This window comes from Chrysemys picta, chromosome 2 (assembly GCF_011386835.1).
Source record: "Chrysemys picta bellii isolate R12L10 chromosome 2, ASM1138683v2, whole genome shotgun sequence".
In the NCBI taxonomy this organism is placed as follows: Eukaryota; Metazoa; Chordata; order Testudines; family Emydidae; genus Chrysemys; species Chrysemys picta.
Window position 1 is genome coordinate 285,251,882 of NC_088792.1, and position 70,414 is coordinate 285,322,295.

At 50.2% G+C, this 70,414-nt stretch overlaps 3 protein-coding genes and 1 long non-coding RNA gene across 5 annotated transcripts in view; 2 read left to right on the forward strand and 2 right to left on the reverse strand.

Moving 5' to 3' along the window:
- Positions 1-18,262: 18,262 nt before the first annotated feature.
- Positions 18,263-27,998, reverse strand: LOC122174748 (uncharacterized). Its single transcript, XR_010599039.1, has 3 exons — positions 27,849-27,998; positions 19,686-19,873; positions 18,263-19,361 (listed from the first exon to the last, which is right to left on the reverse strand). It is a non-coding gene; the product is annotated as an uncharacterized LOC122174748 (long non-coding RNA).
- Positions 19,668-30,453, forward strand: LOC101947103 (ly6/PLAUR domain-containing protein 2-like). Its single transcript, XM_024102685.3, has 3 exons — positions 19,668-19,807; positions 24,166-24,285; positions 25,467-30,453. The coding sequence occupies exons 1-3, from the start codon at positions 19,756-19,758 to the stop codon at positions 25,670-25,672; spliced, it is 378 nt and encodes a 125-aa protein (XP_023958453.2). The 5' UTR covers positions 19,668-19,755; the 3' UTR covers positions 25,673-30,453.
- A 447-nt stretch (positions 30,454-30,900) lies between these two features.
- Positions 30,901-49,793, forward strand: THEM6 (thioesterase superfamily member 6). 2 transcript variants are annotated; one of them, XR_010599038.1, is made up of 2 exons: positions 30,901-31,224; positions 41,899-49,793. XR_010599038.1 is itself a non-coding variant. In XM_005291084.4 (2 exons), the coding sequence occupies exons 1-2, from the start codon at positions 31,928-31,930 to the stop codon at positions 42,010-42,012; spliced, it is 618 nt and encodes a 205-aa protein (XP_005291141.2). In that variant the 5' UTR covers positions 31,797-31,927; the 3' UTR covers positions 42,013-49,793. The 2 variants fall into 2 exon arrangements, 1 of the variants encoding a protein (XP_005291141.2); XM_005291084.4 differs by lacking the exon at positions 30,901-31,224 and adding an exon at positions 31,797-32,431.
- A 19,097-nt stretch (positions 49,794-68,890) lies between these two features.
- The window catches only part of LOC101947388 (ly6/PLAUR domain-containing protein 2-like), an 11,017-nt gene continuing 9,493 nt past the window's right edge, over positions 68,891-70,414 (reverse strand). Inside the window, exon 3 of the mRNA XM_005291161.4 lies at positions 68,891-69,371. Within this exon, the coding sequence (XP_005291218.1) occupies positions 69,160-69,371 (212 nt within the window). The 3' untranslated portion in view covers positions 68,891-69,159. The remainder of the gene's footprint in view (positions 69,372-70,414) is intronic.

The window sequence follows — 70,414 nt, forward strand, 5'->3', positions numbered from 1 at the left end:
TCCCTCCTTCCTGGGGATCATGAGAATTTCCCCTACCTCCCAAGCACATCCATGCCACCTCCTTGCTGCCTGGGAGCTCCCATTCAGGCCCTGGTAGCTCTCTCCTTCCCTCACATGTTTAAGGCTCTCTATTATCTAACATCCCTCCCAGTTTAAGTGGCAACTTCCTCCATAGGGAGCGGCTCAGGGCAATCTCTGGCATAGGAGTCCAACCTCACTGACAAAACCTGTTTGCCTGCCCACACCTACCAGAGTACACAGGCAGCCAGCTCAGAGGATTGTGGCTGGTTTGCGTAGGATGCAGTGCATTTAGGAGCAAGGTTAGCCTCGTTACGTAGGTGTGATGAGGGGGTCCCAGCTACTCATCTGCTCGTATTAGAAGACCCTGGTTAAGGCAGGCGATTGAGTAGCAAGTTGGCATATGCAAGGGGGTTCTTTGGTACTTTGGGTTCCCCCAAGGATCAATTCTGGGACCTGTGCTGTTCAACATATTCATAAATGATCTGGAAAAAGGGGTAAACAGTGAGGTGGCAAAATTTGCAGACTATAGACAGGTTTCAGGGGGGTCGTCGTGTTAGTCTGTATCAGGAAAAGCAACGAGGAGTCCTTGTGGCACCTTAGAGACTAACACAATTATTTGGGCATAAGCTTTCGTGAGCTATAACTATATCCAATTAATAGATGATATACAATTACTCAAGACACTTAAGTCCAAAGCTGATTCAGAAGAGCTACAAATGGATCTCACAAAACTGGGTGACTGGGCAAGAAAATGGCAGATGAAAGTCAGCGTTGATAAATGCAAAGTAATGCACAATGAAAAATGTAATCCCAACTACACCTACAAAATGATGGGGTCTAAATTAGCTATTACCACTCAACAAAGAGATCTTGGAGTCATTGTGGATAATTCTCTGAAAACATCCACTCAATGTGCAGCGGCAGTCAAAAAAGCTAAAAAAAACCCGTTAGGAATGGTTAGGAAATGGATAGATAATACGACAGAAAATATCATAATGCCACTATATAAATCCATGGTCTGCCCATATCTGGAATACTGCATGCAGATCTGGTCGACCCCCTCTCAGAAAAGATATGGAAAAGACACAGAGAAGGGCAACAAAAATTATTAGGGTATAGAACAGCTTCCGTACTAGGCGAGATTAAAAAGACTGGGATGGTTCAGTTTAGAAAAGAAGTGACTAAGAGGGGATATGACAGAAGTCTATAAAATCATGAGTTGTGTGGAGAAAGTGACTAAGTGTTATTTACCCCTTCACATAACACAAGAGCCAGGGTCACCCAATGACATTAACAGGCAGCAGGTTTAAAACAATCAGAAGGAAGTATTTTTTCACACGCCACACAGTCAACCTGTGAAACTTGTTGCCAGGGGATGTTGTGAAGGCCAAAAGTATAATTGGGTTAAAAAAGTTCTAGATAAATTCATGGAGGATAGGGCCATCAGTGGCTAGTCCCTAAGAGGGTCAGGAATGCAACCCCATGCTCTGGGTGCTGTCTCTGACTGCCAGGAGCTGGGACTGGACAACGGGATGGATCACTCAATAAATTGCCCTGTTCTATTCATTTCCTCTGACGCACCTGGCACTAGACACTGTCAAAAGACAAGATACTGGGCTAGCTGGATGACACCCGTTCTTATGTCTCATTGGAAGCAGACATTGCTGAGTTCTAAAAACCTAACTCTAAGCACTCAGACAATAGACTGGGTGTCATGGCCCCTACTGAACTCAATAGCAAAACTCCCACTCACTTCCCTGGGGTCAGGCTTTCAATCACCGTGAACAACTCAATGAAAGCCTCTCGCCAGCCACGGTCAAAACCCAAACCTACTATGTTGGGGGGATGACGGATGTGATAGAAACCGTGACAATGCCATGCCATGCCGTGGGGCGCCTCCCGCTTCAATACTGGGTTGAGGTCTGATCAGAATGTCACCAAAAAAGTCGCAGCAGATATAGAGGAGATTCCAAGACAGGCTCTGACCACGATTAAAAGCCCGGAGAGATTTCTGTATGAGGAGACAGATTACGATGCTGCAGATTAAGTCCTTTACTTCTGGTCCTACCTGCAGTGGACATGGAACACAATTAATCACTGTCCTTGTTATAACAGACCTTAACGCATTTGAAGACTCCCAGTCTCCCGTCTGTCTTCTTGTCTCAAGACTAGTCATCTCTTTTGCAAGCTGAACGGTCCCAGTCTTTTTAATCGCTCATCATATGGAAGCTGTTCCATACCCCTAATCATTTTGGTTGCCCTTCTCCAAGTCTAATATATCATTTTTGAGTTGGAATGACCAGAAGGCCACTCAGTATTTCAGGTGGGGGCGTACCATGGATTTATATAGTGGCATTAGGATTAATATTGCTGGCTGATTGCTTTCCCAGGCTGTTGAATTGATCCACCACCATTCTATACTGCCCCTCACCCCAACGTCCACCCATTGGATTGGTTCCATTGCCTGAATCCACAGGGACCCATATTCTGGCTAGTTAGCTATTTGTTTCAGAGTAGCAGCCGTGTTAGTCTGTATCCGCAAAAAGAAGAACAGGAGTACTTGTTAGAGACTAACAAATTTATTAGAGCATAAGCTTTCGTGGACTACATGCATCCGAAGAAGTGGGCTGTAGTCCACGAAAGCTTATGCTCTAATAAATTTGTTAGTCTCTAAGGTGCCACAAGTACTCCTGTTCTTCTTTTAGCTATTTGTGTCAGCCAGGCAGATGTCACCCTTCCCTGAAGTGCATTCTGACAGAGGAGATGCTGTTCCTGGCTTGGGGGAAGCAGATCCCCTGGCCCTCTTCAGGGCTGGCAGTGAAGTTCTTCTGCTCTCTAGAGCTAGTGAAGGGACTGGGGTCCCAGACCTCTCCCAACCCCATGGGGGTTGGGGTAGAAGTGGATCTTCAGGCTCTTATGAAGATGCCTCTGTGAAATATTAGAAAGACAAGGCAGGTAAGACAATATCTTTTATTGGCCCAACTTCTGTTGGTGAGATAAGTTTTGGAGACACACAGAGCTCTTCTTCATAGAATACCAGGGTTGGAAGGACCTCAGGAGGTCATCTAGTCCAACACCCTGCTCAAAGCAGGACCAATCCCCAGACAGATTTTTGCCCCAGATCCATAAATGGCCCCCTCAAGGATTGAACTCACAGCCCTGGGTTTAGCAAGCCAATGCACAAACCACTGAGCTATCCCTCCACCTCAGGTCACTCACCTTGTCTCTCGACTATCCTGAGACCAACATGGCTGCATCAGTGCTCCAAACAATCGGTGAAATAGAATACTTTGCCCTTCAATGGGCCGGGTCCTGCCTGCCTGAGAGCCCGCCCTCGGGCTCTCACCCTGCATGGTCCCAATCGGCAACGCCACCCAAGCTAACGGTCCGAAACAGCCTGGCTTTGTCGACCTGCACAACATATTGCAAGGGTCATCTCTCTTCTTAGGCTGTTGCTGAGGGGAGGGGTTGAGAAATGTAATCTTGATCAGATGTGAGGGATATTATTTATTTAGTGGGGAATGCATTGTTATTAATTATTAATCAATTAAGTAATTAATCCTGATCTGCTGCACCCAGCAATTCCAGTCCTGAGCTACCTCCCTGCAGCTCTACTAATTTCTAGCTTGCCTTGTCCTTCCGCTAGCTGGGCTCTCCTTTCAAAAGACATAAGTAAATTAAAGCCTTTTACCATCCCGGGAGCTGATACACCAAACAGGATCTTCGCCTACACTGCTTCTCAAATAGGGCCCAGTCCAGCCTGCACACCTAGGGGCTGAGAGAAGGTGATTCAGCGCCTATGATTATTCATTCATAGGTATCCGTGCTGGGGCTGCCGCTTAGCGAACTAGTTGGAATGAGGACATTCCTCCACTTCTAACCCATGGGCATAAGCTACAGAGCAACCCTCAGCCACTTTAAAGAGTTTGGTTTGCTCTGAAACATGGAGGAGTATGAGTCAACAGTGTGCTCTTGTTGCCAAGAAGGCTAACGGCATTTTGGGCTGTATAAGTAGGGGCATTGCCAGCAGATCGAGGAACGTGATCATTCCCCTTTATTCGACATTGGTGAGGTCTCATCTGGAGTACTGTGTCCAGTTTTGGGCCCCACACTACAAGAAGGATGTGGAAAATTTGGAAAGAGTCCAGCGGAGGGCAACAAAAGTGATTAGGGGTCTGGAGCACATGACTTATGAGGAGAGGCTGAGGGAACTGGGATTGTTTAGTCTGCAGAAGAGAAGAATGAGGGGGGATTTGATAGCTCCTTTCAATTACCTGAAGGGGGGTTCCAAAGAGGATGGAGCTCGGCTGTTCTCAGTGGTGGTAGATGACAGAACAAGGAGTAATGGTCTCAAGTTGCAGTGCGGGAGGTCTAGGTTGGATATTAGGAAACACTATTTCACTAGGAGGGTGGTGAAGCACTGGAATGCGTTACCTAGGGAGGTGGTGGAATCTCCTTCCTTGGAGGTTTTTAAGGCCCAGCTTGACAAAGCCCTGGCTGGGATGATTTAGTTGGGAATTGGTCCTGCTTTGAGCAGGGGGTTGGACTAGATGACCTCCTGAGGTCCCTTCCAACCCTGATATTCTATGATTCTATGAGTATTGCAGGGTTTGTCTTCATGGGAAAGTTAAACCAGTATAAGCTAAGGCCTTGGCTACACTTGCGAGTTACAGCGCAATAAAGCAGCCCCGGGCGCACTAGCTCACTCCCGTCCACACTGGCAAGGCACATAGAGCGCTCTGACTCTGCGGCTACAGCGCTGCTGGTACTCCACCTCGGCGAGTGGAATAACATTTGCTGCGCCCCGCTGGAGCGCTGTGGCACCAGTGTGAACGAGGTGTTGTGTTACTGCGCTGTGATCAGCCTCCGGAAACGTCCCATAATCCCCTTAAGTCAAGTGGCCACTCTTGTCATTGTTGTGAAATCGGCTGCAGGAATGCGGAAATGTCCTTTCAAAGCTCCGTTTCAGAGAAGCCGGCTGCTTATCAGCTCCGAGAAAAAGCAAACATTTACTGTTTGCTTTGAGTGAGTGAGTGAGTGAGTGAGTGAGTGAGGGGAGGGAAGGGGAGGGGAGGGGAGGGGGGTCCAGGGCCGCCCAGAGGATTCAGCAGGCCTGGGGTCTTCAGCGGTGGGGGGCCCCCGCCGCCGAATTGCCGCTGAAGACCCGGCTGTTCGGCGGCGGGTCCCGGGGTGGAAGGACCCCCCGCTGCGGGTCTTCGGGGCACTTCGGCGGCGGGTCCCGGAGCGGAAGGACCCCCCACCGCCGAACTGCCGCAGAAGACGCGGAGCGGAAGAAGCTCCGGGGGCCCGGGCCCCGCGAGAGTTTTCCGGGGCCCCCGGAGCAAGTGAAGGACCCCGCTCCAGGGCCCCCGAAAAACTCTTGTGGGGGCCTCTGCAGGGCCTGGGGCAAATTGCCCCACTTGCCCGCCCACCCCCCCCCCCGGCGGCCCTGGGGGGGCGTCTGAACTTACAAGACAGCATGCTGACACACTCAGCACCCCAAAAACCCACTCTCTCTCCACCCACAAGCACACAACATATTCCCTATCACACCCCACCCACCCCCATTTGAAAAACACGTTGCAGTCACTTGCATGCTGGGATAGGTGCCAATAATGCACCGCTCCCAATGCCGCTGCAAGTGCCGCAAATGTGGCCACGCCAGTGCGCTTGAAGCTGTCCGTGTGGGCAGACCTCAGCGCTTTCCCTACTGCGCTCTACGAAGGCGGGTTTAACTCACAGCGCTCTACATCTGCAAGTGTAGCCATGCCCTTAGGTGTGAATTTAAACGTATATGGTTATACCAGTAGAAGACCCTGTGTAGACACTCTTATTCCAGTATGAGTGCTTTGTATGTGTGCGTGAGCCTTAATTTATTTTGCTTTGGAAGGGAGTTAAACTGTGAAAAAAAGCTACAATTATTCTGGAATAAGTGTGTCCACATGGTGGAGTTATACCAGTATAACTATAGTGGTTTAGTATACTGCCGTCGTTAAACCACTATAATTAGGGATGGAAGGATTAGATTATCAGTAAATGTTGATTTCACCACACACACACACACCCACACACACACACACACACACGCACACACAAACCGACAACATATTTCCATTGACAATAACTGAAACTTACAGACAAGCAAAGTAAGAAAAACGCTGCTTGAGAACTTATTAGAGTTTTTGATTTTCAGGATATTTACTGTGTCTATTTTGACCTGGGATGTTGACAACTTGTGTTTTAAAGCTTTAACTTTTTGAATCTCAATGTTTATTGTCATGAAATAATTATTATCAGACCTGCTGCCTGATTTCCTGCAACTGTGAAAACTTAAACAGATAAAAATCAGGCAGGAGGGATGCTTAAAAATTAACATGGAAATTATTCATCAACATTATTTTTAAAAAGGAATTCTGTCAAGCCTAACTACAATTATACTGGTATAACCCCCCCATGTGGACACACTTATTACAGAATAAAAGTAGCTTATTTCAGGCCTCCGAGATCACCAAATACCTGTTTGGGTTTTTTTTCAAGGTTATGAAATCAGCAGTTGATTTAAAGGTGACCTGCAATAGAATTTGCATAAAAAATGGGCTTCTGCCATTTTTTTTTTTTTTTTGGCTCTTTATGATCAATAAAGAAGGCTGGAGTAGATTTTGCCCCTCAAAAGCGTTTCATTTCCCCCCTATGCTTATTCTTTTTATTAGAAGTTAAAATCTTGTCTGCCCTGGAAGAGTCTACAGAGAACTTGTGGTCATAAAAGTCAAGAGAATGAAGGTGGAACAAATGAGAGAGGAATAGGTTTCTTTAGTACAATTTCACTACAGCGTTAATTTGAGTGATCTACCCTGGAGCTACTTCAGTCATATTTAGCCTGTCATGAGGGGTCCTAGCCACGCTACAGAATAACAGACCCGTTGTCATAAAGCCCTGGGTTCACACTGGCATTCCACCACCTGGTGTGGTGTGCAGACTTCTGAGGGCATGTAACATGGCTTGTAGCTAAACAAATGGTAGGAGGGATAGCTTAGTGGTTTAAGCATTGGCCCACTAAATCCAGGGTTGTGAGTTCAATCCTTGAGGGGTGCATTTAGGGATCTGGGGCAAAAAAAAAAAGTTTGGGGCTTTAGCCTTGCTTTAAGCAGCGGGTTAGACTAGATGGCCCCTTCCAACCCTGATATTCTACGATCAATAAGCTTCCCCACTCTATGTATGCTTTCGCAGTGTATTGTGAGAGAACTTGTCTGTCCTTTCTGGGCACCCCAGGCAGGCCTGAGCTACAATATATGGTAACTTTGTAGTGAAGACAAGGCCCTTTTGTTTGACTGTTTGCTTTTGTTGGCTCACATTTAACTCTGATGCCTAATGAACATTTTGGAGAAAGGAAGGCTTGGTTAAAGATTCAACCCTTCAGTTAAGTTGTGATCTTTTGAGTCCCTCTACACCCACAAAGGGGCTTCTAGCAAAAACAGGGAGGGAAAGGCATGACATGCCTAAATGTAAATGCAAGCAGTGACAACCAATGCTTAAACACAAACAAACCACCACCCCTCTCAGGCCTTCTTCACAGATGGGAAAGAAGAGCGGAAAAAAGCAGATCCCCAATTCAAAAGAACCCTTCCACGACACGCACTCTTTGCTGTCTTTGCTGAGACCATTTGCCTCAACACCGGTGGTGAAATGGCAGAGCCGTTCATGGAAATTCACAGACTCGGGGACGTTCAAAGACAGCGGCTGTTTCCCTGCCCTTTCTAAGCCTTGTGCAGTGAATGGCTCTCCCTTGTTGAACTTAGACGTTTACAGTAGAGGGGCGTTAGTGACATTTCTCAGACTGGGTGTTTTTAATTAAGGTGACCCTAATCAGCTTATGAGTCACGGAAGTTCAGCCTCTGGGGAAGCTGCATCTTTCACATTCCCCTCTGCTTGGTGTACTCCAATGAGGGACAACACCCAAACCGCACCCCAACGCCATAGCCCAGTCTCCCTGAACGCTAGGAGGACCTCACACGGTGGGCCCGTACCTCTGCAATGAGCTGCGTCGAACCTCCAGCTCCCTCACCCCCAAATCTGGGAGAATGCCCAGGCTCACTTTACCTGGCATTCCGCTGCTGCATGCTTCAGATGAGAGAGACACTACCCTTGTGCTTCCCTCACAGCTGCACTCTCAGGCCCAGGTAAAGGTAGACCTCTGTGGATACATCTATACCGCCCACAGCAGCCAGTCACAGAGCTCGGGGGGCTCACACTATGGTGCTAAAAGCAGCTGTGTGGACATTCAGGTGGAGCGCGAGCTCTGAAATCCACCCACCTCCCTAGACTTCAGAGCCCGAGTTCTGGCCTGAGCCCCAGTGTCCACACAGCTATCCTTAGCGCAGTACCGCAAGCCCGAGACTTGCTGCCGTGGGCCTCCACAAAATGTGTAGATGCACCCGGTGTTGCTCCACTGCTGCTGAAGGGGGGTGGGAAGGAAACGGGTCACCCACTCCCCTGAAGATATTGAAGGATGTAGCGGGCAGAGGACCTTTGCAAGTACCCCCTAGAGATGGCCAGTGCAGGGAGCAAGCCTGCTGCCTGCCCCAAAAAGATAGGAAGTAATCTGCCCTCAAACATTGTGGGGGAGGGAGCATATGGGCTACTGGGATCCCCAGAAACCATCTCATAAGAATGGCCACACCGGGTCAGCCCCATGGTCCATCCAGCCCAGTATCCTGTCTTCCCACAGTGGCCAAAGGCAGAGGCTTCCAAGAGAATGAACAGAACAGAGCAGTCATCGAGTGATCCATCCCCTGTTATCCACTCCCAGCTTCTGCCAGTCAGAGTCTGAGGGACATCCAGAGCATGGGGTTGTGTCCCTGACCAGCTTGGCTAATACCCATGGATGAACCTCTCTTCCGTGAACCTATCTAATTCTTTTTTGAACTTAGTTATACTTTTGGCCTCCACAACATCCCCTAGCAATGAGTCCCACAGGTTGACCATGCAGTATATGAAGAAATACTTCCTTTTGCTTGTTTTAAACCTGCTGCCCATTAATTTCATTGGATGACCCCTACTTCTTGTGTTATGTGAAGGGGTAAATAACATTCCTTTATTCACTGTCTCCACACCAGTCATGATTTTATCGACCTCTATCATATCCCCCCTCAGTCGTCTCTTTTCCAAGCTGAACAGTCCCAGTCCTTTTAATCTCTCCTCATACAGAAGCTGTTCCATCCCCCTAATCATTTTTGTTGCCCTTCTCTGTACTTTTTCCATTTCTAATATCTTTTTTGAGATGGGCAACCAAATCTGTGCGCAGTGTTCAAGATGCGGGCGTACCGTGGATTTACATAGTGGTATTATGATATTTTCTGTCTTATTAGCTATCCCTTTCCTACTGGGTCCTTATATTCTGTTCGCTTTTTTGACTGTTGCTGCACGTTGAGTGGATGTTTTCAGAGAACTATCCACAATGACTCCAAGATCTCTTTCTTGAGCGGCAACAGCTAATTTAGACCCCATCATTTTGTATGTCTAGTTGGGATTATGTTTTCCAACGTGCATTACTTGGCCTTTACCAGCACTGACTTTCATCTGCCATTTTCTTGCCCAGTCACCTGGTTTTGAGAGATCCCTTTGTAACTCTTCACGGTCTGCCTTGGACTTGACTATCTTACGTCATTTTGTATCATCTGCAAACTATGCCCTCTCACTGTTTACCCCTTTTTCCAGATAATTTATGAATATGAGTTCTGGTCCCAGTACAGACTCCTGGGGGACCCCGATATTTACCTCTTTCCGCTCTGAAAACTGGCCATCTCGTACTGAACTCGGTGCAAACCAGGCCTTGTTAGGAGACAGTCTGAATCATCGACAGGCTTTGTGGGAGCCTCATTCCTGAGACAGAGTGAAGCTTTACTTGTCTATCCCTGCCGCATGCTGTTGGACATGATGCAAGGACGGCTGGAAGAATTTCTCTGCCCTGTGCTACGCAGGGGATCAGGCTGAATGATCACAATGGTCCCACCTGGCCTGTGAATCACAGTATGAACCTGAACAACAAGGAGTCCGGTGGCACCTTAAAGACTAACAGATTTATTTGGGCATAAGCTTTCGTGAGTAAAAACCTAACTTCTTCGGATGCATACAGCCGGTGGAGGCTGTGGTCAGGGGGGCGCCGTGGTCAAGAGTCAAGGAGCAGGGTGAGGTGTGAGGCCATGGAAGGGAGTTGGGGATATGGGGGGAAGGCAGTTGGGTTCGGCGGCGGTGGGGGAGGTGGGCAGCCCGAGGAGGGTAATGGGTGAGGGCCTGGCGGAGGCAGCAGGAGCCAGAGGCAATGGGGGGATGGTTGGGGGGCTGGGGAAGGCAGCAGGAGCCAGGGGCAATGGGGGGATGGTTGGAGGGCTGGGGGAGGCAGCAGGAGCCTGGGGCAATGGGGGGATGGTTGGGGGGCCGGGGGAGGCAGCAGGAGCCTGGGGCAATGGGGGGATGGTTGGGGAGCTGGGGGAGGCAGCAGGAGCCAGGGGCAAGGGGGGGATGGTTGGGGGGCCGGGGGAGGCAGCAGGAGCCAGGGGCAAGGGGGGGATGGTTGGGGGGCCGGGGGAGGCAGCAGGAGCCAGGGGCAATGGGGGGATGGTTGGGGGGGCCGGGGAAGGCAGCAGGAGCCTGGGGCAATGGGGGGATGGTTGGGGGCCGGGGAAGGCAGCAGGAGCCTGGGGCAATGGGGGGATGGTTGGGGGGCCGGGGAAGGCAGCAGGAGCCAGGGGCAATGGGGGGATGGTTGGGGGGCCGGGGGAGGCTGCAGGAGCCAGGGGCAATGGGGGGATGGTTGGGGGCTGGGGAAGGCTGCAGGAGCCAGGGGCAATGGGGGGATGGTTGGGGGGCTGGGGGAGGCAGCAGGAGCCAGGGGCAATGGGGGAATGGTTGGGAGGCTGGGGGAGGCAGCAGGAGCCAGGAGCAATGGGGGATGGTTGGGGGCTGGGGAAGGCAGCAGGAGCCTGGGGCAATGGGGGATGATGGGGGGCCGGGGAAGGCAGCAGGAGCCAGGGGCAATGGGGGGATGGTTGGGGGGCCGGGGAAGGCAGCAGGAGCCTGGGGCAATGGGGGAATGGTTGGGGGGCCGGGGAAGGCAGCAGGAGTCAGGAGCAATGGGGGGATGGTTGGGGGGCCGGGGAAGGCTGCAGGAGCAGGGGCAATGGGGGGGATGGTTGGGGGGCCGGTGGAGGCAGCAGGAGCCAGGGGCAATGGGGGGATGGTTGGGGGGCCGGGGGAGGCTGCAGGAGCCAGGGGCAATGGGGGGATGGTTGGGGGGCCGGGGAAGGCAGCAGGAGCCTGGGGCAATGGGGGGATGGTTGGGGGGCCGGGGGAGGCTGCAGGAGCCAGGGGCAATGGGGGGATGGTTGGGGGGGCCGGTGGAGGCAGCAGGAGCCAGGGGCAATGGGGGGATGGTTGGGGGGCCGGGGAAGGCAGCAGGAGCCTGGGGCAATGGGGGGATGGTTGGGGGGCTGGGGGAGGCAGCAGGAGCCAGGGGCAATGGGGGAATGGTTGGGGGGCTGGGGGAGGCAGCAGGAGCCAGGGGCAATGGGGGGATGGTTGGGGGCTGGGGAAGGCTGCAGGAGCCAGGGGCAATGGGGGAATGGTTGGGGGGCCGGGGAAGGCAGCAGGAGCCTGGGGCAATGGGGGGATGGTTGGGGGGCTGGGGGAGGCAGCAGGAGCCAGGGGCAATGGGGGAATGGTTGGGGGGCTGGGGGAGGCAGCAGGAGCCAGGGGCAATGGGGGGATGGTTGGGGGGCTGGGGGAGGCTGCAGGAGCCAGGGGCAATGGGGGATGGTGGGAGGCCGGGGGAGGCAGCAGGAGCCAGGGGCAATGGGGGGATGGTTGGAGGGCTGGGGGAGGCAGCAGGAGTCAGGGCAATGGGGGGATGGTTGGGGGGCCGGGGAAGGCAGCAGGAGCCAGAGGCAATGGGGGGATGGTTGGGGGGCCGGTGGAGGCTGCAGGAGCCAGGGGCAATGGGGGGATGGTTGGGGGGCCGGGGAAGGCAGCAGGAGCCAGAGGCAATGGGGGGATGGTTGGGGGGTCGGGGGAGGCTGCAGGAGCCAGGGGCAATGGGGGGATGGTTGGGGGGCCGGGGGAGGTTGCAGGAGCCAGAGGCAATGGGGGGATGGTTGGGGGGCCGGGGGAGGCTGCAGGAGCCAGGGGCAATGGGGGGATGGTTGGGGGGCCGGGGGAGGTTGCAGGAGCCAGAGGCAATGGGGGGATGGTTGGGGGGCTGGGGGAGGCAGCAGGAGCCAGGGGCAATGGGGGGATGGTTGGGGGGCTGGGGGAGGCAGCAGGAGCCAGGGGCAAGGGGGGGATGGTTGGGGGGCCGGGGAGGCTGCAGGAACCAGGGGCAATGGGGGAATGGTTGCGGGGCCGGGGAAGGCAGCAGGAGCCAGAGGCAATGGGGGGATGGTTGGGGGGCTGGGGGAGGCAGCAGGAGCCTGGGGCAATGGGGGGATGGTTGGGGGGCTGGGGGAGGCAGCAGGAGCCTGGGGCAATGGGGGATGGTTGGGGGGCTGGGGGAGGCAGCAGGAGCCAGAGGCAATGGGGGGATGGTTGGGGGGCTGGGGGAGGCAGCAGGAGCCTGGGGCAATGGGGGGATGGTTGGGGGGCCGGTGGAGGCAGCAGGAGTCAGGGGCAATGGGGGATGGTTGGGGGGCCGGTGGAGGCTGCAGGAGCCAGGGGCAATGGGGGGATGGTTGGGGGGCCGGGGGAGGCAGCAGGAGCCAGGGCAATGGGGGGATGGTTGGGGGGCCGGGGGAGGCAGCAGGAGCCAGGGGCAATGGGGGGATGGTTGGGGGGCCGGGGGAGGCAGCAGGAGCCAGGGGCAATGGGGGGATGGTTGGGGGCCGGGGAGGCAGCAGGAGCCTGGGGCAATGGGGGGATGGTTGGGGGGCCGGTGGAGGCTGCAGGAGCCTGGGGCAATGGGGGGATGGTTGGGGGGCCGGGGAAGGCAGCAGGAGCCTGGGGCAATGGGGGGATGGTTGGGGGGCCTGGGAAGGCAGCAGGAACCAGGGGCAATGGGGGGATGGTTGGGGGGCCGGGGAAGGCAGCAGGAGCCTGGGGCAATGGGGGGATGGTTGGGGGGCCGGGGGAGGCTGCAGGAGCCTGGGGCAATGGGGGGATGGTTGGGGGGCCGGGGAAGGCAGCAGGAGCCTGGGGCAATGGGGGGATGGTTGGGGGGCCGGGGAAGGCAGCAGGAGCCAGGGGCAATGGGGGGATGGTTGGGGGGCCGGGGAAGGCAGCAGGAGCCTGGGGCAATGGGGGGATGGTTGGGGGGCCGGGGAAGGCAGCAGGAGCCAGGGGCAATGGGGGGATGGTTGGGGGGCTGGGGGAGGCAGCAGGAACCAGGGGCAATGGGGGGATGGTTGGGGGGCCGGGGGAGGCAGTAGAGACCAGGGCGATGGGGAGGGTGGGTGTGGGGCCAGGGAGGCAGCAGGGGCCAGGAGCGATGAGGGGATGGGTGTGGGGCCAGGGAGGCAGCGGGGGCCAGGAGCGATGAGGGGATGAAGAGGGAGGTGGTGGGGGCCAGGAGCGATGAGGGGATGAAGAGGGAGGTGGTGGGGGCCAGGAGTGATGGGGGGATGGAGAGGGAGGTGGTGGGGGCCAGGAGCGATGAAGCGATGGATAGGGAGGTGGTGGGGGCCAGGGGTGAGGGAGGGAGGGATGGATAGGGAGGTGGTTGGGGCCAGGAACTATGGGGGGATGGATAGGAAGGGGATGGGGGACAGGGGTGATGAGGGGATGAGTGTGGGGCCAGGGAGGCAGCGGGGGCCAGGATCGATGAGGGGATGGGTGTGGGGCCAGGGAGGCAGCGGGATGATGGAGGGGACAGGGTGGGACACCCAGGCACCACAATACAAATTGTCCCAGGGCCTCGTTTCCCCTAAGGCCGCCCCTGTGCGTCGAGCTGGAATGGAACGCAAAGGCCTAGCTGGAATTCAGCCAAGACACCTGAGACGATCGCAACGCTCTCCCTGGTCGAGCCGCACACAGGCACAGGCCCAGGCCCTGTCCCCCAGGCAGCCTCGGGCTCTGGTTGTGAAATCCCAGACAGTTAGGAAAGAAAAGGAGGGCAGGGAGCCATGGCCTGAGGGAGCTCCCTGACCAGTCCTACCTCCTAACACCTCCCCAAAGGCAGCAAGCTCCAGGTGACCCCCAGATTTCAAGGAGGTTGCTTGGCTTTCAGTCTCCGTTCACTGCACTGAGGTCCAGCCAGCTAAGGCCTGATAGACTTATTTTCCGCAAAGCGCCCTGTCGTTGTCACCCCCGGCTCAGCCGCACCCTGGGTAGCTCGGCCAGGAACGCCAATGCGCACAAGCCACGAGCATCTGCCAGTGTTTTAAACACCGCGGTGTCCCGACGGGCTGTAGCCAGGGGCTAGGCACTGCTCGCTGAGCCAGTGCTGGTTGTGGAGGTTGGGTGTCCTTCTCCAACACACCCTCCAGTTCAACAACCAGCTCCTGGGAGCAACAGCGTCTGGGGGCGCCGGAACGGCGGGGCCAAGGCCCTGGCCCTCCCACTTTTTAAAGTGGATGTTACTGGCCTGTCCATTTTTCGCCACAGGCCTGACCACCTGCCCCTCCTCTTCCCCCCTGACGCCCTGCCCCCAGCCAGGCTGGATTGCGGGTAAGAGCGGCCTGGGGAGCCCGGGCAGCTGTGGGGAGCCGTGGATCCTCCACCTGCCCTTGGCGGCGGGGCCGGGGGGGTGGGGACATGGGCCGGGGGCTGCTTTTGGGCCCCCCATCCCAGGCAGGTGGAGGGGCTCGGGCTCCCTGGCCCAGCTCCGGCTTCTGGCTTGGCCGGTGGGCAGAGCCTCGGGGGGAAGGGACGGGGCACTGCTGCTCCTTGCCCCCTCCCCTGTCTTGTTTATTCAGACTGGGAGCTCTTTGAAGCCGGGCTGCCTGTGTTTGTACCGCTCTGAGCAATGGCAGCGGTGGGGCCACAGAGAGGGCTGGGCCTCGTGGCCCCCCACTTTTAAGAAGAATCCGTCACCCCTGACAGTGTCACTTAGGAAGGAATAATCTCCTCCCTGGCAGGAATGACTGGGGGAAACTGTCTGGCCTGTTTTATACAGGAGGGCAGACTAGGCCTAGATAATCATAACAGTCCCTATGAAAAAATTGCGGTCAGCAGCAGTTCGGTCAAACAAATTGCTGAAACAGTGTGGTACGCAGTGCAGAGAGCTCTGCCACCTCTGTTCTCCTAGCCCAGTGGTTTTCAACCTTTTTTCATTTGCAGACCCCGAAAAAATTTCAAATGGAGGTGCGGACCTCTTTGGAAATCTTAGACATATTCTGCGGACCCCGAGGGCTCTGCAGTCCACAGGTTGAAAACCACTGTCCTAGACAGGTTTCAGAGTGGTAGCCGTGTTAGTCTGTATCAGCAAAAAGAACAGGAGTACTTGTGGCACCTTAGAGACTAACAAATTTATTTGAGCATAAGCTTTCGTGGGCTAAAACCCACTTCATTGGATGCATGCAGTGAAAAATACAGTAGGAAGCTATATATACCCAGAGAACATGAAACTTACCAACCATAATGAGAATAATCAATTAAGGTGGGCTATTATCAGCAGGAGAAAAAAATCTTTTGTAGTGATAACCAGGATGGCCCATTTCCAGCAGTTGACAAGAAGATGTGAGTAACAGTGGGGGGGGGGGGGGGCGAATTAGCATGGGGAAATAGTTTTTTACTTTGTGTAATGACCCATCCACTGCATGCATCTGATGAAGTGGGTTCTAGCCCACGAAAGCTTATTCGCAAATACATTTGTTAGTCTCTAAGGTGCCACAAGGACTACTTATTCTTTTTACTGTCCTAGACAGTATCAGAAACATAGAGCAAGACCCTAGCTATCGGGACCGCCCTTGCTATAACTAACTGTGCCAGTGCATTCTGCACATGGAACATGGTTCTGGAGCTGGGTTGTCCCAGCCGTACTATCAACAACAATCCATTTTCAGATACAAACACCTCTAAGCATGAGCTGGATGTGAATGGGGCCCTGAGGGTAAGTTACCTCTGTGCAGGCTTGAATAAAATCCAGTGCGCAACCTATCATGGCTTTAAATGTGGCTTTAGTGGTACCTTGGCCCCCAGGGAATTATCACCTTGGTTATGCTAGTAGTTCTTCTAAAACTGCCCACCAAGCCTGTTTGGTGAGTTTCATGGAACTACAATGGGCTGAGAGTGGCTTGCAGAAATCTTGTTTACTATGAGTTTTAATATGGCTAACTGTAATTGCATATGTCGAGGAACAAAGAATATTGGCCATACCTACAGGATGGGGGACTCTACCCTGGGAAGCAGTGACTCTGGAAAAGATTTGGGGGTTGTGATGGATAGTCAGTTGTGGCCAAAGGAACTAATACAATCCTTGGATGCAGAAACAGGGGAATTTCAAGTACGAGTAGAGAAGCGATTTTAACTCTGTATTTGGCACTCGTGCGACCGCTGGAATCCTGGAATCCTGTGTCCAGTTCTGATGCCCACAATTAAGAAGGATGTTGATAAATTGCAGAGGGTTCAGAGAAGAGCCGTGAGAATGATTAAAGGATTAGAACACGTGCCTTATGGTGATTGACCCAAAGAGTTCAATCTTCTTAGCTTAACAAAGAAACGGTTCGTGAATGGCTATATGGGAACAAATATTTAATAATGCGCTCTTTAATCTAGCAGAGAAGGGAGTGACATTATTCAATGGCTGGAAGTTGAAGTGAGACAAATTCAGACTGGAAATAAGGCGTACATTTTTGACAGTGAGAGTAATTAACCATTGGAACAATTTGTAAAGGATCATGGTGGATTCTCCATCACTGGCAATTTTAACATCAAGATTGGATGGTTTTTTTAAAGATCTGCGCTAGGAATTCTTTTGGGGACGTTCCATGTATTATACCGAAGGTCATAGTGTCATAGAATCATAGTGTTAGAGCAAGGACTTGATCCCTAACCACCGAACCATCCTTTCTCTCTTTCCCTTTGCCAGTCACCCCCTTTCTGATCTCCACTCCCACCTGCTGCTGTAGTTTCAGGCATCTGGTTTAGCTGATCGCCATATTTGGGGTCGGGAAGGAATTTTCTTCCAGGGCAGATTGGCAAAGGCCCTGGGGGGGTTTCACCTTCCTCTGCAGCGTGGGGCACAGGTCACTTGCTGGAGGATTCTCTGCACCTTGAAGTCTTTAAACCATGATTTGAGGACTTCAATGGCTCAGACATAGGTTTGATACAGGAGTGGGTGGGTGAGATTCTGTGGCCTGTGTTGTGCAGGAGGTCAGACTAGATGATCATAATGGTCCCTTCTGACCTTGAAGTCTATGATTCTATGATCTCCCCAGATGAAGCTATTGGGCTGAAGAAACTAATATGGAGAAACGTCCAACAGGTACCAAGGGGAGAGACCCACCAGAGTCATCTCACCTAAAGTCATGCCTTTCTGGCTCGGTGCAGCTCCATTGAGCACACAGAAAGTAAGGGCCTGATCCTCGGCGGGGTGAATCCGCATGGGTCTACTAAAGTAAAGGGAGCAACATTTATTTCCAGCTGAGAATCCGGCCCTAACGGTGCAGGCACCTGGGCCCAGCAAAGAGTCAAAGGCACCCCAATAATCACCGTTAAGAGTGGGAGAGCCAGTGACTAATGCTTTGCGTGGACGCCTAGCAGGCCGTCAGGGCATGGGATGAAGGTCCAGAATAGGGTGGCAGGAGGGAGCTGGATGGTAGCAAAACAAGCGGCGGGGAGGCAGCCCATCTCTGGCAGTCGGAGGGGGTGGAATTGGGGAGCCCAGAGTGGAAACCGACTGAAGGTGGCTCAGAAGGATTGTTGGTCAAGCTTCTTTGGTGCTGGTTCGCCTCGGGTCCAGTTCAGTGACGGCGGATGAGTGGAGAACCCATGCACACACGACAAAGCAGCTGTTGTCTTGTCCTCTGAGAGAACAGCTGGGCGCAGCCGTGTCCCAGGACGACACCCCCAGTTCTAAGTAAAGCTGGCACGCCCTGCTATCTGGTCCATTAGCCAGCGGGCAGGCGATGACGAAGGCCTCCCACCCAGCTGAGCCGTGCGTCCCTCACACCCAGCTTTTGCTCGCTCATGTGAAAATGTCTTCGCTGAGCAGGAAGGGAGGGTGGAGAACACCAAGTCCCAACACAACCTGCCAAGATGTTCTGAAGCTCTGCCTCCCATGGCAACCACAGCTTTGCTCCCGGTCACTACAACCAAGCCCAGGAGAGCAGATCTTTAATGCTTCTTTCCTTGTTATTAAAAATACAATAGATTCACTGTGCGACAGACTGATTACGTACGAGGCTGGAGCCCGAGGCTAGTAGCTCCTAAACTGTTGGCTGCCGTGACCCCATCGATCCATTCCACAACTGTTTCCTATCATTACAATCACTATCAATAGCGTCACTAGGGTGACCAGATGTCCCGATTTTATAGGGACAGTCCCGATTTTGGGGTCTTTTTCTTATATAGGCTCTTATTACCCCCCAGCCCTTGTCCTGATTTTTCACATTTGCTGTCTGGTCACCCTAAGCGTCGTCTTTAAAAACTCTTGTGTTCCCTTGGACTACCACACAAGGGCTTGCACCAGGCAAGGGCGGAGGCGGGAAGGGGTTAGTTTCCTGATGGGCCAGTGGTCAAGGCCCAGGATTGGGAATCAGGTGATTTGAGCTTAATGCTCAGGCGAGTCCCTTTGTTGACCATGCCTCAGTTCCTGCTCTGTAGCCTGTAGGGGGTGCGGAGGGGAGGGGCCATATCAGGACCTAGACAGCCCTGGAGTGGAAGGCTGGCCAAGTCTGAGAGCAGTGGGGCCTGGAGAAGGGCAGAACGGGCAAAGAAACTCTTCCAGGCCTGGAGGCTGCTGAGGGGAAGAGGAGTTGCCAACCTGTCACTGCTAGGATTGGATTAATGGAGGCCAATGTACAGCAAACAGGGAAAGAGAGAGCAAAGAACATCGTAACTTGCATTCCAGGAGCACCTGCCATTGCTCAGGGTGGTACAAACATAGAGTGGCTGGCAGCCCGGCCTCAAAGAGCCCCCATTCCAACAGGGGGAGGGGGCAAGGAGCAGCAGTGCCCCCCCACCGATGTACAGAGGGGGAACTGAGACACAGAGAGGCTAAGTGACCCACCCAAGGTCACACAGGAAGTCTGTGGCAGAGTGCAGGTCGCCCACGTCCCAGCCTAGCAGGCTGACTGCAGGACCGTCCATGCTGTCGGACTTGCTTCACTTCCCTGGTGCCACATCACTCTCTGCCGCCCAGAGCTTCTAAAGACGGTTTCGTCCAGGGCCATTATTCCTCAGGGACTCCCAGCTGCCTGCGAAAGCAAAGAGGGTCAGTGAGGGGCATCAGTGTGGCACAAGGAGCTGGCACGAAGAGTCCCTCCGGTGCAGGGGGATGAGCTCTCTGAACCCCCCTGCTCTTGTCTGATGGGGAGGGTACAACCCCCCCCCAACCAATGCAAGGATCCCTGACCATAACCCCTCTGTCCTGCTATTTTCAGCCCTGGAGAGCTTCAGGATGTGCAGGGGTGGGGGAGGAAGGGGGCGGGGCCCTGCTGCGATGAGATCACTCAAGGAACTTGTTCCAGGACAGGTCTGGGGAAGGCTCTAATCAGAACCAGCTGAGGACGGGGAATCACCTGCAGAGGGGAAGAGTAGAACAAGCAGCTCTTGGTCTTCTTGGCCGCCCAGGCTGAGGGTCTGCTCAGGATGAAGGCGCTTCTGGCTGTCCTGCTGGCTGGCCTTGTGTGCGTGGAGCTAGGTAAGATTCACCTGGATTACCCGGGCTGCAGTGATTTATCTGTGACATTCCCAGCGTGCGGCTACGCTGGACAGCCCAGAGAGAAGGAAGGAGTGTTGTTATGTTTTTGACAAATAAGCAGGCAAAATGAGAGGAAGGTTTTGGGGAAGGGAAATGGGGGGGCATGTTCTCAGCTGGGCAGTTACTGACCGTCGAGAGGGAGGCTCTCCTTCTGTCCTGCATTGCACTAGGTGCAGGCATTCACACCGGTGTAATGCGACCGCCTCTGGGTGGTCACATCTCACATCCCCTCTACGCTGGTGTAAAGAAGTAGCAAGGTAATGGGGCAAGGGAGAATGGGAGCCAAGGGATTCTCCTCTCTGCTCCAGATCCATGACCCACAGCAGAACGGGGAGGGTGAAAGCACTGGGACATGCCGGGAAGGAGGCCGTGGAATTGCAGGCAGGGATCTGACCTAACACAAGTGCTCCACCTCGCCTGCCAGCTTGGTCCTTTAGGTGCAGGATGGGTTGCGCTCCACCTGCTATATGACTGTGGTGGCAGTCCGTAAATCAGGGTTGGCCAGACAATGGGGAGGGATGTGTCCAGAACTCGGGTAGTTAATATGAACACAAATTTTGGAAAAGGTGTTAGCCCAGGGGATTCAGCGTGTAAGCCAATCTCTAGCTAATGGGGTTGGAATGAGACCTTCATGGGGGAGATGATCCTATACATGCCTCCTCTAGCATTTCCCGGACCTTCCCCTGAAGCATCTGGTTCTGGTTACAGTCAGGGACAGATACTGGCCCCAATGAACCCTGGGTGTGATCCAGTCTTAGTGTGATCCTTGTGTTCCTGTTATATACCCTTGCAGAGTGCATCCCTGGCCGTGCTGAGAGTTAACAGCCTGCTTGGGGGGGTTCTCTCGACATCTCTGCTGTGACTTTAATCATAATCCCGGAGTCTTTCAAGAGTTAACCACTTGGGGGTTTTCCTGATTCGCACTGTCCTGCCTTTTCTCCCTACCCCTCGATCGTCTCCATCTGCTGAGGCTAACCCAGCCATCTGCTGAACTTATTTATATACCACGGGACAGCTCCTCAGCTGGGTTAAATAAGCAGAGCTCCATTTACTTCACCAGAGCTACACCGATTTACCCCAGCTCAGGCTCTGCCCCGTGTTCTTGTTTCAGCCCCCTTCCAGGTAACCTATTCCATGTACTTAGTTATTTCCCTCTGGGGTGTCAGAATGTTGCTTTATATTAAAATACCCTAGATGGGGGGCATGATACTGACCTATTTTACAGATGGAAAGATTGAGGCACAGAGAGGGAAAAGTGACTTGCACTAGATCCTGCAGTGCGACGGGGCATGGCTGGGCACAGAACCGTGATCCCTCGAATCACTCTCAGGTGTGCAGGCCAGAGCGTAGCACAGCCCTTTGTATGCCCTTGTTCTGCTTCTCCATGGGCTCTTTCCTCACCGTTGGACTGTTCCTTAGTTTTGTAACCTTCCCCCGTGCTTCTTTGGTTCCTTCCACTGCCCCCTCTCCATGGCAATAATGGCCTTTTGCTCCTCTGGGAAGGATTTTTTTTGACAAGGAACATGGGGGCCTGATTCTTTTCTCCTTTAACCTGGTGTAAATCAGAAGTAACTCCACTGATGTCAATGGAGTTACCTTAGTGGAAAACTGGTGTGAGATCAGAATCAGGCCCAACCAAAAATCGCCGGCCAGCCCATGCCAGCTATGCTGATTTATACTCGCTGAGGTTCGGATCCCACATGTTAACAACCAACTTTATGCAAAAAAAAAAAAAAAAAAAAAAAGGAGATGGAGAACTCTATTTTCCTGCACCACCCTTCACTTGTTATTATGCAAATAAATCTTTGCAGGTCACCTGGGGCACGTCTATGCTGCAAAAAACAAAAACAAAAAAAACCCTAAAGCCATATCAGTGAGTCTCAGAGCCTGGGCCAACTGACTCAGGCTCACAGGACTTGCACCCGGGGCTAAAATGATCAGCGTACACGTTCCCGCTTGGGTTGGAGCTTGGGCTACAAAACCCGGAGAAGGGGGTGGGTCTCAGAGCCCGAGATTCGCCCAAGGGAGAACATCTACACTGCTGTTTTTAGCCCCGTAGAGCACGGATATGTCTACACTGCAATTAGAAATCTGCGACTGGCCCATGCCAGCTGACTTGGGCTCACGGGGCTTGGGCTACAGGACTGTTTAATTGTGATGTAGATATTCCGGCTCAGGCTAGAGCCCGAACTCTAGGACCTGCGAGGTGGGATCTGACCCACTAAGCCTAATTTACCACTGCCTTCCACCTTATATTGTCATTCTGACCTGTGCAAAGTAGGTGGAGAGCATCTGCAAATCAAAATGGGACCATTTCATACTCTGCCCTCCCTCTGCACAGGTCGAGGCTAGCATTTTCAAAGGAGCTACGTGCTCAGCTCCCCTTGAAATTCAATCGGCACTGAATAGCTAATTGCCTTCGGGTCCTTTGAAAATTCCAGTCAAAATGACTCCCCTAGGTATGAGGCTATGGAGAATTGTCGATAGAGAGCACCTGGATCCAAGCAGCAGAGGGGGAGCCGTGTTAGTCTGGATCTGTAAAAAGCGACAAAGAGTCCTGTGGCACCTTTGAGACTAACAGACGTATTGGAGCATGAGCTTTCGTGGGTGAATACCCACTTCGTCAGACGCATGTAGTGGAAATTTCCAGAGGCAGGTATAACTATGCAGGCATCTCTGACTGATTCTTGCCTGCATAGTTATACCTGCCTCTGGAAATTTCCACTACATGCATCTGACGAAGTGGGTAGTCACCCACAAAATTCTTGCCTGCATATTTATACCTGCCTCTGAAAATTTCCACTACATGCGTCTGACGAAGTGGGTAGTCACCCACGAAAGTTTATGCTCCAATACGTCTGTTAGTCTATAAGGTGCCACAGGACGCTTTGTCGCTTTTTATGGATCCAAGTAATATAGCATTAGAAACAAAAATCATTTTTCTACATTTTCACCAGGAGGTGGCAGTAGAAACATTTGTTGCGTTTTAAAACTACTAGACTGATGATGTTTATAAAAAGGGCACATAGGAAAGAAGAACAGGAGTACTTGTGGCACCTTAGAGACTATGTCTCTAAGGTGCCACAAGTACTCCTGTTCTTTTTGAGGATACAGACTAACACGGCTGCTACCCTGAAACCTGTCATTATGTATAGGAAAGAAGGTTTCCATATGTCAAAGGTCTTGACTGTGCAAGCAGCTGCTCTTAGCATATTACAAAACAACTGTAACATCATCAGGGGTTTTATACAGCAATACCTTAATGAGTGCATGTCCTCACTCTGTCCTCAGTCACTCTGGTGTAAATCTGAAATTCACTGGCCCATATTCTGATCTCAGTTACATCAGTGCATTTGACACACACACACATATATAACTCAGATGGTGGCTGAAACAAGTTAGTCTAAAAAACAACTAACTACGTACAATTCTCTTCTGAGCTGAGAGAACGGGCATAGAAAAATTCATCCCGAAAGGAATTTCTTTTGAGAACCCTCTGAGCAAGTGAAAGGGATCCTTGGAGTGGACGCTGGAGCTCAGTGATAGTGGTTGCTCTGGTAGGGGTATAACTGAGATCCGTTTTGTTTCTTGTGAACGGCACCTTGAAATGACAGCAACCACTCTGCCCTTGGTGCTGCAGCAGTTTGTTCCAGAACACACACACACACACACACACGCTCACGAGGAAACATCCCTTTTGTTCTTTTCTTAATCTAAAACCAGTCGTTTCAGGCGGCTGGAACACGCTTGCTCTTTGTGCACGGACGCACAGCAGCTCCCAGCACCGGCTCTCGCGTATATAAACAGGCGTGACAGGAACAAGTGTCTATATTGCTTGGCAAAAATGCTGACCACGCAGGCACCTGATATAACCTCAGAGGTGGCAATCCTACAAGGAAGTAATGAGGATCGCCAGGCAGGGGATTCATACGAGATCCCTGCACTTTTCAAGTTGCGGAACCCAAACTAGGAGACTGTGGATCTTAGGTCCTTCCAAAATAAAATAATAACAATAATTAATGAGCCAGCTACAGCTTGGTCTTTTAGCTCAAGTTGTAGAGTTTCATGCTTTTAGCTCTGAAGATCTGGGTTCAAATGCCACTGCACATGGCTGGTTATCAAGGGTACTTGAACCTCTGACTTACAATTGCAACGTACCCTGGCAGGGAGGGAATCTGGAGTTCTAAACAGCCATTTAGAACAATTGCAGGTTCTCCAAAGCTGACAAAAAAAGCAGCGTCACACTCAGCACCTGCTAAGATCTATTCAGAGGCATGCTATTTTGTTCCTCTTGACAGCCCAGTCCTTGCGATGCTACACCTGCAGAGAACCGACAGATCTCTCTGAGTGCACCTCGATCAGCAACTGCTCTGCGAACGACACTGCGTGCAAGACAACTGTGCATTCTGTAGACTCTGGTAAGTCTCATCCAATCACCGCAAATACAGTAAACATGGCAAAGGAAACGCATCCCTGATGTAACTCGGTTATAACTTCTCATGCACCCTCTTCTCTCTTTCCCTCCTACCCGCTTCCCCAGCCAGTGTGGCATTGTCCCCTACACTGTCTTTGAGGAACCCGGATGGAGAAGTCCAAATTCAAATGTACAGAAGAAGGAGAATAGTCTATTTAACTCTACCCGAGTGGTAAATCACCAGGATCTGGGCTCTCTCTCTGCTTACTTTGCTTCATCTCCGTATCAGGCAATCTTACCTCTCTTGGTGGGGATCTGGACTCCCTTTGTTCACTTTCCTTCACAGAAGCTTTGGCCGGCGCTGGTCATTTACAAAGGAGAATAACACGCCAGTGCTAATTTTGCAGTAGCGTCTCCTGAACGCTCTGAACTGATAGTCTGCACTGTGCCATTATCGGAGAGACTAAATACTGCTCATACGGCTGTTCCCCATCATAATATGCAGTGACTTTTCCCTTAATTTACACGGGCATCCATTCAGAATCAGGCCCCTGGAGAGGACAGAAATACCAGCTGGTGCCTAGGTCTGAATTCCATGCAACTTTGGCACAGTGACTGTGTCTTTACATGCACGTACACAGCACCTAGCACATTGCGGGTACCACTGGATTACAGATACTAATTAAAGCCAATGAGCCTTTTTCCCACCTGCACTCAGGTTCCTTTGAATATAGTTTGCTTACCCTTTTAAGGCCCCTTTCTACTTCCAAGACCGTGTCAAGTGGTCTTAGCATAAAGGAGAACCTAAATCTATAAGTTTCAGAGTAGCAGCCGTGTTAGTCTGTATCCGTAAAAAGAACAGGAGTACTTGTGGCACCTTAGAGATGAGCAAATTTATTTGAGCATAAGCTTTCGTGGGCTACAGCCCACTTCATCGGATGCATAGAATGGAACATATAACAAGAGTATATATATACATACAGAGAAGATGCCATACCAGCTCTAAGAGGCTAATTAATTAAGATGACCTATTATCAGCAGGAAAAAAACTTTTAGTGATAATCAAGATGGTCAATTACAGACAGTTGACAAGAGGTGTAAGGATAGTTATCATAAGTTATCATATCTATAAACCTCCCTTCACCATTTCTCTCTCCCCGTTTTTTCCTAATCCATCCATTATAGGTTACCCCTTTTTCGGGAACATCACCGTCTCCAAATCCTGTGTTAAGACGTGCATGCCCTCCGACCCGGATGGAATTGGGGAGTCCCACCCCGACTCGTGTTGTTACACCAACCTGTGCAATACCGGCGGAGTGCCAGGGCTGACAGCCAATGCCTTGGCAATCACAGCTGCCGCTCTCTGGACCCTCCTGAGGGTCATGCCGTAGTGCAGCGGGGGTCTCAGACAGAAGTCCTCCTGGCCAAGCTGCCCAGCACGTGGGACTGTTAGACACTTGAGGAAGATATTTCTCCAGTTAGCTGTGGCTTCTTCAATCAATGCCGGGAATTTAATGGACCATTGGAGATCAAACCCACCCAGCTTTGAAACCCCCAGGCCATGCTCTGCTCCCAGCTGCTAATCAAGGGGACATGTTACTTCAGCATTGACTACATCCTGCCGTTGCACCCCTCCAGGGATGGGGACATGGAAGAGACATGGCCGTTCTGCATAGCAGGAGTCGTCAGGCAACAGGGACTGTGCAGGGGTGGGCACTGTTCTGTGCTGGGGGGAGGGGAAAGAGCAGGACAGGGCCATGGCAACTACACAAACTCACCAGCCAATCCATCCATGTAGGGCCATGCAGGGCTGGTGTCATTTCAGCAGGGGAAAATTCAGGGTGCCCCAGCCCAGTCTCACCTAAAGCCCGTTTTCTTGTGCAGGGATCCAGCATTTAACCCCATTTGATTTCTTCTTCGCAGCTCCCAAGCACTGCAATCTTTCTGTACCATAAATAGCTTAACGTAGTGATTCCCTGTTCTCTGGGGGCGTCAATTTCCATTTCCCATTTTCTCAGGATGCTTTTATTTTGAACCCCAGGAGGACTGTTTTCAAATGCTGCTTAGGACAATGAGCGAAAGGAGCTTGAGGGCTCATCTGAGAGTTCCTCTAGGCTGCAAATCCCACTGCCTGGCTCAAGAGAGAGGCCCTGAGTTGGAAGGGCGGGGGGGGGGGGGTGTTGCAGATCAGAAACGAGGCGCAGTAGCAGAGCTGCAGGTGCAGCTAGTAGGGAACCTGCCTGCCCTTTGCCTGATGTGAACTAGTGGTCTCAGGCCTTTACTTTCAATTGCACTAAAATCCAGACAAGTTCCCAATTGGCTTCAAACACCTGCCTCCCGCCCCCGCTCCCCAAAATAAAAGGGAAATGTGTTACTGGGCCAGATCCAGTCTTTATAGTCCATTGAAGCATGTCCTCTGCTGAGGATCTGGCCCCCGGACGTTTGAGAAATGTTTCTAAGGCACATTTGCCCCATCTCTGCAGTAAAACTAGACCCAGCGTAACCGGACCCAGTTCGGAAACGGCTTGTCAGGGATTCCTAGCTCTGTCCCGTCTAGGGGCGAGAATTTGAACTTTGCTCCGCTCTCATTCCCATGACAAAGACTTTGGCGTGTGAGCCACGCCGCTGAAATCAACAGGATGACTCACGTAAATGAGGGAAGGAGGTCTGGGCAGCAGGCCCTGAATTCCAGTTATAAATGTTTCACTTTGACTAGCCTTTCCTCTGAATTACCTTCCCATGTGGGATAAGGTCCAGCTTCACTCCCAGGAACTCTGGCACATGGAAACTGACCAGAAACCTGATGAGCAAGATGTCTGCTCTGTCCTCTGCTGCACGCTGCCTCTAGTTGGTCCTTGTACTTGGCCTGTCTAAGGCCCATATGTTTGGAGTTCCACAAGGGGGCACAGCACGAGCTTGTGGCGAGGGCAGAGGACTTGCCCTCTCATCATGGCTCTGCCACTGACTCCGTGTGCGACCCTGTTCAAGTCATGGGTTCGTTGCTCCGTGCCTCAGTTTCCCCAGATGTAACTGTGATGGGTTGGATCACAGAAACCCCCTTGGGAGCTGCCACCTAATGTGCAAAGACTACCCCTGCTCCTGTTTTCCCTGCCAGCTCAGGACTCCAGCACCCTGTCTTGCTGAGCCAGACACTCCCGTCTGCTCCAACAAAGACCCAGGGTCTGAATCACTTGTCCCAAAGCTGCAGGTTTATCTGAAAACAGCTCACAGAAGTGTGCTTGTCTTTAGCACTCAGATGCCCAACTCCCAATGGGGTCTAAACCCAGATAAATCCATTTACCCTGTATAAAGCTTATGCAGGGCAAACTCATAAATTGTTCGCCCTCTATAACACTGATAGAGAGAGATGCACAGTTGTTTGCTCCCCCAGGTATTATCATATACTCTGAGTTAATTAATAAGTAAACAGTGATTTTATTAAATACAGGCAGTAGGATTTAAGTGGTTCCAAGTAGTAACAGACAGAACAAAGTAAGTCACCAAGCAAAATAAAATAAAATGCGCAAATCTATGTCTAATCAAACTAAATACAGATAATTTCCTCACCAGTTCCAGAGCACTCCCTTTTACAGGCTAATCTCCTTTTAGCCTGGGTCCAGCAATCACTCACACCCCCTCTAGTTACTGTCCTTTGTTCCAGTCTCCTTCCAGTATCCTGGGGGGGTGGAGAGGCTCCTTCTTTAGCCAGCTGAAGACAAAATGGAGGGGTCTCCCACAGGTTTAAATAGACTCTCTCTTGTGGGTGGAGACCCCCCTCCTCCCTCCTATGCAAAGTCCAGCTCCAAGATGGAGTTTTGGAGTCACCTGGGAAGTCACATACCACTGCATGACTCAGTCTTTACAGGCCGATGCCATTGTCCACATGGTATCTTGCATGTCTCCAGGAAGACTTCTTATGTGGATTGGAGCATTCCAAGATGCATTGTTCCCCAAGTGTTTCCTGATCAGGTACTTAACCTGGCGAATTCCTTCCTAAAGAAGCTGACCAAATGCCTCACAAAGCTTACTTAGAAATCAAGCAAGCATACAGCCCATATTCTTAACCTCGAGTAGAAAATGATATGTATGTACAAATAGGATGAATACATATAGTAGACCATAACCTTTATGGAGATATGTTACGTGGCACAGGCAGCACAAAACATATTTCAGTTACATCATACATACATTTATAAACACCCTCCCATAAAGCCTTATGGGGTACACTGTCACAGTAACATGGAGACAACTTTGTTGACACAGCTTTGTAAAGTGCTTTGAGATCTAGGGATGAAAAACGCTGATTATTACGATTAGAGAGGGCACACTGTCTCAGGCAGAGCAAGGTCTTGTCCTCGGGTTACTGCTGCCCCTCCATTTCAAACGGATAAGCCCCTTTCCTTCCCATACCTCTGAGAGTCTGAACTCTGAATGCCAGAGCAGACCAACTTCACCATTATTCTTTTTAAAAGAAGGTCCCGATTCCCCTTTCCCATTCTACGCTGTAAAGACTGGAGTTCAGCATTCTCTCTCTGGTCTTTTGATGCAGATCCCAAGCCAGAAGTGGCGACATGAGCGGAGCTGAATTCTCCACATTGTATTGTCTGAACATGTAACGTGGTTTGCCATGGTCTGTACAAGGGGGAAGCTGGCAGGGCCCCTGAACTCCCAATGGGGTTATTGTTCAGGCTGGCAGGCCTGTGGAAGGATCCAACAAGCAAATTCACATTCACCAGCTCTGCAATCTCTTCCTGTACAGTACTAACACATTGCCCAGGGACCGACTGCCCCCCTCCAATGGGGAACAACAATCTGACCATAGGGAATACAAATTCGATAATGGGCATTTCAATCTAGCAGACAAAGATCGAACAAGATCCAATGGCTGGGAGTTGAAGCTAGACAAATTCAGACTTGGCAATAAGGTGCAAATTTTTAACGGGGGGGGGGGGTAATTACAGAGGGTAATTGGAACAATTTACCAAGAGTCGTGCTTGATTCTGAATCACTGGCAATTTTTCAATCAAGATTGGATTTTTATTCTTTTTCCTGAAAAATCTGCTTTAGTTCAAAAATTCAGGGAAGTCCTATGGCCTGTCTTAGGCAGGAAGTGTGTTGTAATCAATGGGCCTACAAATTCATCCTCATTGTGAACTCTGCTGTAAAAAGTAAGTGAATGTTTCGAAGATGTCACAACAACAACAACAAATGTTGCTGAGAAAAGGCACAAAAAGACTGAACTAGTCCAAACAAAAAGGCCGACCAATAAAACTCAGGTGCTGTGTTAAGATCATGCCTGGTAAACTAGAGGAATTGAGGAGAAAAAATTAATAAACCAAAATTGGTATGTCAGATATTAGGCCTAATTGGTGGACAAAATAACATAGGGAGGGGCTATTCCACCCATCACTGACTTTTGGGTCCTTAAAAAAGAGATGTAGGGGAGAAAAACTGGCTACTGGTGTGAACTTTGCCACCCCCACATCTCCTGAAAGATGTCCTGGCCAGAGAGAGGGTGCCAGATGACATTACCACCGCTACCGGCTTCCACTAAATCCTGAACAGCACCTGGGATGTGAGACTTTGTCTCTGCCCTCCCACAGAGCTTATGCTTTTCCTTCCCTGCCTTGTTTCTATCCTTCTCTTTTTTCCTTCTGGCTTAGCTAGCCGAGACGGCATATTTTGCAGCACTTCTGAAAGCGTCTGACCGGAAACAAGCGGCTAAAAGCACTGCCCTAAACAGCCCAATGCTGGCATGAGTTTGCCAGGTCTCAGAGCGACTGATCAGCCCCTGTGCTGGGCCTGTTTGTCAGCATTGAGGTTGCATGTGAGAGTTACCACCAGAGACAGAAGCTACATCGTCTCTCTTTGCTGTTCTTTTCTCTCCCCTTTTGTGTGTGTTTGTCTTGTTTTGTCTTCTAGGAAATGGGATTGGATTTTAACCACAGCTCCCAGCCCATCTCTTTTCCCCCCAAATCATGTCTTGAATAGCATCTAAAAGACTGTCAGACAAGGGAGATTTTCCTTCTAAAAACTCTCTCCCGCTAAAGGAAAAAGGGATGTAGTTAAAAGCCTGACTTAATGCTTTCCATGTCAAATGCTTGAACTTTTTCCTTCTTTTCTGTATCTTTAATAAAAAAAGTTAAACAAAAATGCAGTGGTGGGTTTGCCATGGTACTAAGCAGGCTGAGGTCTCTGTGTACCAAACCCCAACCTTGTTGATCACTGTTGGGTTATATTAAGATCTTTGGCTCAAACATTCCAGCTAAGTGAATACAGCAGATCAGACACCATCCCAGGGCTCCCTTCTGGCTTTATAATCTCAACCAGGGCTGCAGAGAGAGCCTGGCTCAGGAAGCTAGAATCACTGGGCAAGCCCTGGAAAGGTGTCTACACTTGCAGAGTTTTTGCACTGTCAGTTTCACCACTGATTGTGAACTGGCGAAAGAAAAGCACTGGTTTGTGTACTCACTTGCTTCCTCAGGCATCAGAGTGTTTACATTTGCAACACTTCCATCCCCGATGACACTGAGGGCAGCTATCCCACAATGCAGCTCTCTCCAGTTTGACGATAGGTCTTGTGGGAAGGGGGGGAGGGTGATCACGGGGCATCCTGGGTCCCTGCACAGCCCCCTCTCCCCAAACACTGATCAGCTCCAGCCGCTCAGCATTGCTCCAAGCAGGGGATCGTTTGCGCCCTGGAGCAGCCATTGTCACCTGGCCAGATGAGAAGTGAGCACTTGCCAAGAAAACAGGAAGGGGAGTTTCAAAGTTTCCGGGGCTTTCCAGGGGGAGGGGTGGATGTCTGTTTACCTGGCATCAGAGCAGCAGAGCTGCTGGCCAGAGTGGCCACTAGGCACGGTGGGATAGCCTGCGGGGGCTAAAAGCTCTGTAAACAGGCAGAACGTGTCTTCACTTGCACATGGCCGCAAAAGCATCATCGGTAAGAACCGTGCGCCTCTCGGGGAGGGGTGTTTTCTTTTTGCGGGGACACTTCTGAGTTTCCCAGCAAAAAGTCATTGGCAAGTGTAGACGCTCCCGGGGTTTTTGCGGCAAAAAGGGACTTTTTCCACTTTAAATGGCAAGTGTAGACATGCCTGAAGGCTCTGACTCATGTCCCCAGACGGGGTCGGCTCTAGCCCGCACGCTGCCTCTGGAGATCCAAGGAGAGGGGAGCGCCTCCTGCAGAACCCCCAGGCACCTCCGCTTCTGAGCGAGGCTGGGAGAGGACTGGGGAGGGAGCCGGCGTGGCGATAAGGGGGGTAGGGCGGGTGCCAAGGCTGCACCCACCGGGGCAGGGGGCTACACGGAGCCCAGCCTTGCAGTGCGCTCGCCAGGGAGGGGAGAACATTCACAGGGCCGGTGCTATTCCTCGCGCACTGAGGCGCTGGGGCGGCCTGCCGCAGTCAGGAGGAAGGGACGGGTGGGGAGAGATGCCTGCTCCAGTGCGGGCCCACAGTGCTCCCGGGTCCCGGGCAAAGGGGCGGTGCTCGGCGGCGGACTGAAGGGGGCCTTGCAGCAGGAAGGGGAGGAAGCAGCCGGAACAAAGGGCGGGGGCGGGCAGCCGCTCGGTCCCTCCCCTTCCCGGCCGCATGGATGCTGCCGGGATGCGGTAGGCTGCGGCGCCCGGGCATCCCCCTGCCGCGATGCTGCTGCTGCTGCTGGGCGCGGGGGCCGCGCTGTTCTGCCTGCTGGACGCCTGGTACCTGCTGCGCCTGCCCCTGGCCGTGCTCCACGCCCGGTGGCTGCAGCCCCGGCAGCGGGACGTGCTGCAGGAGCAGAGCTGGCCGGGCCTGGTGCTGCCCTCGGACCTGGACTGGCTGCTGCACATGAACAACGCCCGCTACCTGCGCGAGGCCGACCTGGCGCGCTGCGCCCACCTGGCGCGCTGCGGGATCTTCGACGCGCTGCGCGCCCTGGGGGGCAGCCTGGTGCTGGCCGCCTCCTGCGCCCGCCACCGCCGCCCGCTGCGCCTCTTCGAGCGCTTCGCCGTGCGCACCCGCCTGCTGGGCTGGGACGCCCGCGCCTTCTACCTGGAGCAGCGGTTCGTGAGCCCCCGCCACGGCTTCGTCTGCGCCCTGCTGCTCTGCCGCCTGCACGTGGTGGGCAGCAGCCCCGGGCGCCTGGTGCAGCACCTGTGCCGGAGACAGGTAAGGCCGGGCAGGGGAGCCACGCCTGGCCCGTCCATGGCAGGATAAAGGGGCTGGGGGTGTGTGAACGCGGGTGCATCCCCTGTGCGGCTCAGGGAGCGCCCTGGGGAAACGGGCACCGCGGGTGGCACAACCCACCTGGAAACGATGATGGCAAGAGAGCAGCTCCGGCCAAGAATTGGTATTAGGAGGAGCGTTGCCCGCAGATCGAGGGGCGTGATCATTCCCCTCTATTGGGCACTGGTGAGGCCACATCTGGAGTATTGCATCCAGGTTTGGGCCCCGCACTACAGAAGGGATGTGGACAAATTGGAGAGAGTCCAGCGGAAGGCAACGGAAATGATCAGGGGGCTGGGGCACATGACTTATGAGGAGAGGCTGAGGGAACTGGAGTCATTTAGTCTGCAGAAGAGAAGAGTTGGGGAGATTTGATAGCTGCTTTCACCTACCCGAAGGGGGGTTCTAAAGAGGATGGAGCTCGGCTGTTCTCAGTGGTGGCAGATGACAGAACAAGGAGCAATGGTCTCAAGTTGCAGTGGGGGAGGTCTAGGTTGGATATTAGGAAACACTATTTCACTAGGAGGGTGGTGAAGCACTTGAAGGGGTTACCTAGGGAGGTGGTGGAATCTCCATCCTTAGAGGTTTTTAAGATCCAGCTTGACCCAGCCCTGGCTGGGTTGATTTAGTTGGGGTTGAGCAGTTGGACTAGATGACCTCCTGAGATCTCTTCTAACCCTAATCTTCTACGATTCTATTCTTAGAAAAGGCAGGCACAGGGACACAGCAAGGAAAAGCTCCTTCTGCCCCAGGGGCACCTGTTACACATACACACCCCTGCAGTGAACACCCGCCCCTCCCCCGCCGGTATAGTACACTGACTATGGGAAAGGGAAATATTTAGTTACAGAGGGACGGCTGGAGAGAAACAGCTGGGGTGCAGCCAGCACAAGGCCCCTCCCCTCCCCCCAGGCCCAGCGGTACCACAGTCTGACAGGGCAGATGCTGAGCAATGCATCTACACTCCGAGTACTGGCGTCCTGGGCAAGGTTCCACTCTGGCGCTGAGTCTTGGTGCTCCCGGCCCTTTTTGGTGCCCGTGGACTTCCCACAACAAACCCCCCTGGTGCCCCCTTCGGCCGCTCTCTGCAAACCCACACAGAGCCCCCTCCGCCCCACTTAGCCAGCCGCCGCATCCCTCCTTATTCCCAATGCAAGGTCACGAGCCCCAGTGCTCACGGCCCCAGACAGCTCTGGGCAACAGTGATACTGGGTCCGGCTCCAGATTGTTTTCTCCCTGGCACGGTGCTCCTCCTGGCTCTGCCTGCTGTGTCCCTCCCAAGCTTGTTTTCAGCTGCTTCACTATGTGAGGGACTACTTGCTGTAGCCCTCAATTTTGGGGGTACAATCACACACCCTGTCCTCTCCCTCTCCACACCCCTGGCACAGCCAGCCCTTCCTCTGCCTCAGGACAAGGTTTTAAAGGGGCCAGGCTCTCCAAACCCCAAGGGGGTTCCATTATTCATTATTTGCATTGCAGTGGCACCTAGGACTCCTAGTTGTGTACCAGGACCCCTTGCGCTAGGCGCTGCACAAACAGAACACAAAGGCAGCCCCAGTTGCAATGAGTCTGCAATCCACTCATGGCCCGTTCATTCAGAAAATAAACCTCCCCTGTAGAAATAATGCCCATGATTTGTAGCCCTTGTGTGTTTTGCTTCTGCAGGATGTTGCCTGCCAGTCCCTAGCACTGCTGCGTTATCAGTTGGAGCCTCCTTCCTTGGGTTTCATTATTCTGAGCTATGACCATTTGTTATCTGAGATTGATTATAGTCTGGTAGATGCTCATGGTGCTTTAGAGACTCAGGGCCATGCCCCAGAGGGCATGCAGTGTAAAGGCCCCATTTTGCCAAGCTGTTATTCAGATGAGCAAGTGTGTCCATCTGCTCTCCAGTCAGACTGGTGTGAATCCTGTTACCTTGAGACTAGCTTAGTCTCTTGCATGCTTACAGATTGGATACAAAACGTGCCTTCCAGGATGACTGGTTGGTAGCCTTTTTGCATTTGCTTTGCACGGGAGTAAATGACAAAACAGGGTGCATAGCAACGGAGAACCAGGCCTTTCATGGGTGCAGACTCCTGGCATAGACACGTTACAGTGTAAATCGTGATTTGCAAAAGCCAGAGTCGACATTAGGGGTTTGCATCCGCGCGGCTACACATTGTGAGGAAGGCTCCTAGCCCACTTCTTCCAGATTTCTACGTTGTAGCTGTGAATCAGATCTGTTCCCTTGGCAGTGCTTCTGTGAGTAAGGATTTTGGCACAAGATCAGCGTGTACTTTGGCCTTTCGGCATCAGAACAAAGAACACCTCTTCTTCCAGGACAATGCAGGATCATTGGTCTGATCCAGTGTGGCAGTTCCCATCTAGTCTCTGACAATGCCCAGGACCAGTGCTTCAGAGGAAGGTGCAAGTACCAGAGGAAGGTGCAGGGAGTTACGGAATAACCTATCCCCAGGAAAGTCTTCTCCTAATCACCAGTAGGTAGAGGTTGGGTTATACCCCTGCCAAAAACTGCTAGGATTTTAAAAATACTTACTGTTCTAATGCTGCATTTTCTCATTGGTTAACTCTCTTTTGAATCTTGCTAATGATATGTTGTGGTAACGAGTTCTACAGGCTGATTGGGCGGTGTCTGAAATTGTCTAGCTCCTAGTGAAGGCCCTAAACATTCCCTGGACACGTCTCTGCTCCCGATGGCCTGGCCCTGTTTCCATCTGTCATTTTAAGCACCACCATGGGTTTCCATCGCTCGTGAAAGACTGAACAGCTTTATAAAGGCAATGGGAGAAGTTATTGTGTGTCTGGGGGGGAAATTGCCTGATTTTCTGCACCAACCTCTTTACCCTCTCCACTTCCTTGGAGGAGGTTCCCCCGGTTTTTGTCTTGTTGCCCTGTGTGAAGAGCTGTCATACAAACCCCACACCTTGCCCTTGGGGAGCATGCAATGCGGAAGCAGAAGCTTACCAAATACAGGCTTGGCAACCCTAGCAGAGAGGGGGAAGACTTGGGGGGGCAGAATACATTACCTGTCCAGACCCAGACTGACCCAGGAGAGAGGGGTTGGGGTAGGGACAAAAGCCTGTGAGGTTTCCCTCCTGGAGATTTCCTCAGATCATCCCATGTTGAGGCTTGCCCCTCCACACAGGGGAATGAGCATGGGGCTCATCCTCCCATTCCCATAGCTGGGGATATTGGGTGGGGGCGGGAAGGGTGGAAACCTGCTGGATGTTCATGGTCATCTGTGCTGGAACCCTGTGTCTCTCCCCGTGCACCAGGGACCACTCCAATGGAGCTGCCATGTCTTCCCCCCCAGACCTTTGTCCTCCTCTCCCAAGGGCTGCCACAATGCTCTCATGGAACAGCTAATGTAGCTTCAGGAGTCATTACCTTCCCTTGGGGCTGTAGGGTGGGCTGCTGTCCTTCCCCATCTCCCCTGGGGCCCAACCCCTTCCACACACGTGTCTGCCTCTCCCTTTCCCCTGCATCGGAAGGGCCGCCTGTGCCCTCAGAGGACCTTCCTCACGTGTCCATCTCAAGGGGACCCTGTGAGAGGAACGAACACCCGTACGGCCCATGAGCTGGGGAAGCGATCGGAACGGAGAGAGGCTACTGCAGTGTCCCAACCACGAGGGAGCGATTGTCCCTCAGATTACTGGGGGAAAGGAGTCCCCTTGGAAAGCCACAAGGCCAGGCCCTGCCTGACCGAGGGGAAAAGGAGAGAGATGGCGTTGCTCTATGGAGCTACTTGCCGCCAGGTCCGGAACGGGTAATAGGATATGTCTACACTAGAGCTGGCAGTTGGAGTTTCCAGCTCGAGGAGACGTACCCATGCTAGCACTGAGCTAGTGGGCTAAATATAGCAATGCAGCCGCGGAAGGAGCTAGACACCCCAAGTATGTCTCTAGGACCTCGGATGTGGCCGTACATGGGCGGCGAGCCTGTTCTACCACTCGCACCGCTGCAGCTGTTTTTAGTGCACTGCCTTAGTCAAAGCTAGCATGGGGATGGTCTCCTCGGGCTGGGAATCACACCCCCAGCTGCAGTGTGGACGTACCCAGAAGGACAAGTGGCTGCAGGGAATGGGGCTTCCCAGCGTATCTGGGATTCCATCGCAGGCCGGCGCTTTGATTATTGGATCAACCTGGCCAAACGTTAGGCAACGTCCAGTAGGGAATAACCCTGCCTAGATCCTATGGAATAAATAGTCTGGAGACTCTGAGGCCCTTTTCTATCGCTGAGCTCTGACAGAGCCCCGAGTTTCCTGCCTTTCTTAGTTCCGAACAGCTGGTCAGGCTGGGGAGGGATCTGAATTGAACTGAACCAGGGCGTGTGGGGATCTGTGTGGTGCAGCCCTCGGATGGGTCAGCAGATGACACTGGGACCCCACCCCTCTAGGGGATGTGGAGTTTGCCAGGCGCTCATCTGGCAGAGTGAAAATCGCTGAGCTGTGCAGAGCGGCTGCCTGGGGATGAGCAACCCACCTGCCCGGGGGTGGAGTCTGCTGGCTGTTGAAATGGGTCCCTCTCCTCCCATGCCTGGTGCTGCCGTTCACCCTCTGGCCTGCCCTGCCCTGAGGTCGCTCCCATGCATCCCAGAGATGCTGCTGTTGTTAGTCCTAGGAATTGTCATAAGAACGACCACACTGGGTCATACCAAAGGTCCATCTAGCCCAGTATCCTGTCTTCCGACAGTGGCCAGTGCCAGGTGCCCCAGAGGGAATGAACAGAATGGGTAACTATCAAGTGATCCATTCCCTGTCGCCCATTCCCAGCTTCTGACAAACAGAGGCTAGGGACACCATCCCTGCCCATCCTGGCTAATAGCCTTTGATGGGCCTATCCTCCATGAATTTATCTAGTTCTTTTTTGAACCCTGTTATAGTCTTGGCCTTCACAACATCCTCTGGCAAGGAGTTCCACTGGTTGAGTATGTGTTGTTTGAAAAAAAAAAACCCTTCCTTTTGTTTGTTTTAAACCTGCTGCCTATTAATTTCATTTGGTGACCCCTAGTTCTTGTGTTATGAGAAGGAGTAAATAACACTTCCTTATTTACTTTCTCCACACCACTCATGATTTTATAGACCTCTATCATATCCCTCCTTAGTCATCTTTTTTCCAAGCTGAAAAGGCCCAGTCTTATTAATCTTTCCTCATATGGCAGACGCCCCATACTTCTAATCATTTTTGTTTTCTGAACCTTTTCCAATTCCAATATATCTTTTTTGAGATAGGGCGACCACATCTGCACTCTGTATTCAAGATGTGAGCGTACCATGGATTTATATAGAGGCAATAGGATATTTTCTGTCTTATTATCTATCCCTTTCGTAATCATTCCCAACATTCTGTTCACTTTTTTGACTGCCGCTGCACATTGAGTGGATGTTTTCAGAGAACTATCCACAATGACTCCAAGATCTCTTTCTTCAGTGGTAACAGCTAATTTAGACCCCATCATTTTATACGTGTAGTTGGGATTATATTTCCCAATGTGCATTACTTTGCATTTATCAACATTGAATTTCATCTGCCATTTTGTTGCCCAGTCACCCAGTTTTGTAAGATCCTTTTGTAGCTCTTCGCAGTCTGTCTGGGACTTAACTATCTTGAGTAGTTTTGTATCATCTGCAGCTTTTGCCACCTCACTGTTTACCCCTTTTCCCAGATCATTTATGAATATGTTGAATAGGACTGGGCCCAGTACAGACCCCTGGGGGATACCACTATTTACCTCTCTCCATTCTGAAAATTGACCATTTATTCCCACCCTTTGTTTCCTATCTTTTAACCAGTCACCAATCCATGAGAGGACCTTCCCTCTTATCCCATGACAGTTTACTTTGCTTAAGAGCCTTTGGTGAGGAACCTTGTCAAAGGCTTTCTGAAAATCTAAATACACTGGATCCCCCTTGTCCACATACTCGTTGACCCCTTCCAAGAATTCTAGTAGATTTCTAGAATTGTGGCCGCTCTCCTCTGCCTGTTGGATGCTTCCTACCACCTGTAGATTATACTGCAGGTTCTATACGCCCAGTGGCTGCAGAAGCCAGAGTGGGACCTGTTATGACGGCATCACCTTTTCCAGGGCCTAGTGCTGCTTTCCAACTTGGATGCCACGCTGCACATGAACAATGCCCGCTACCTACACGAGGCCAACATAGACTCATTCATGTCCCACTGCAGGATGTTCCAACCCCTCAGCCCCTTATGGGGCAACACCATGCTGGATGCCTCCTGCTCCCTTCCCTGCCACTCCATGCTCCTCCTTAAGCACTTTGCCGTATGCACCCACCTGATGGGCTGGGACGCCCGTGCCTTCTCCCTGGAGCAGCGCTTTGTCAGCTCCCACCACGGCTTTGCCTGCGTCATGCTCTCTGCTCACACCATGTGATTAGCAGCATCCCTGCCAGGAGAAGGTAAAGCCGGGTACATCCGAGGGGTCTTGAAAGCCAGCAATGTGCAGTGTGGTCATAGGGCTAACCCGTCAAAAGAAGACAGAAAATATCTGGGTACCAAAGCATGGGATGAGTAATACAGCAGCCAGGATAGCCAATCAGCTACAGATGCAAACATGGACGGAAGCTGGCACAGTGGGTAGCATGCTTACCTGGGACTAAGGAAACCTTGGCTCAAGTCCCTGCGCTGGCATAGTTTCCTTGTGTCACTTAGTCTCTCTGTGCCTCAGTTCCCCATCTGTACAATGCGGATATTAGCACTGTCCTACCTCACAAGTGTGTGGGGAAGAGCAATATATTAAAGGTTGTGAGAAGCTCAGATACCATGTTAACAGGGGGCTGTCAACTGCTCTTGGGGCATTCTCTCTAGGGGTCTGCATTGATCCCTTACAATTAGACTAGTGCATAGTCTCGATTTAGGTTGCATTCATCAGCCCTTAAACTCTAGCATTTGCAGTCTTCTTGTGTCTCCTTGTCGGTTTCTTAGAGGCAGCTTGGATTGGTGCTGTTGCCTCTTTGCTATCACGGGGCTTTTCCTCTCTGTTCTCCCTCCTTTATAGCTGGGCTTGTTTCTTTAGGGATCGCAGCTGTGGGTGCCTGCCTCCAGGACTGGTTGTTCTGGCAGTTGGGCGAGGATGTGTTCAGTCTGATGGCCTGGGAGCAGGGAAAGTCTTCCTTGCCTTCTGCCCATGCTCAGTATGGGGTTTGTAAACCCCATTGCAGGGCCAGATACATACCCAAGGTAGATGTATAGACAGTTAGTTAAGTGAGAATTGGTCTGTCTATAAATGCATACAGTGGGTCTGACTCACTGCTGTCTTATGCCTTCAGTCAGTGATGGAAAAGTGGAGGAATGCAGTGATCAGCTGGGAGTAGGGTCACCAGACAGCAAGTGTGAAAAATCGGGATGGGGGTGGGGGGTAATAGGCGCCTATGTAAGACAAAGCCCCAAATATCGCGACTGTCCCTATAAAATCGGGACAGCGGATCACCCTAGCTGGGACCCATGTGTTCTGTATTGTGGTGGATTTTTTTTTAATGGTATATCAGTCCAGAAGTTTCTCCAGTGCTGCTGTGTAAAAGACCTGGGCAAATAACCGAGGGGACTGACTATATAGGGGAAGGAGTCAATCCTTCTGTGCAAAGTGCTGCCCAAACGCACACAGTGAATAGCAGAGAGAGAGAAGAATTTCTCACTGATGTCTCAGTTCCAGGAATCTTGGAAGTTGCTTTGCAACAACAGCAGGGACACATTTACAAACGAGTGTGATTTTTGTTTAGTTTTTTCAATCTGACAACGTTCCTGTTCAAGAAAAAATAAATTTCACCTTTACAGAAAATTGTAGCGGGTTTAGAGCAGAGGTTCTCAAAATGGGGGTCGTGACCCCCTCAGGGGGGTCACAAGGTTATTACATGGGGGGTCATGAGCTGTCAGCCTCCACCTCCAAGCCCCGCTTTGCCTCCAGCGTTTATAATGGTGTTAAACACACACAAAGTGTTTTTAATTTATAAGGGAGGTCGCACGCATAGGTTTGCTGTGTGAAGGGGGTCACCAGGACAAAAGTTTGAGAACCACTGGTTTAGAGAATGCTCATCTTTCCTTAAAAATTTCAATCCGTCTATAGAATTCTATAGCAGGGAAATGAATCCCTATAAAATTCTGTAAGCCAGTTTCACAATGTTAATAGGCAACGGTTCTCCATAAAATCCTGTTGTTTTTTATGTGAATTTACGTATAAGCTTATTCAGTTTCTGTAGAATCGTATTAGTTTAATCCCTATTCAATTGCAAAGGACTTGTCTATAAGAGAAATGTTTCGGTTATTGCCCTTTTTGTGCGTTTAAAGGTAGATGAATGGGATTTATTAGTAATGGGCTAATTAGACCAGTGACATAAGCTTAGTATCGCTCTGCTAGTGAGAGAGAAATCGCTTTATAGTGACAGGCCAGATCTTCAGCTGGTATAAATGAGCTTAGCTGCATTGAAGTCAGGGGAGCTACGTCAGTATCCACCAGCTGATGGTGATATTGATAGCTCTGTGTGGCGACAGAAACAGGCCAAAACTGCCAAGCTTGGGTGCCCCAAGTCAGACCCTAGAATCTGAATTCAGCCCCTTGAACAGAAGTGAGCTGACTCTCCACGGTGCTGGGTTTTTGTAGCCCCCCCTGACATCAGTGGGAGCTGTCTGAGCTCAGCACCTCTGAAAACCAGGCCCCTTCTACTTCGGTACCTACTTTAAGCACTTGAATTTTGAAAAATTCTGGCCCATTGCACCAGGCATCAGAGGCTACTGAACTCTCTCCTGTCCATGGCACTGTGCCCAGAATGGACTATTGCAATAAGACTAAGGCCACATGATAGCTACAGCTCCTACCATGTGCAGCAGCCTGGAGCCTGGCAAAGAGAGGCTGTGAAACGCTGCCTGTGTTTCTTGAGGCCCCGCGGGAGATGTAGGCTGAGAAGGCCTAGGATTCCGGAGACGCTCACAGCAGGTGGAGCTGTGTAACCCAGAGAACACATCTGTATGTTGTAACTAGAGCTGCAATCACTGGTAAGGAGAGGAACGCAGACCTAGCTTAGGAGTTGGAAAGTTAAGAAACACGAGCAGCAAGTAGAAAATAGGGAAGATTTTCAGCCCTGGAGTGTTCTTTTTTGTAAAGAACTTATTTCAATCTTACAGTGCGCACCATGGTTTAATCAGAGTGGTCTGGATATACTAGTCCTTGATACTTAGTCCTGCCATGAGTGCAGAGGACTGGACTGGATGACCTCTTGCGGTCCCTTCCAGTCCTACCATTCTATGATATCCAAAATATTGGGAGAAACATAATGGACAGGAAGGGGAGTGGTGCACGTTGTCGAGCTGAGGCCGAGTTATCTTGTATGTGACGCTGGCAGGGAATCTGTAAAACCTAGACCCTGAACCAATCTATCCTGCCTCTGTTTCCTCCAGGTGGACTCCCCAGAACTTCCAGAGGAGGTGCAGCATTGGATCAGCTACAACGAAGCTAGCAGCCAGAAGCTAAGAGCTGAAAGCGGCCTGGGAATCAATACCAAGGATGAGTAACCAGACGTTGTTTTCCCCCGCCTGTCTTTCTCCAGACTGCAATAGACCTGTGCTCCAAACAGACCCAAGTGCTGTATTCTCATCAGCTTTCCTGCTCATGCCGCTGCGGATAAGAGACTGATCCAGATTGCCATCAGCTTGCTAGACAAAAAAGCCAAACAGCTGGCTAGGAAAGGACCCCCAGAAACCTCATTAAATTGGTTAAAGCCCTCTCTGATCTCACTGGTACACTGAGCTCTGTGGTGGCCTGGTAGCACCTAGAGCCCCAGCACAGTGGGGAGTGGCACCTTTTGGTCTTTAGAAGGGAGTTTGCTTTCACTAAAAAAAATTATTTCCAGAGACTGGTAACATCAGGAAAACAAAACTTTGGTGCAACGCAACCTGCAGGGGATCTGGGGCATCAGCACATCTAACATCCTCCTCCCCCCCCCCCAGGAATTGGAAACCTCCACCCCCCACTAGCTGATGTGTTGATGCCTCCATTGTACCCACAATCCTTTGCAGTAGCCCTGCCTCCACACGCCTTCAGTCATTAACACTAGCACTATTTAAAAAACCCTGACCCCAGCCGCATTCATTTATTAACAACCCTATCCTAGGATTTGTCTGGAGGGAAATACATCAGTGCCGTGGCAGGGAGGCTAACCTGGTGTTTGCTAGTAAATAAGGCTTCACCACAGACGTACATTGTCTCCATTTTTAGACAGAATTAATGTGATCACCGGGGTTATTCCAAGTGTATTTGGGAGAAGTGGGTTAGGACCAGGAGCCTCCTGCGTTCCCATCATGGCTGTACCACTGAATTACTGTGTGACCAATCTCTCTGTGTCCTGGATTACTCAGCTGTGAAAGGGAGATGCTACCTACCTACCTCCCAGGGATGGTTGTGAGAACTACTGTAATTCACTGAAAAAAGAAGAACAGGAGTACTTGTGGCACCTTAGAGACTAACAAATTTATTAGAGCATAAGCTTTCGTGGACTACAGCCCACTTCGTCCACGAAAGCTTATGCTCTAATAAATTTGTTAGTCTCTAAGGTGCCACAAGTACTCCTGTTCTTCTTTTTGCGGATACAGACTAACACGGCTGCTACTCTGAAACCTGTAATTCACTGATGTTTCTAAAGTGCTTTGAAGAGGAAAAGCACAGCGCATGTGCTAAAATATCCCCTGGCCCTGCTTTTCTTATCTCTGTAGCTGCAAATGGGTTTTGCGTTGTGTTGAAATCCTGACCTACGCAAAGTCCTGGGAGTGCTGGTTCAAGGTGTTAGCTAAGAGCTTTCCTAATGCCTTCTAAAAGGTAGGAGTGTAGACAAAGCTGTGTATATGGCGCATGGTAATATCTACACTAGACTATTAGAACGTGTCATGTCTTAGCTAACAACAAACCTTGAAATCCTAGTCGAGACGAAGCCTTTGAGTATCTGCACTTGGGAAAACCGGGACTGTAACACTCCACTGGTAGTGTAGCTGTAAACAGGATTCAGAGCAGGGGTAGAGGACGCAGCGGTAAATACATTGTAGCACTGAATGGGCTCCAATCTCCCTTTATTGGTACACACCATTGGAGCGGCAGGAAAAACACAAATGATCCCAGCGTAGACATGACCCAGGTGTTGCAACCTGCTTTAGAGCAGGACTCAGGGAATTCAGGTCCCCTTTGCCCATGTAACCAAACAGGGCAATTTTCTTTCTGAGTGTTGGATATTTGATTGTATTTATATTTGGAACAGTTCTCGTTATGTACTCGTTATGTACTTCGTAAATGGAAGATTGCTGTATATTACGTGAACATTTTCCTCTAATGAGCACTTTACACCAGGACTGTATTGAGGGAACATGTTTTGAAGTGTGGCTAACCTGTGAATTTGTGCATGTGTTCTGTACTCTAAATACCAGCTCCTCCTGCGGTGGTCTGAACCCAGACAGTGAGATAGCTGTGAATTGCCTCTGAATGTGTATTTATTGCCTCTTCTAATGGTTTTCTTGACTTGTAACTCCTACTTACTGGAACTGCTTAGCCACAATATCTTAACATTTACTTGAAGACATCAAAGGATTCTAAATGAGATGAAATCCTGAGAGAAACTTTGTTTTTTAAAGGAATAAATGGATCCATTTGCACTGCAATCTAGCAACGCTGTCAGGCATCTGCTTAACTTTGAGTAGATAGAAGCTACTCTGTGTCCTTACAATTAAGCATATGCTTCAGTACTTGGCTAGAACAAGGCTTTGGGGTATAAACATTAACCAGACACGGTCAGATGGTGGAAAGAGAGAGAGAGAATCATAGAAGTGTAGGACTGGAAGGGACCTTAATAAGTCATCTAGTCCAGTCCCCTGCACACAAAGCAGGACTAAGTAATAACCAGCCCCTCCCTGACAGGTGTTTATCTGAGCTGCTCTTAAAAACCTCCAGTGATGGAGATCCCACCCCTTCTCTAGAGTCGGAGGAACTCCACCAGGCAGTAAAACAACCAAACCAGTAAAGACAACTGATGGCCACAACAGGCAGAATCTCACCTAGTCTTTTTTGCAGTTGCACCTGATGGTGCCACTTTTTAAATACAAAGAACCAAAACCCTAAGCCTGTCCCCTGCCAGCAGGGAAGTCAGAGAGGGGAGTTGCTGCTGTTCAGACTCTGGGGGGTGTTACACTGTGGTGACAGATGCCAAGCTTGGAACATACATGGGTAGGTGAGAGCTTATCTTTGGGCTGGATCCTTCAAGTCGTTGGGAATTCTGGTCCCGATCCTGCAAGGCTTTAAGCACATGCTTAGCTCGAGGCATGTGAGTGTCCCCATTGAATTGTGTGAGAGGGACAAAGCACAGAATGCCAGCCCCCTACCTCAGATGGGGCCCAGTTTGAGAATGTATCTCTGCCTTTCTCCACTGCCGTGAGCCTGTCCCTGAAACCAAGCCCTGCACCAGGGCCTGTTAGCAGCACAGCTAACAGCTTCGTAGTTCAGCTCTGCCAACCTGAAGAATTCAGGAGCATGAGTCAGGCCCCGATGAGTGAGGAGGGCGCATACAAATCATGACATTTACAACAAAATACCTTTTGGGTTCTTTAAAATGACCTTGGGGTTTCTGAATTTTAAGGATGCTCTGGGTTCACATTGTCAGGCTTTCCTTTACAAACATAAGGGTGAAATCTGAGATTCACATGTACTGAGCTGACCCAAAGAGCTAGGCCTTGGAGCATGAGACCCGATATTGCAAGGCTTGCGATAAAGTATCAAGACTTGGCAACGCTGCATGTTTAACCAACTGTCCTTTTAATCCACCCAGCCTCACTCTGTGACCCGTTGTCCTATGCAGAGGGAATTACCACCCATCCCTTATTATTAATCACTGTCTGAACGTCCCTTGTGTCACACAGGTGTCATTCAGAAAGTCACGTGCCTCCCTGCAGCAATACGTATGGGAACAGACTGCCAATGCCAGTGATGATTGAACCTGATGTTACTGGGAACAAAAAGCTCTCCATCACGTGAGGCAAAGCATCTTTTACGCCACGTCAGCCTCTGCCTTCCTCCTGCTTTTGGGACCACGGGGGGCTGGAGTAAATCAGACCTGCTCTGGAGGGGTTTAGTTCTTATCTTTGGTTTATTTACAACATTGACAAGGCAGTCCTGAGTTGATCTCTTAGCCTTAGTCTCTTAGTCTTCTTAGCGAAGAAAACCCACAATGCAAAAGAAATCTATTTCCTTGTGCCCACCAGAACCTTGGTGCTGGGTTCTGGTCCCCAGCTGTTCCCCAAACAGAAGTAAACTCTGTGTTTCCCTGAGAGGGAGGGGAACATCCCTCTAACTAGTTCTCACTGCTGCAGCTTATTCGACTCCTCTTGCTCTCTCAGCAGAACGGGGGTTTTGAAAGGGCACGGGCAACCCCTTAATTGGAGTCAGGTGTCTCTAATTAATGTGCGGTAACCTCTTTTCAGTTGATAGTAAAAAGGGCCTTCACTCTACTAGCACCGATACACCTGTCTTCCTCCACTCTTATCCTGTCAGATCTGACTTTTGTCTCACAGGCTTGTAGCTGTTTCTGCCGCTTCACACTGACTCAACAGACATGCTAGGCTTCAGCATGACACGACAATCCCAGCATTGTATTATGGAAATTACTGTTGCTTAGTTTACGCAAGGAAAAAACTAAAGACTTCCCGTGAGCTAGATACAATAGTCATCTCTCTCCACTATTCGCAGAAGCACTATATCATGCATCTCTCAAGTATATGGGGGCTATTCTATGCCACGCATTGTGCCCACTGCTGCTTTATATGCTGCTAAAATGGCTTAGGCCATTCTTTCCCTCTCCCACACCTGGCCCTAGAGCTGTCAAGTTTTGCGCACTGACATGTAATATTTTTCACTAGGGAGAGCGAGTCCCTGATCTCTCAGTCAGGATACCCCAAACAGCGAGCCAGGTTTGGGGGAGGCAGGAACCTATCTTTGATACCCCCAAGCAGGTGGGGAAGAGACCAGTTGTGTGAGGTATATGGTGAGCCAGGAGAGCTAGTAGAAAGCAGAATATTAGATGAAGTCAGGGTACCTAGGATCAGTGTGGGGTAGGTGCCTCAAACACAGTCCTCAGTAGCAAAGATTCACACCCCCCCCCCTGAGATATTTCTACCCCATCTCTATTTAGCTCATGGCCAAGTCCCACTCCCCAGCAGTACATGATTCAGGTTTTGTAAAAAGCAACAGAGAATCCTACAGTACCTTTAAGACTCACAGTTATATTAGAACATAAGCTTCCATAGGTGCATACATCTGATGAAGTGGATATTTACCCACAAAAGCTTGTACTCTACTACATCTGTGAGTCTTAAAGGTGCTACAGGACTCTCTGTTGCTTTTTACAGAGCCAGACCAAAACAGCTAGCCCTCTGATGATTGAGGTTTTGTTTATGGTGAACCCTCACTCAGGGCATATTAAGTACAGTTCTGTTGCCCATTAGTCACATAATAAGGATAATAACATTATTTTATTTATAGCATTATCATTACTCCTACATCCTAAATTTTAACCAAAATGTTCACCAGGCATAATATGCATCCGAAGAAGTGGGCTGCAGTCCACGAAAGCTTATGCTCTAATAAATTTGTTAGTCTCTAAGGTGCCACAAGTACTCCTGTTCTTCTTTTTGCGGATACAGACTAACACGGCTGCTACTCTGAAACCAGGCATAATGGATATCAGCCATGCAAATAAAGGCTGGCTCATTCTGTCTCTTACTGCATTTCATCAGTGGATGGCAATAAAGAGTATCTTTGCCTATGATCTTCAACCCCAGAAGTTTGCAGCTCCCTGTATTGATACAGCCCCAGACTTGGCTTTTATATCTGGGGAGGGGAAATGACCCACTTGACCTTAAGTGAAAAGAATCCTGGGAAATATAGTTCAGTAATTACGTGACACAGTTGTTTGTCTATAATTAGCTGAACTGCAGATTGTAATGATGCGGGGGTTTGTTTGTATTAGAACTGCATGACAAGATGCTGGGTTCTGTCTGCATCTCCCCATAACAATGGGGGTAGTTATAGCGCAGAGAAGGACTTGTTTTTTCTAACCTCTTAGGCAAAGGGATATGTGTAAACTTCTCCTCCCTGCCTATAAAGCAGCCAGAGGGATCCTCCTTGATTGCAATTCATGGCCTGCTGCAGGCCAAAGCCGTGTTAGCAACAGAGGTTCCTTCTTCCATTACTTGCATCTGAAGAAGTGAGGTTCTTACCCACAAAAGCTTATGCTCCCAATACTTCTGTTAGTCTTAAAGGTGCCACAGGACCCTCTGTTGCTTTTTACAGATTCAGACTAACACGGCTACCCCTCTGATACTTGTCTCTACTAAGCCACCTGAAAGGTAAGATTATACTCAGTTACTATGGTAATGGTAATTGAGTAATGGCTTTTTAAAAAGCCAGCTGGTTGAGTGGTTTAGGCCCTTGGGAGATCATCAGTTCCTGACTTTGGCAATGATGATTTCTAGGTGTTCGTATTTTTCTAATCTTTTCGGGCACGTCTACACAGCTTTTTGGATCTAGCAGGAGCGAGCCTCCAGCTAGACTTGGGTTAGCAGGGCTCTCGCCAATGGCATAACAATAGCTGCATAGACAGTGCTGTGAAGCCCACCTCATTCCAAGGCTTCAGAGCATGAACTTTCCAGCCCAAGGCGCAACGGCAGAGCCCGGTCTATACAGCTACTCTTAGAGCGCGGGTGAGAGCCCCGCTAGCTCACTTCTATGGACCCAGGCTGCTGTGTACCTTTACCCCTCTACTTTCAATGCTAAGTTAGAAACACATATTTTTTTCATTTATTAACAATACATGTGCAATAATATAGTTACAGGAAGGATGGTCTGGTGCTTCAGCCCCCTTGACTGGGAGTCAGGAGAGCTGGATTCAATGCCCAGCCAGGCTGCACATTTTCTGTATGATCTTGGGCAAGTTATTTAACACGGCTCCGTGCCTCGGTTTCCCCTCTGTAAAATGAGGATTATAGCACTTCCCTGCTTCCCAGGGTGGATGGTGAAGCTAAATTCATGGGTGGAAGTGAAGCCATTTCAGCTGCCTGGATGAAAGTCACTGTGGAGGTGCTAATAATTATTTATTATCCTAGATATAATTTGTAACAACAACACTTTCCATCCCTGTAGCAACTTTCCCCTTAAGATTTCAAAGCGCTAAGTTAGCCTGATGACCCACGCTGACAAAGTACATCACTGTTATTTTCCCCATTTTACAGATTGAGAAGCAGAGGCAGAGGGAGGTGACATGACCTGCCAAGCACTTTACGGTCTGAACTAAGGACAGAATACAGTTCTCCTGCCTGCATTAATAACCAGGCAGTCCTTCCTGTTGCTGTATTAGTCTAGCTATCATGTGACTTATGTGACCATTTGCATAACAGAAATAACAGTGAATTGTCTAAAGAGAGAAACAAGGTGGGTAAGGTTTTTAAGGCCCGGCTTGACAAAGCCCTGGCTGGGATGATTTAGTTGGGGTTGATCCTGCTTTGAGCAGGGGGTTGGACTAGATGACCTCCTGAGGTCTCTTCCAACCCTAATCTTCTATGATTCTAAGGTAATACCTTTTATTGGACCACCTTTTGTTAGTGAGAGAGACCAGCTTTCGAGCTGACACAGACCTCTTCTTCAGGGCTGGGAATTGTTATAGGTTAGATTGTTTTGCATAAGGGGTTTGAAACGGGCAGTTAAGGGTAGCAGGCAGTGATGGGCTACAAATGGTTTAATGAGACATAAAACCAGTGTCCGCTTTGAATCCATTATTTTTGGTGTCTAACAGTTATGAATTTAAGCTCATAGGTTCTCCTTGTGAAGCGGTTGTGCAGGTTTCCTTTGAGGACAAAAGATCAGATACGGAGTGATCACTTTGTGAACCATGGTCTGCCCTGGGTGATGTGGTGTTTTTGTCTTTTATCATTTTTCTGTGTGAGTTCATTTGAGAGCGTGGTGATTGTGTGATTTCACCCATATAATTGTTGCTGGGGCATTTGACGCACTGGTTGAGGTACGCCATGGGATGCAGGTAAACCAGTCTTTTGGCATCAGCTGAGCACTGACACATTCATAGCTGGAAAACCAGACCAGCTCACCTGATGTTCGTATCGTTCAGGATAGGTGATGGACTTTGTAAGGATGTGTTTAGTGTTTAGATTCTATGAAATGCTTGTAAGCTGCTGCGTGCATTAATCTCACTTGTAATGTCGGTATTCCATGCTACAAGGTAAAATATATGTTTGTTTTATAGTTATAAAAATGCCTGCTCTGAATTTGTGAACTCAGACAGGAAGAGTGGCTCCTTCCCTGTCCTTCCATCAGGGCTATCAAAATTAAGTGGGGCCATTGTAGGATAAAAGTTTTATCAATTGCCCCATCTACCATGGAGAAGTAGGTGCAGAAGGCCTCGTCCCATTGGTTTGAATGCCGGACGAAGGAAATAAAGATATATGACATGAAGATTTTTCATCTCTGCTGTTTAGACTCTTACAAGGGCTGGAACTAAGAAACAAAAAGCAAAAAGCTCCAGGGTTGACCTGGATTAGCTCTGAAAGGACATTCGATGCGGACAGATTACTACATCTCTGTTGTCTATTGGAACCATAAACTTAATTTATTTGTGCACATATGTTGCCTGCATTAACTTATAACTAACTCTCTCATTTCTTTTTCCTGCTTAATAAAACCTTAATTAGGTTACTGTAGGATTGGCTACCATCGTTGTCTTGGATCTGATATCTAAGGTACACATTGATGTGGGGTAAGTGACTGGTCTCTTGGGACTGGGAGCAGCCTGAATATTTTACGATTTTTGGTGTAAGTGATAATCTAGCACTAAGTTCAGCTTGCCTGGGTGGTAAGATAGACTGGAGATTCTAAGGGGACTGTCTGTGACTCTATGGTAAGACTGTTATAGTGATCCAGAAGTTCACATTTGTAGGTTGGTGAAATCTAATTATAGAACCTAGAACCAATTTGGGGGTTCTGCTCTGCTACTGCCCTGAGGCAGGCGCTCACGGTTGTAACCCACTCCAGACAGCGTGACACACCACGTATTGCGGGCTTTGGCTCAGGGCCTGAATCTCTCCTTCCATTAGCGCCTCACTTCTAAACAGCAATAATAATGCGTCCTTACAGGCAGTTGTGATGCACTCAAGTGCTACGGTGATGGCAGCAGGAAAATATCTAGATTCTATCTGTAACCCTCCCGCCCGTCAGAGTTGGGAGCAACAAGGGCCGGGGTCAGTATCTAGGGGCTCCGTTCCAATAACACAATGCAATACCGGCTCGAGCCCCCACCCAGTGACCTGGGACAATTACATACCACCCCCCGGGCGCCTCTAAGAGGCAATACTTCCCCTCTCGCAAGCACGGAGTCTGAGTGTAGCAAAAGCCTTTTAATAAAGGAGGGAAACAATGCGGCATTATGTTGGGGAGACAGCACAAACAGGATTCATAACACAAACCATGAGCAAAAGACCCACCCCCAAGTACGTTTGGCAGTGTCCTTTTCCCCTCAGGGTCTTAAGTCCAGCAACCCAAGTCACCCCACCCACAGTTTCTGTCCTTGGTCAGTGCAGCCCCCCTGAGTTCAGAAGTTCATCTGCAGAGTTTACCTCCCCATGCCTGGGTGGAAGTTGGGGAGGCATGAGTGGGGTGGGAGCATCTTACATGTTCCACTGCTACGGCCGATCACCACACCTCTCCATGGGATTCTGCTGCAGTCTTCACTGCCAGTTGCTCTGCTCTGCCAGCCACCCCTCCCCGATAGCTAACTTGTCTTCAAGCCCCCCACACATGCACACTTAACACAGTTCTCAGTGATTGCAGTAAAGAGTCCTGTGGCATCTTATAGACTAACAGATGTATTAGAGCATGAGCTTTCATGGGTGAACACCCACTTTGTCCAATGCTGCTTTTACAGATCCAGACTAACACAGCTACCCCTCTGATACTCTCAGTGATTGTACCTGGTAGTAAGGGAGCCTCAGTGCTGGTGCACCACTAGCCCAAAGTAGGTCAAATGCTTAGACCTAGGTATCAGCAATTTCAGCCCTGTAACATGTAGCAAGATTTCTAATGGAGTTAAAATTAGCTTTGGGGTTTGATAGTGGAAGGCATACAGGTTAAAGGGGTGTTTTAAACCACCCAAGATGAGAACAGGGATATACACACCAATTCACTGGGGTTTGGAACCCATGTCCCTTGCCTAGCGAGTTCTACTTAGTTGACAGTGAGTCCCTCCATCATAAAACGCCAAGTACAGTTCTACTGTCCTTGATTCACACAACCAAGATAACAAGTCTTTATTACCCCTGCCCCAATAACAAAGAGACTGGAGATCCCACAGCAGCTAAAGTGACCATTTGGGCCAGCAGTCCATCATGCTAGGCAGGGTGGGTGTGCCCATGCAAACGAGATCAGCCCCTGAAGTCCTTTTCCACAGCTCACCACCAGATGTCAGGGTAGAGCTCGTTCTAACTCTGCTTACATAACCATGAACTAACTCCCAGTCCTCTGCCTAACCAACCACGTCCACGGTGCCTTTCATTTGTGAGCCAACCATCTTCAAGTGTAGCCAAGTTTCTATTTAAATGTTAAAGCTATCCTGGTCAGGGGTTGGTCTACGGGGTGAGGGGTTGTAAGTTGAGTTTAAACCAGTTTCCAGCTGCTTGCGTACACACGATGCAATTCATTCTCATTTTTCATCATTGGGGAATCACAGACCGGTCTTTATGGTGCCGCCAAGTTCTTTGCAGTGCACCTGGGAGGTGTCAGGCCGTCCGAGGGAGTTGCAATTTACAGGTGAATAACCCATCACTTGTGATGATATAATTTTATCCCCGAAGGCATGAGTCAGCTCGCTGAGTGTGAGCTCCCTATTATACAACCCCACAGGTGCTCTGCATTGATTGACATCATCACCTAGATTTGTTTTTGTCTTTTAAATTAAAATTTCTCATTGGATTTACACCAACGCCGGACCATTCCTAAACAGAGTGAGACAGATCTTCCACTGAGGCAAATTGGTGGAGCTTTATTGAGGGTATGGCCCTTTTTGTTTAAGCAGAGGGTACGTCTACACTGCAATAAAACGCCCGTGGCTGGCCCACGTTGGCGGATGCAGGCTCGCCGGTCTCGGGCTGCGGGGCTATACAATTGCAGTGTAGACATCCAGGGAAGGGGAGGTCCCAGAGCCCAGGCTCCAGCCCAAGCCCGGTTGTCAATACTGCAATTGTGTTGCCCTGCACCCCGAGCTCCGAGCCCGTGTCAGCTGACACGGACCAACCGTGGGTGTTTTATTGCAGTGTAGGCATACCCAGAGAGACCTACGGAGAAAGTACAGCAAATAATAAATAACAAGAATAAGAAGGATGCAAAGAAAGGAGGCTAAATTCTCTACTGGCGTTACTCTGCTGACGCCAGGTAAGTTGTGCGAGCAGCGAATTCAGCCATAGCACGATTCCATTCAGGAGGCTTTAGTGGCATATACAAATCACATGGCAATGGCCTGGCACATGACAATGCCCCGTGTTCCCAACCCTTTCTGGGCTCTGCCGGGTTGCAAAACTGAGTTTTCAGCTGGCAGGGATTCCACCGATTCCATGGTAGTCCGGGGTCAAGCACCCACCGAAAAAAAATAGAGGGTGCTCAGCACCTGGAGGGCTGGATTAATCTTTTGTGGGCCCTGGAGCCCAAACCATGACCCTGCCCCCTGCTCCACCCCCGCTCCACCTCGAGGCCCCGCCCCTGCTCGGCCTCTTCCCCCAACGCCCCGCCCACCGCTCGCAAGGCAGGGCGCCTGTGGTCTGCTGCCTCCCTATTTGATTACATTTGCTAGATGAACCTGCTATAATGGGGCTTCTCCACAGTGCAGCTTGTGGTTTCCTGTAGATCACTGACAACGCTCACTCCGCTACCCTGGCCCAGCCAGGCCTGCGGTGGTAGGACTTTCCTGGTTGGCCTTTTCTCACCCTCTGCCCCCATGCAACAGAGCCACAGCAGGCCTGCTGCTTGAGACGTCTCTGGCTATGAAGACACCAGGAGCCTTTGCTCCTTAATACTTATCCTATATGGGAATCCCGTCAGATCTCTGATATTTGGGGATCAGTATTATGTCCAAACCACAATGGACAGGAGGAACCACATCCACTCCAGCAGAAGGTGGGATTTGGATCATAGTTAGAAGCGACTATACAAATGCAAGCAATAAGGTTGTCAATGGGGATAAAACCCAGGGTCTTCAGCACCATGGGATCTTCATTGTCGAGCCAAAGGGGCAGCTCTGCTAGTGTTTGGAGGGAGTAGGTTGTTATGCTTTATGTAGATTAGCATAGAAGGGGGGGATATGACACATACTTTGCAATCCTGTTACCTGTTTCCTCTGTCTGGGGCAACCAGGCTAACACATCTGTGGTCCACAAGCGGTTACCTCCCCTAGTAGGTCTATTATTCTTCCCATTTGGGCAGTCATTTTTCCGTCCGCACGCACTATACAAACGAGTTACGCTCACGTCCTTCAGGAGATTTCTTTCCCAGCTCAAGCACAGAAGGTTTTTGGAGAAGAAAATGGATTTTTTGCCATCGTGTTGTTTACATAGCAGGCGTTGCCACCGCAGGAATTCATGGTAACCCTAGAAATGTCACTAATCAAAATGTCCACTGCCTTGTAGAACAGGAGGTGGGGCTGGTGACGGGGAGAGGAATCTTCAGATCAGGGCTCTGGGTACAGAGAAGGAAGCCGGCATTGTTTCTGGAAGGTGGCATTTACCTTTTGGCTCTGCCAATAGAAACCCAAGCGTCAAGAAGGTCAGAGCAGTGGTACCTCCCTGGGTGCAGCCAGGACAGTAGCATGGTATGTTATAATGGCTCCACTTGAGGGAAGCCTTCCCAACATGCAACTTCTTCCTTGGAAGCTGAGCTGCCCAAGGTATCACTCAGCCACTTCTACTTTGCCTTCACGGTGTGATTCCCAGCGCAGAGATTACCCTGGACACCTTCTTGCTTTCTCCTCAGAGACGGGGGCCTTGTCTACACTGGCAACTTTCTGCGCAGTAACGCAGCGTTCTGCGCTGTAACTCCCGAGGTGTACACACTGCCGAGCCACTTAGTGTGCAGAAACTGCACAGTTGCAGCGCTGTAAAAAACCCACCCCGACGAGAGGCGTAGAGCTTCCTGCGCCGGGGCTACAGCGCCGCGGTGCCAGTGTAGACGCCCTGGTCGATTACAACACTGCGATTGGCCTCCAGGAGGTGTCCCACAATGCCTGTTCTCGCCTCTCTGGTTATTGGTTTGAACTCTACTGCCCTGCCCTCAAGTGACCAACCATGAGCCCCACCCCTTAAATTCCTTGGGAATTTTGATAGTTCCCTTCCTGTTTGCTCGGTGACGTGTGCAGTGGTCTCAGCGCATCTTTCCAGGTGGCCACGCCTGCTCCACGCACCAGGCAATCCTCCGCTTGGAGCAGTGCTGAGCTGCTGGACTCATCGGCATTTGGGGAGAGGACGCTGTCCAGTCCCAGCTGTGCTCCAGCCGTCGGAGTTATGATACCTACGAACTGATTTCACGATGCTGACAGAAAAAGGGGCCAGGACCGGGACACACTGCAGTGCAGGGTCAAAGTGAAGGAGCTGTGGAACGCCTACCACAAGGCGCGGGAGGCAAACCTCCGCTCCGGTGCTGTGCCCACGAGCTGCTGCTTCTACAAAGAGCTGGACGCGATACTCAGTGGAGGTGACCCCACCTCCACTGTGAAGGCCACTGTGGATACAGTCGAGAGTGGACCGAGCCAAGAGGAGAAAATCTTGGACAAGGATGTGGAGGAGGCGGGGGACCCAGAGGCAGAGGACGATTCGGAGGTCAGAGATGCATGCAGTCAGGAGCTGTTCTCTACCCAGGAGGAGGCTAGCCAGTCACAGCTGTTGGAGTTTGGCGAAGCGCAAACAGAAGGGGAGGCCCCTGGTAAGTGGCTTTAATTTTGGGAATCGCTGAAGCGAATTGTTGGGGGCAGGAGGGTTGCAGAAAGCAGGCTTGTGTCTGTATGATGCGCGTACCACCACATGCCTAGTCTGAGTGGCAGATCAGGCTGTTGATTGACTCCCTCCCTTCACGAGAATCTGCCTCAGATCTCCAGGAAACTCTCACGGAGATACTGGGCAATCCACTACCGCAGATTCTTTGGCAGCGCTGCTCTGTTTCTTGCCCCATTAGGGGTAACTTTCCCACTCTGCCCTGACTGGCGGGGGATGGGGACCATTGCTGCACACAGGCGAGCCGCATAAGGGCCAGGGCGGAAGCCGCGGGCTTGGAGAAGACCCTCCCTTGATTCCCTGCTCACCCTCAGCAGCGAGATATCTTCCATAATGAACACAGCCTGTGGAAAATGTGGGGACAGGAACGATTATCAGGCCTCCCCCTACAGTGCTGGCTCTCCCCAAGAGCCACGTGCCCGATGTACAGTACGGTCCTGGAACACTGATTTCCCCTGCCCCTGTGGTTACTCACCATTTTGGGGGCCTTGTGGCTCATGTGTGCTTGCCTGGGGTAAGCCAGTTAGTGACAGATGTGTGAATAGTGGCTGTGTTTTAAATCATTGAATCAGTGGTCTGTGTGTTGCAAACAATACTGCTTCTGTAAAATGTTGCATTTTGGCTTCACAGATATGACCTTGGGACCCAGCCTCTCTCTTTGTTATTGCCGGCTGAGTGGCTACGCAGAATTAGAAAGCGGCCACGAAGAACTAAGGAGGACTTTCTGCGTGAGGTTATGATGCACTTCGTGGCCAAAAAACAAGAATTGAAGGAGTGGTGGGACAGCTAGAAGAGGGACTGAAAGGAGAATGCGGCGCGCCAGAACGAAGCCACGGAGCGGCTCTTAAACGTTACGGAGCGCCGAGCAGATACGCTCCAGGTGCTACTAGCTCTGCAAACCGAGCAGCTTCGCGCCCGCCCTCCCCTACAGCCGCTGTCGCAAAACTCTTTCCCGTGCGCCCACACACACCGCCAACACACTCTTATCAACCTCCTGGCTCCAGTCTGTACCCGCTGCATTCCACTCCTGCCCCAACACCGGCCAGCCCTGCGGCCTCCCAGTACCCACTGCACTGAACACCCGTCCCTCTACAGTTTGGCCCTGCTGAAGTACAGTACCCGCTGCACTGTATTCCAGAGGACAAGGTTGCATATGATACCTGGACATACACAAATCTTTAACCGTCCCGGGACCCCATCTCCTCCGGGGACCCTCCCTTCCCCCATCCCCCACAGTGCTGATATGATTTTTTTGTTTGTCTCTCTCCTCTGGTTGTTGTTTTTTAATAAAAGAATTGTTTTGGTTTGAAAGCAGTCTTTATTCCATTTATTGAAAGCAAACAGAGCCCTGCAAAGCAGCAGGCAATTGTCTTAAACCTTCACAGTGCATCGTCTGCACCAATCACAGTCACCTCCTAGCATTACAAGCACTGCACTCCCGAGCATAGTCACAAATATTAGCGGCTTTCATCTTTAGATTGCTGCCTCAAGGCATCCCTGAGCCTTATGGCCCCGTGCTGCACCCCTCTAACAGCCCTGGTCTCTGGCTGTTCAAATTCAGCCTCCAGGTACTGAGTCTCTGCGGTCCAGCCCTGAGTGAAGCGTTCACCCTTCCCGTCACAAATATTATGGAATGTATAGCACATGGCTATAAGCATAGGAATATTGTCATGCAGCGCCAGCGGGCCTTTAAACGGACAAAAGCACCCTCAACAGTCATTCTGCACTTGCTCAGCCTGTTGTTGAACCGTTCCTCGCTGCTGTCAAGGTGCCCCGTGTATGGCTTCATAAGCAGTGGGTACTGGGAGTTCGCAGGGCTGGACGGTGATGGGGCAGGAGTGGAATGCAGCAGGTACAGACTGGAGCCAGGAGGTTGATAAGAGTGTGTTGGCGGTGTGTGGGGGTGCATGGGAAAGAGTTTTGCAACAGAGGCTGTAGGGGAGGGTGGGCGCGGAGCTGCTCGGTTTGCAGTGCTAGTAGCTCCTGGAGCGTGTCTGCTTGGCGCTCCATAACGTTTAAGGGATAGGCGGGGTCTCCCAGAATCACAATGGGCATTTCGCCTTCCCCTCCGGTGATCTTCTAGTCCAGGAAGAAAGTCCCTGCTTGCAGCTTCCTGAACAGGCCAGTGTTCCGAAAGATGTGTGTGTCATGCACCTTTCTAGACCAGCCTGCGTTAAGGTCTGTGAAACGCCCACGGTGATCCACAAGCGCCTGGAGAACCATTGAGACATACCCCTTGCGATTAACGTACTCGGTGTGCCAGAATTGAAATGTGCGTGCCATCTATCACCCCTCTGCAGTCAGGGAAGCCCACTTGTGCAAAGCCATCCACAATGTCACACACATTGCCCAGAGTCACAGTCTTTCAGAGCAGGATGCGATTAAGGGCCCTGCGCGTTTCCGTCAACACACGTCCAACGGTCGACTTTCCCACTCCGAACTGGTTAGCGACCGATCGGTAGCAGTCTGGAGTCGCCAGCTTGCACAGTGCAATCGCTGCACGCTTCTCCAATGACAGGGCAGCTCTCATTCTCATGTCCTTGCGCTGCAGGGCTGGGGCGAGCTCATCACACAGTCCCATGAATGTGGCTTTCCTCATCCAGAGTTCATCCCACCTCTCATTTGGGCTTCAGCATAACAACATAAGAATGGCCATACTGAGTCAGCCCAATGGTCCATCTAACCCAGTGTCCTGTCTTCTGGTGGTGCAGTGCAGTGTGTTAATACCCACCCTAGGGGCATCCTTGTGGATACAAGTTCATCAAAGCTTCAGCTCGGAACAAGCATGCTCCTAGTATGTTCAGTTCCCTTTCTATACAGATCAGGAGTCTTTGATCTGGAGTTCCCAGAAGCAGGTAATTAGAACACAATGGGCCACTTTCCTCAAGGCATATCTTCAAAGAGTTGGCTTTGGAGGGGAAGAATTTGCATTCCCCTCACCTCAAGGTATTTCCTAAGGAAATCCACTTCACGGGTACTGTTCCAAAAAGACCTTTGAACTGCCGCATACTTCCGGAGATTGCATAAATCTTGTCATTCTGCTCAAGAAATTCCATGCAATCTCAACACACCGCTATTTGCATTTGTAATTCAGTGAACTCCAAAGGAGTAAACCCTAATTCGCTAAGGGTTAACTTAATTCAATAAAGACAGGTTTCAGAGTAGCAGCCGTGTTAGTCTGTATCCTCAAAAAGAAGAACAGGAGTACTTGTGGCACCTTAGAGACTAACAAATTTATTAGGTCTCTAAGGTGCCACAAGTACTCCTGTTCTTCTTAATTCAATAAAGTTTATCATAATTCTATACGGTTTGTTCAGGATATTACAGGATACTGTCAGCCTGTCACAGGGTCTCTGGACGCTGCCATAACACCAATGATAACAAAAAGATATTGACAAACTGGAGGGAGTTCCCACAAGTAAAGCATTTAGGACGGAATGATTAGAAAGATAAGAACTAGTTATATCTAGCTTGTCAAAGTAGTGACAGCTGTGTGGCTACTCTATAATTACCTCTGGTCTTTGAGTGTGCAAACACCAAGGAGGGATTGGAATTATTTAATGAATATAAGAACAAAAGAACAGGCATACTGGGTCAGACCAATGTTTTTTCTAGCCCAGCATCCTGCCTCCTGATGGTGTCTGGTGCCAGGTGCTTCAGAGGGAAGGAATAGAACAGGGCAATTTCAAGTGATCTATTCCCTGACATCCCATCCCAGCTTCTGGCAGTTCATAGAATCATAGAATATCAGGGTTGGAAGAGAACTCAGGAGGTCATCTAGTCCAACCCCCTGCTCAAAGCAGGACCAACCCCAACTAAATCGTCCCAGCCAGGGCTTTGTCAAACCAGGCCTTAAAAACCTCTAAGGATGGAGATTCCACCACCTCCCTAGGGAACCCATTCCAGTGCTTCACCACCCTCCTAGTGAAATAGTGTTTCCTAATATCCAACCTAAACCTCCCCCGCTGCAACTTGAGACCATTACTCCTTGTTCTGTCATCTGGTACCACTGAGAACAGTCTAGAGCCATCCTCTTCGGAATCCCCTTTCAGTTAGTTGAAAGCAGCTATCAAATCCCCCCTCACTCTTCTCTTCTGCAGACTAAATAATCCCAGTTCCCTCAGCCTCTCCTCATAAATCATGTGTTCCAGCCCCCTAACCATTTTTGTTGCCCTCCACTGGACTTTTTCTAATTTTTCCACATCCTTCTTGTAGTGTGGGCCCCAAAACTGGACACAGTACTCCAGATGAGGCCTCACCAATGCCGAATAGAGAGGAATGATCACGTCCCTCGATCTGCTGGCAATGCTCCTACTTATACAGCCCAAAATGCCATTAGCCTTCTTGGCAACAAGGGCACACTGTCGACTCATATCCAGCTTCTCGTCCACTGTAACCCCTGGGTCGTTTTCTGCAGAACAGTTGGAGGTTTAAGGACACCCAGAGCATGGGGTTGCATCCCTGACCATCTTAGCTAGTAGTCACTGATGGACCTATCCTCCATGAACTTATCTAATGCTTATTTGACTGCAGTAAAGGGAATATCAACAGAAACATTGGAATTAAATCAGTCCAGTGTGGTTTGTATAAGTTTACCCATCACCAGGGTGTCTGAGAACGTAAAGAACTGTGCTGGAGAAGTCTGTCTCTGATAGTCCTGATCCAACTCCCATTGAAGTCATTGGGAGATTTCTATGGGCTTCAAAGGTTTTTAGATCCAGTCATAAGGGAGAGGGGGAAAGCCCCTTAACTTGGAGCTTTAAAAACGACTGTAGACTGAGTAAATCCCCAGAAATGGATTGTAATGAACAGTGCTGCGCTGGCAGAGGGGGTGGGAGAGACAGATCTAACCTAGGTGATGAGAGCTAGATAGGATAAACCCTAGGTAGGCTTTGAGATACCTCAGTGATGGGTGCAGTAGGGAACTCTAGACAGATCTAATCTCTCTGTCTATCAAACAGGGGGTGACAAACAGATTGGATAAACCAGAAATCAATCCCTCAAGGGACCACTGTGATCATCTAGATCAGAGGTTCTCAAACTGAGAGGGGTGAGGAATGTACTCTAGGGGGGCATGAGAAGCAGCCACCCAGCGCTCTCTGGCTGCCCAGCTCTGAAGGTAGAGCAGAGAGCATCAGCTGCTGGCCGGGTGCCCAGCTCTGAAGGCAGCGCCGGCAGCAGCAGCAGCAGCACAGAAGTAAGGTTGGCAATGCCATACTATGCCACCCTTACTCCTGTGCTCCTGCTGATGGTGCTGCCTTCAGAACTGGGTGCCCGGCCAGCAGCCGCTGCTCTCTGGCCACCCAGCTCTGAAGGCAGAGTGGTATTCACATCAGTATAGGCACTTGTGTGGCGGTGGGTATAAATTACTACAGATACAAAGAAGTGGGGACGCGATCAAGTAAGTTTGAGAACCACTGATCTAGTCTGACCTCCTGTATAATACATACCATAGACTTCTCTAAATTAATTCCTGTTTGAACTAAAGCAGCATCTTTTGGAGAAAAAAAATCCAATCTTGCTTTAAAAATGGCCAGTGATGGAGAATCCACCACCACTTCTGGGAGGTTGTTCCAATGGTTTATTATCCTCTCTATTCAGATTTGTCCCCTTTAACCTTCTCTGTGTTAACCTAACTAGAGTGAGCTCCTTGGGTCTATCGCTGTAAGGCAGGTTTTCTCATCCTTTAATCATTCTCATGGCTCTTCCCTCTAAACCAGTGGCTCTCAACCCTTCCAGACTACTGGCCCCCTTTCAGGAGTCTGACTTGTCTTGCGTACCCACAAGTTTCATCTCACTTAAAAACTACAGCTTACAAAACCAGACATAAAAATACAAAAGTGTCACAGCCACACTAGTACTGAAACATTGCTTCCTTTCTCCTTTTTAACCATATCATTATAAAATAAATCACTTGGAATGTAAATATTGGACTTACATTTCAGTGTATAGTACATAGAGCCGTATAAACAAGTCATTGTCTGTCTGAAATTTTGTAAAATTGTGTTGTAAAACTAGGCAAATATCTTGCTGAGTTGATGCACCCCATGGAAGATCACTGAATACCCCCAGAGGTACATGCATCCCTGGTTGAGAACCACTGCTCTAAACCGTCTCCAATTTATCAACATCCTGCTTGAACTGTGGACCCCAGAACTGGACAGAGGAGTCCAGCAGTGGTCTCACCAGTGCAAAACACAGAGGTAGAATAACCTCTTACTCCTACTCAGTATTTCCCAAGGATTGCATTAGCCCTTCTGGCCACAACATTGCACTCGTGTTCCATTGATTGTCCACCAGGAGCCCCCAAGTCATTTTCAGAATCACTGTTCCCCAGGATGGAGACACCCCGTTATATTCTCAGATACTATAGTGATGGTTGTGATATATGAAACTAGATATACCGAATCTATCTACCTCTAGCGCCTTTGATTCTGAGATAATGGATTTCCATGTGGACTTTTTTGATGGCATCATTATAACTCTGTCTCCGAGATTTAAAGCTTTGGGTTCTTATCCTGTGTTACAAAACCCAGCACCACCATAGCCTCAGGAACTCACCCTCTCAGTGCCTATGACTGTGGTGATGTTTTTAAATGAACTCAGTGAAATGACCTTATAAAATGATAATCCAGCTCCTGAGGTATTTGTTTTTTAAATTCTATATGACACGGTCAATTTACAATGTTCCAGGGTGTGTCTGTCTTGTGTAACAACCACCGCAGGGTAAAGACAAATTAACATGATGCTAATCATCCATCCCAGGAAGAGATATTGTACTGCTGTGCTTTGAAAAATAGTGTGGGCAGGTATGGAGAAGCTGTCTTTAAGTAACGTGAACATGTATTTAGCTAAGGTGTCATAAGAGAAAGTACTGAAATACCCCCGCGCGCTCGCACGCCCATGCATACACACACACATCTTCACCTTGTTCTTGTGAGCCTATAGAATATGTTGTGATGTAGCATTTAATCTGTTTGCAAGCAGCTAAGAAAGAAGACAACATGGCTGAAAGCCTGAGGAGACGTGGGTTCTAGACCTGCCTCTGCTACTAACCAGCTATGTGATCTTAGGCTAGTGTGTGTACCTCAGTTTCTTCAACTACACCTCTACCCCGATATAACGCTGTCCTCGGGAGCCAAAAATCTTCCCGCGTTATAGGTGAAACCGCATTATATGGGACTTGCTTTGATCTGCCGGAGCGCACAGCCCCGCCCCCCCCGAGCGCTGCTTTACTGTGTTATATCTGAATTCGTGTTATATTGGGGTAGAGGTGTATATCACGGGGAGATCTGTGGCCTTAGGAAGGGCCTTGAGATCTGTGGCTGAAAAGAGTTAAGTATTATGATGTATTGTGAAAAATAGAGCTGGGGGTAGGGTTGCTCCACCCTCCAGGATTGTCCTGGAGTCTCCAGGAATTAACGATTAATCTTTAATTAAAGCTTATGTCAGATGATGAAACCTCCAGGAATACGTCCGACCAAAATTGGCAACCCTCGCTGAGAAGGGCCATTAATGGGGCAGTGATTGTGAGCAGACCTGATGCCTTTACCTTGACTCAGTGTGAATAATCATTAAGGCTACGATTTGGTCACCGCAGTCATGGATTCCGTGACTTTACCGGACGTCCGGAACTTCTTCGGCTTCAGCTGTTAGTGGCTAAAGCCGGGGCTGGAGGCGGGACTGTGTGCCCCTGCCCTGCCCTGCCGCTGGGGCTGGAACCAGGACTGGGCACCCCTGCCCTGCGACTCGCGGCGGGGCTGAAGCTGGGGCCATGCTGTGCGCTTGTGGCTGGCGTTGGAGCCGGGACTGTGTGCCCCTGCCCCGCAGCCAGCTCCAGAGTGCGGGCTGTGTGCCCCCCCATGGTGGGGGGCTTGGCCTGTCAGTCCTCCCCCATGGGACTTCAGCTGTCATTCCTCCCCCCTCACCTAGGCCCCCCCCCTGGTTGTTTTTAGTAAAGTCACAGACAGGTCACAGGCTCCCGTGAATTTTTGTTTATTGCCCGTGACCTGTCCACGACTTTTACTAAAAGTAACCGTGACAAAATCTTAGCCTGAATAATCACAACTGGGAGCCATTGCGTCTTGAGCGTAACCCTCTGAGCTCTCAGTGAGACTCGTTAACGGTGGCTCTTGCGAATAACCTGGGATCTAGAGGCAAACTCACTGACTAACTTCCGCCCTTTGCCATCTATTCTCTTCAGCTTTTTCCACGGCATCCATCCCCTTGGTATCTGAGCACCTGCCCTTTGGGTTGTATTTTGCAAGGAAATGAGCTAGGAACTTTTGCTTTAATGAAAGCCAAGTTTAGCCCTGACCCAGCCAAGTCCCCAAAGCAATCAGCCCCGAATTTGCTTCGCAGACTGCAAAATCCAAGCTCTATCAATCACCTTCCTGCATCATTTCTGCTCCCCTTTGCCCTTAGCTCCTGGATCCCTTCCGTTTGTATGATGACCCTGCCCGCACTATTGGTTCCAGTTTTAGCTCTGGAAATTTCCATGAGATCCCTTCCGAGTCTCCAGTTGTGCAACCACAAAGACATTACCCCTTCGCTGTGATCTTCCGGCTTGATACAATCTTTGCTGCCCCTTGCTCCATTCTCGCCCGGGGCTGGAATCTCCCTGTGGTCCAGCGATGGGGATTGCCCAGGGAATTCTAGCCTGGGGGAAGAGGGGACCCCTGCAGCAGTAACCGCGTCGCCTCTGTCATTTAAAGGGCTAGATTTGCAAGAGGAGGGGCGTGCTGGCATGTAGAATATGCTCAGTGCAAAGTGCAATAAGGACACACCTATGCAGACCCTCAGAGCAGCCTCTGCCGTGATGTCCAAGCCACGTCTGGGCCTGTGGGTGATTAGACGTGTCCAACAGGTTCGGGGTTTTATAAAAGGGGGGAAACTAATAAAATCTAAACCAAGCACCAGACCCCAAAGGCACCATTAGGAACGTCCCCGTTGCTACTGATTTTACCCAGAAGGCGCTCATGTACTCCAGTGAAGGGCAGCAGTCAAACAGCTTCAGATGAGACAAGCGGTGGGTGTTCTGGAGACACGTTAAAGTACAGAAACAGCCAGTGCTAGACAGAATACAGGGCTGCTGTATGGAATTTGCTCCATTATGCACCTGTATCTATTAGGGAGAGGCAGCAGGGTATAGTGGTTAGAGCCGGGGTGGGCCTGGGCTCTATTCCTGACTGTTAGTGACCTTGGGCAAGTTGCTACATGCCTCAGTTTGCCCATCTATAAAACGGTGGATGAGAACCCCACCTTTATCCACAGCGTTGAGATCGCCAAATGGACTTAGACACGTGATATATTAATGCTGCAAAGGAATATTATGAGATTTGCACGTAAACACTTAGCTCAGTGGGAAATGTGTTGCATGAGCTGTGGCATGCAAGTGGGAAGGTAAGTGTGCAAAAGAGCACATGCAGAGAACTGCCACTTGCACTGGTGCTGTAGGTGCATTTCGGAACATAATTCTTCTTTTTTCTGTGCAATTTTGCAGATCGGACCCCTCAACTGAGCATTTTCCCTGCACACCTCAGAAAAGGAGGTCTATTTGGTATATCTCATTTTAAATCTATTTCCCAAAGCGAGGGGAACAAACTGAAGCTTTTGCCAAGGGTGAAGTATGGAGAGACCTCTATTGTTTTCCAGAGTCAGTTTTCATTTTACTAACATAATTAGTCTCTAGCTCTTATGGCTGTGAAAAAACCTTTCAAAATGTGACACAAGTTTAACTGACGCAGCAACATCTGCCTGAGTTTGCAGAGCGCCTGAAACAATAGCGCCGAGCTATGAACTATCCCTTTTGCTTTCAATGGGTGCTATTAGATGCCAGAGATGCTATTTTAACTCCCCATTTTATTAATTATTTCACTGCTCATTAAAGCAGGTAAAAAAGGAGAGGAAGGATAAGATTATGAAGATCTACACCAATATTTCCCAAACTAGGGTCATGAAGGAGCACAGAAGACAGAAAAACTTCAAAAACAGACTTCAACGAGAGACTGCTGAGCTAGAATTGATATGCAAACTAGACACAATCAACTCCGGTTTGAATAAGGACTGGGAATGGCTGAGCCATTACAAACATTGACTCTATCTCCCCTTGTAAGTACTCTCACACTTATTATCAAACTGTCTGTACTGGGCTAGCTTGATTATCACTTCAAAAGTTTTTTTTCTCTTAATTAATTGGCCTCTCAGAGTTGGTAAGACAACTCCCACCTGTTTATGCTCTCTGTATGTGTGTATATATATCTCCTCAATATATGTTCCATTCTATATGCATCCGAAGAAGTGGGCTGTAGTCCACGAAAGCTTATGCTCTAATAAATTTGTTAGTCTCTAAGGTGCCACAAGTACTCCTGTTCTTCTTTTAGAAGCTGTATACAAATTAAGAAATTTTGACCTTTTTTCAGAAGGACAAATTTGGTTTTATTTTCCTGAAGGGGGCTCAGCTTTTAATAGTTTCAGAAATGCTGCCTTAAATTATCATGTTTCATAAGCTTATAAGTAGAAGTGGACAAGAAATGGTTTTCCCCAGTGTGTGAAATTTTTCAAGGTATCAAAAAAAAACTTCCTGTCCTGCATCAGGAAGGAATGTCAATATCTCAGAAAATGTCATGTACCAAAAATCTGGAAATGATTTTGTTTTGGGTCAATGAAAATGTTTTGTGTCAATAATTTCAAAACATTTCATTTTGATTTGCAACCATTTTTTTCTTGGAGTCTAAATTTATTAAAATAGCTAAAGAAAAATTTGCTTTGACTCAACGAACCCAAAATTTCTAGTTCAATAATGTCAAAACAGGGTGTTTTTACAATTTCAAAACTTTCTTTCCAAAATTGTTGGAGGCGGGAGATTTGCGAAAACCAATCCCATTTTGTGAAGTTTCAATTTCAACAAATCAACATTTTGGGGGTGAAAAAACAGTTTGTCGAAAAATTCCCAAACGGCTCTTTTCACAAGTGATCTTTCGAAGAGGAACACCTGACTCAGAGGACATAAATCCTGCTGCTGTCTCGGACTCTTGTGAGCACAAGAACATAAGAACGTCCATCCTGGGTCAGATCAAAGGTCCATCCAGCCCAGTATCCTGTCTGCCGACAGTGGCCAATGCCAGGTGCCCCAGAGGGAATGAACAGAACAGGGAATCATCAAGTGATCCATCCCTTGTCATCCACTTCCAGCTCCTGGCAAACAGAGGCTAGGGACACTCAGAGCATGGGGCTGCATCCCTGACCATCCTGGCTAATAGCCATGGCTGGACCTATTTTCCATGAATGTATCTAGTTCTTTTTTGAACCCACATAAACTTTTGGCCTTCACAACATCCCCTGGCAATGAGTTCCACAGGTTGACTGTGTGTTGTGTGAAGTACTGTACTTCCTTTGGTTTGTTTTAAACCTGCTGGCTATTAATGTCATTGGGTGACCCCTGGTTCTTGTGTTATGTGAAAGAGTTAATAACACTTCCTTAGTCACTTTCTCCACACCAGTCAAGGTTTTATAGACCTCTGTTATATCCCTTCTTCGTCGTCTCTTTTCCAAGCTGAAAAGTCCCAGACTTGTGACTCTCAGGTTACCCTACCAAGGCCGTCTCTTGATACTGCTGTCTCTCCCCTACCTGTGTCTTACAAGCACCATGAGCCACACTTGGAAGTTCTCCTGCACTGGAAAGTTGAAAGGTCAGCAACATTGAAGTTAGACAAACTGGAAGCATGCCCCTGTTTACTGGGAGCTCCTTATACCTTACCCTGAGATTCACTAGGGAGATGCATGATGACTGAGCAATGAGTGCCCCCTCTGCGTGGTGTTTCTCAATCTCGGGAGCTTCCTCTCATTTCCTGGCTGGATCTGTCCATTCTCACAGTCAGTCTGGCCCGTTTCCATCCCTTCTGCCCAACTCTCCCATTATTTACTGGATCTTCTCTGGGAGTGCAGACTTCTTCCCAGGGATAATATTATTAATTTATTATTGCCATTCCTCTAGGGGCTCTCGTTATCGATCTGGACCCCACTGTGCTAGGCGCTGTACAATTTATAGGTGCCATCCTTCCCAGGGCAGCATTCACCAGGGGGGGAATTCACCCCATGCAGAGAGGCCAGAACAATGTCTAACCACCACTTGAATCCTCCATAGACTTCAATCGGACTCAAGTGGCGCCTAGCCCTTGGGCAGGCTCGCAGCACAAGGATGAATGTCACCTAGCAGATGGGCCATGGCAATGCAGACTTTCCCTCAGCCCTTAACTGGAGGGAACACCTCTGGAGTGAAAGGGGAGTGCACCGACCAACCCACGAGCGTCTCTTCAGGGCACTGCCACTGTCTCATGGGTTAATGCAATCCATTGCTAGGCAGCTTTATTCTGAAGCCCATCATTCATGCCTGCTCTTTCCTCACCACGTACTAAGGAATTAAATAACTGTTCCCAATAAATCGGGGAGGGAGGAGAGGCCAGGGAACGGGCCCTTTTTCAATGGATACTTGACATTAATGTGGAGAAGGTGGAGAGATGGTAGGAAGCTATTAGAGAAGGCATCAGGTGCAGGGGAGAAGGCTCTCGTCCCACCAGCTCTGTTGAGATGACGTGAAAGGACAGAAGAGGTCAGAGCTAAGGGTCTGGGAGGGAGCAGAGAGGGAGATAAAGAAAGACAGACAACAATGGCAGGCATTCCCAAACCAGATTCTGAAATAAAGCCCTGATTCAGCAAAGCACTTAACCGTCTTGCTTCAGTCCCACAAAGTCTTCTGCAGAGTGCGAAGCTTAGAACTGAGACCGAACTCCCGTCACTTGTTGCCTCACTAGCATTTCAAGCCAGAATTGAAGGTCAAAAAAGAATCCTCTACTAGATTTCAGCATAGAAAAGCTGAACTATAAATAACTTTAATTATTACGGTTGATTAAGCAATTAATTCCTGCTCGTTATTATTCCTCTTAAACGGGGACACAAAAGAACAGAAGAATGTCACACACCTAGATCAGATCATTGGCACATCAAGTCCAGACCCCTGCCTTGTGCTTCAGAGCTAGGTCAAAGACCCCTTACTCATCATGCACTGAGAATGAAATTTACTCTGTGTAAAGGGACAGCACAAAAGCTACGGTGCTGAGGGGTTGCACTGGCGCACTGCATACAGGTGAATTTCACCCCAAACTGGTTGTTTAACAATGATGTCTGTAGAACAGGGGCCTGTGAAATAGCCATTTGCTAGGGGTGTTGGTCACAAGGGTCATGCACTTAATTCGAATAGTTAGGTCTTGAGTAACTGGGTGTGCTGTGGAATTTTCCGCAACTAATTGACACAACAAAGACATTCCAGTACAGATTAGCATTTAATTTAATTTAACAAGGAGCTGGTAGAGAGATTGTCTGACTGGGCATTCCTGAGCCAGGTTCCTTTATCCACGGGGACAGGAAGGCAGAGATAACATCTTTCCAAGGGGCCACTGTGTCTAAGAAAGCGAAGAAGCATCTTCCAACAAGTGTCCAAGGCCACCCATTGGGAATGTAGATGGCAAGCGCAGCCAAGAGGGGCTTGGCTCTTGTTGGGTGGTTCTTCGGGTGTAAAGGCTTCACCTGCCTGGCTCCTCACAGCCCAGTCCTGAGGAGGACGCAGAGGAAACTGGCTGAAATCCCCATCACCACGTAGCTGATTTGTATGCTGACCGCCCCATCCACGTTGCACAAGTCAGAGTTACAGCAGAAGGTGGGGCGAGAGCCCCCGATTTCATCCACGTCGGACGGGATGCATTTCTGAGCGCACCCCTTGACGACGGTTGAGTCGCCCACGAAGGGGAAAACTACAACATTTCAAAGCGAGAGAGAAGAAAGGGGTATTAAAGGGAGGATTTGGGAGGGGAGGGGACAAGTTCCAGCCCTGCGGGGAGCACTGAACATCTGTCCCATTTGGATTCCAGCTCCAATTCCAAAAAGGTTCAGGGTTGGACCAGCTGGGAACTAAACCACCAAACCTTTTGCTGGTCTCCTATGTAGAGAATGCCCTACATAACGTTCCTTGGGGTCTATCTTGGTCTCTTTGGGCGCTGACCCATCTCTGGTGTCCTTCCTGCATGTGCCTAGCTCGGTGAATGTACAGGCAGTTCCACTGGGGCGGCCACAAGCTAAGCAGGGACACCTGGCGCATGCCCCTGGCTTTACTGGGTGTCATCTGTCTCCCTGCAGACACGATCCATTGCCTCTCTCTGGAAAAGTGTCTCTTTACTCAGCAAAGCGCCAATGCAGCCTCGTCTGGAGAGGTGCCGAGAACACTCTGAACTCAAGGGAATCCAGTTTAGGTTCCTAAGAGCCCAGTGATTCAGGGACCCACCCAGTCCGCCAGCTCCCGTCACGCTTTCATTATTTATCCACAACAGGAGAGACTGACGCTGTCCCCATTGGGATGCCCCAGAGCTCAGGGGTTAGAGCATCGTCTGAGAGACAGGAGATCTTTCGCCCGTGCTGGCAGGGAGGGGAATTGAACCTGGGTCTCCCACATGCCAGGCAAGTGCTCTAACCACCTGATGCTTTGTGTGGCACATAGCAGGTACCTAACCCATTCCTGCAAGAAACCCCCGACGTGCCTAAGCTGCAGTTGGTTCCCATTTGCAAATCACTAGCAGAGACAGGTGCCTCCCTGCACCTATTGCCGAGAGGGGTGGGACTTAGCAAACCCCCCTCTCATCAGCCTCTCCCATTGGCTAGAGGCGTGTCCCCACCTAGCGTGCCGGCTTTTGTGAATTGTAGTCTGAGGCGCCTGTCTCTCCCTCTTCATTGTACAGGAGCCTAGGTCCCTAACTCAGGCTTCGTGGCTCCCGGGGCGGTTCCTGTGATTTGCCAGGGCACT

Bases quoted from the DNA above. Each gene is read 5' to 3' on its own strand.
- LOC101947103 (XM_024102685.3), top strand. From the start codon at position 19,756: ATGAAGGCGCTTCTGGCTGTCCTGCTGGCTGGCCTTGTGTGCGTGGAG. The intron at 19,808-24,165 runs GTAAGATTCACC...TCCTCTTGACAG, and splicing joins CCTTGTGTGCGTGGAGCTAG to CCCAGTCCTTGCGATGCTAC. The intron at 24,286-25,466 runs GTAAGTCTCATC...CATCCATTATAG, and splicing joins TGTGCATTCTGTAGACTCTG to GTTACCCCTTTTTCGGGAAC.
- THEM6 (XM_005291084.4), top strand. From the start codon at position 31,928: ATGCTGCTGCTGCTGCTGGGCGCGGGGGCCGCGCTGTTCTGCCTGCTG. The intron at 32,432-41,898 runs GTAAGGCCGGGC...TGTTTCCTCCAG, and splicing joins AGCACCTGTGCCGGAGACAG to GTGGACTCCCCAGAACTTCC.